The 72,089-nt window shown below is 33.8% G+C and overlaps 1 protein-coding gene across 1 annotated transcript; it reads left to right on the forward strand.

The window, feature by feature from the left end:
• The first annotated feature begins 23,126 nt into the window (after nucleotides 1-23,126).
• Nucleotides 23,127-25,033, forward strand: LOC139892157 (allene oxide cyclase, chloroplastic). The gene is made up of 3 exons (XM_071875196.1): nucleotides 23,127-23,426; nucleotides 23,527-23,648; nucleotides 24,420-25,033. Exons 1-3 carry the CDS (start codon nucleotides 23,213-23,215, stop codon nucleotides 24,822-24,824), a joined length of 741 nt encoding a protein of 246 aa, XP_071731297.1. The 5' UTR covers nucleotides 23,127-23,212; the 3' UTR covers nucleotides 24,825-25,033.
• Nucleotides 25,034-72,089: the final 47,056 nt, after the last annotated feature.

A 72,089-nucleotide genomic window follows, 5' to 3' on the forward strand; every position in this document is an offset into this window, starting at 1 on the left:
ATATTCATGTTAATGTTTATAATAAAACTATTGTAAATAATATTAACACAATAATTATATTCAACTTGTAATTATATTAAAATTTATAAATTTTTCCCTAGTTACCAATAATATAATATATATCCTTATTTATTTTCATTATTTATAATTTACAACATATATAATATTACTTATGTTCAGAATTTATATATATAAATATATGTATATATATATAAATATATATAAATATATATATTTATATATAAATATATATATATAAATATATTTATATATATATATAAATATATATATAAATATATATATATATATATATATATATATATATGTATATATATATAAACTTATTTATTTTTCTATTTTTATTTTTACATTATTAATTCCAATTTATGGGAGTGCATTTTATTAATTCAAAACAATATATATACGTACTTATATTTATAGTTATATCTATATATTTAATTACAAATCATTATTCGTGAAACGTCGGGTAATAGTCAAAGGTCAATTGATTATATGAACATAGTTCCAACATTTTCGAGACTCACCATTACAGACTTTGCTTATCGTGTCAAAACCATATAAGATTCAAGTTTAAATTTGGTCGGAAATTCCCGGGTCATCACAGTATGCTTAGTGTAATTGCCTTATACATGGATGCTTCGGTATGCGGTATTTGATATTGGTGTGGCGTGTCCATTTTATACATATATATGTATGTAGTATATTATCATTCACTAAGCGTTAGCTTACCCTTTCGTTGTTTACATTTTTATAGGTTTGCATGCTTGGCGGCTCGGGTAAGCTTGGGGATTAGAGATCTTGGCTAGGTTGCTTAGAAGATCTTGCTTTTGTATTCGATTAGGATTTGGGTAGCGTAGTCCCAAATCACCATGCTCGGTTTTAGTTGGAAACTAAACTTGTCGGGTCGTGTATGTCCGTTTGGACAATTAACTAATGTATTAAATGTTTTAAAGTTTATTAAACCTTCTATTGTATTAAAGATGTTTATGGAAACACAATTGGGACCTAAAGCATTATTTAAAGCGTATTAAAAGGAAAAAATTTTATGGGCCGGTTTTAATACTGGTTGAGTCGTTACAGGGTCCGGGGGCAAGTGGAGCTAGAATCTCCTGGAGGTCCTCGGCTCCGTCAGAGGTAACCACTGGGGCAAGTGCATGACTACTGGCACCAGAGGATGAAGCGCCAGGGTCACTGGTGGGTGTCGACGACGGCATCTGGGAATCGGCAACAATGGTCGGTGAGGTGGCTGATTAGTCTGTGTCACTGTCCAAAATGATGACAGGTGTAATATCCGACATCTGAACAAGGAAAAATAACTTTTTCCACGTCAGTAAGTCATAAAGCAAGCACGTATTAGGTAAAGTAACTATGACAGTCTAAATCATGTATAGCAGTAAATAGCATGGCAATAATAACGAATCGTACAGAAGTAGCATGCAATCGAAAGAAAATAATAGCATGCAGTAGTGAAAACAAGTAGCATACGGCATATAGCAGTAAAAGTAAACAGCAGCATGCAGTAAGTTCAATGGAAACAAGTAAACTAGCAAGTTGTAGATTAGTCCTATTAGTGAATCCTACTCGGGTCGGTCTTAGACTCACTAATGCAACCTAATTCCCTACAACCAATGCTCTGATACCAAATATGATGCCCCGTACTAAATCAACATGTACGGACCATCAACAACAGGATCATTACAAGGTCAAACACTATATGCGTTTTCAAAACAAGTTGCATTCATGATAAAAGGTGACGTCATAACTAACGTCGAATGTTTTACATCAAAAGTATGCTTCTATGAATAGAAGCAAATATAATAGTACGTGACCCTTAGGTCGTTACAAATAATTGTTTCAAAAGTATTAAAGTTTGTATGCAAGATAAAGTGTTTCATGCGGTGACATCTCTAGTAAAGCACAGCGGAAGTCTACGAGGCATGACTAGTACAACAGCGGAAGCAAGCAACCTTAAGCACCTGAGAAAAACATGCTTAAAAATGTCAACACAAAGGTTGGTGAGCTATAGTTTAAGTATAATAGTAATGTAAGGTAGGCCACGAGATTTCAGTGCTACAAAGAGCGTTTCAAAATAGTATGATAAAGTATATGTTTAACCGTGGGCACTTGGTAACTAACTTAACGTTTATAACCCCCTGAAAGTACACTTGGCGAGTGCGTATGTTTACGAAGTATTAAACACTCGTTAAATGCTAGCGCGACTAGCCCGAGTGGGGATGTCAAACCCTATGGATCCATATCTAAGATTCGCGTTCACCGGTTCAAAAACCAATGACTAAACGTTACCGAGCTAAGGGGAAAGTTTATGCTATTATATAACCCACACATATATAAAGTTTAAGTACTCGTGCCTAGTATGTAAAATGTAAAAAGCGCATGTATTCTCAGTTCCCAAAATAGTTAAAGTAAAAAGGGATGCTATAACTCACAGTGGTAAAGTAGTATTAAAGTTGTGTCTGAAAGTAAGCAAGTATATAAGTCCGAAAAGTCCTCAACCTAAGTCAAATATTACTAAGTCAATAAATCATCCCAATAGGTTTAAAAATATGTAAATTAGGTCTTAAAGGTCATCATCAATCATCATCAAACAAAAGGTGTAAAGTAAGTTTCGTTCATGAAAAGAGTTTAAAACAAAATCTGACTTCGATCAGTCACCACGGCCTCTATACCTACTGAAATAAGGTGAGACCAGTGGCCATGGCTCCGTATATGAGTCCTTTAGTTGTGGTAAAAATTCCAGAAGCAAACTCGTCTTCGTTTGACCTTGGCGACGGTCTAAGTGCGAGTAGGTCAGAATTTTCAGCACAACGTTAAAAAGACATAGTGACGTTCGGAGGGCCATAGATCCTAAACTGTAACTCAGATTAAGATGAGTCTTAAATGAAAAGTCATCTACACAAACTGAGAAAACTGAAAATCAACTTTACAGCAGCCCATCAGGTCTGATCAGTTACATAAAACAGAAGATAAAGTGCTCCGGTGGGTTCTTGGTGTTTGATGTTCATCACGGTTCTCATCCTTGATGCTTGTAGCTTCAAATGTACAACTCGTTGATGGGTTTACATCATCTTTACCAAGTTTTAACCATCATAACACTAGTGCAAGTCTAAGATATGTAGCACAACTCAATTAAGAGTTGCATGTAGTTTGATGAACCAATGTTACATCAAAGTCTTAGATTTGTCACATACATGAATTATAAAAGTAATATTGAACTACAAACTTGAAAGTAAACTAACTAATTAAGATCTTAAGTTGTAGAACATAGTTCTTAGTTAGATCTTGTAGATCCAAGACCCAAAAGTCTACATCTAAAGTTATTAAGTTAAATCTTAAGTAATAACACTTGAATCTTTACTTTAATGAAACCATAAGCTATAAAACTTAGATTTTCATCTTGTAAAGTATATGTTGTGACAACCCGGAAATTTCCAACCAAATTTAAACTTTAATCTTTATATGTTTCCGACATGATAAGCAATATTTGTTAAGTTAAATTTCAAGAATTTTAAACTATGTTCATACATTCATTCAACCTCGACCAAGTTCCAACGATTCACGAACCATTAAACGAATATGATTATATATGTATATGTGTATATATATTATAACTTGAAACGTAAACAAAATATTAGATTAAATACTTTATATGATTGTATCTGTTTCTAAATGTTTATCAATGGAATTAGAAGATAAGATCAAATGATTGAATTATCAGATATATTGAATTATGATTACAAGTCTCTGTTGAAAGGCCCACGTTGATTTGAGAAATCTTTCCATTTTAACAATATTCGGAAGATGGTAAAGTGATTTATAAATAAGAACAAATTGTCAATCATTGAGAACTAGACAAAGGATAGTGGAAGATTGAATCTCATAAAGACTCGATTGATCTATTTAGTTTCAAACGTACAAAAACGTTTTCAGTTTAAAAAGAACTTTATTATTAAAACGTATATAACTTTTATAAATATCTAGAACCACTTTTGACAACTCATTACTTAACTAGTATGATAAAGATAACGATATTTATATTTTATTTTATTAAATATATATAACGATTTAAATTAATATTATATATATTTATACGCGTATTATACGTACATAGTTTTATACTTTTACTATACTTAAACTTTACCTTTACTTTATTTTTACTTTACGTTAACTTTAATAATTCACTTTAATAATTCATACTTTAATAATTCACTTTAATAATTCATACTTTAATAATTCACTTTAATAATTCATACTTTAATAATTTACTTTAATAATTCATACTTTAATAATTCACTTTAATAATTCAAAAATCTATTATAAATAGAATTCAATAGGTTTCATTATTTCATAAAAACTTGAAAATATTTTTCTCTAAACTCTCTTAATCGATTTACATATATATATTTACTCCGTATTATTTCAAGATATTATTAGTATACATAAAATATTATGACGGAGTGCTGTCCGAGTGATTTCGAAATTGTTTTTCGAGTAGGATAAGATTAAGGAAATTATGGGTTATAGCTATGGAGGTGATTGAGTATGGTTCATGGGTATGCTCGTGAGGTCAATATAGTGTTTATCATTTCCGTTGCGTCTACGTACCTTTCCTGCAATATTGAATCTCAATATTGATACGTGAGTACTCATAATTTAACTTTTACATACTAATAGTGTATCCCTGACTAGTGCTCGAGTATTTAGGATTATGCATGCTTGTACTTTTGATATTGCCCTTAGACAGGTTAGGTTGAATCTTGAATTAGTTACACTTGCGGTTGAGATAAGGTATAAGATATGCATGTCCTTGGAAAGCTAATGAAAAATTAAGAACTTTTCCTTTAGATATCGAATGGTTTCGATGAACGGATTAGAAGTTATAATCAATTGAATTTTCGATATTTTATTAAAAATGATTATTATTATCGTCGTTCTAGTTTTATCTTATTATTATCATTATTATTATCTTTATCAATAAAAGGGATTTATCATTAAAAATTGTTATTTTTTTTATTATTACTATCGTTATTATCGTTAAAGTTATAATTAGTATTATTATTATTATCCAATTATTATTATTATTATTATTATTATTAGTATTATTATTATTATTATCATTATTAATATATATATCATTATTTAAAAATGGTTATTGTTATTGTTATTATTATTATTACTATATTATCATTAAGATAATTATTAGTATTATCGTTAATAATGTTATAGTAACTATCATTATTAATATTAGTGTAATTAAAACAAATATTTGTAACACCTAATTATTTTGATTACTATTATTATCATTATTATGAACACGATATAAAAGACGATTAAAAGCTATTAAACGAAACGATTAAGAAATAATGAGTAAGAGTATCATGATGAAATTAAAATATTATAAGATATTGATTTAGATAAAATTATCGTTCTTATTATTTTTATCATTACTATTATTATTAAAAGTATCGTTAGTATTAAAACTATCATTTTAACAAAAATTATCATTTTAATAGAAATGTCATTGTTACTATAAAATATCATTATTATTATTATTTTAAATAGAATTATTATTTTAAAGATAATATTAAAAATTATCGTAAATATTAAAGTTATCATAATTAGAATTATCGTTTTATCATAATGTCATCTTAGTAATTATAAATATTGATATTTTTATAATAATAATTATTATTACAAAATAATACAACTTTTACTTACTATCATTATAGATATTATTTTATCAAATAAATATGTGATACAAATATATTTTACTACGTGTAATAACTTACTTTAATAATACCTATCATATTATCTTTATGATATTAAATGAACCCTATAAATTTTATTACTTAATATATATAAAACTATATTTTATTATATAAATTTAATATAAAATTTTATTTATTAATAAATAAATTATATTATTTACTCTAATAAATATTTTAACAATATTTAAAAATATAAAATGACGATATTTAAACTATATATTAATCATGTATAGATTTTTGGAAATTATTTTGAGTCAAATTTACTTTTGTTGACTTTTGCATATTAGTCTCGAGCATTAGGATTGTGGTACACTATGACTTGACCTAATTTGTTAGACAAATATTGACCAACACATAAATATATATAATTAATTTAGGTTCGTGAATCCGAGGCCAACCTTGCACTTGTTCAATAACGTTATATGTATTTTTACTACGAAATACAGTATGGTGAGTTTCATTTGCCTTTTTACCCTTTATATTTTTGGGACTGAGAATACATGCGCTTTTATAAATGTTTGACGAAATAGACACAAGTAATTGAAACTACATTCTATGGTTGAATTATCGAAATCGAATATGCCCCTTTTTATTAAAGTCTGGTAATCTAAGAATTAGGGAACAGACACCCTAATTGACGCGAATCCTAAAGATAGATCTATTGGGCCTAACAAACCCCATCCAAAGTACCGGATGCTTTAGTACTTCGAAATTTATATCATGTCCGAAGGAGGATCCCGGAATGATAGGGGATATTCTTATATGTATCTAGTTAATGTCGGTTACCAGGTGTTCACCATATGAATGATTATTTTTGTCTCTATGCATGTGACGTATATTTATGAGAACTGGAAATGAAATTCTTGTGGTCTATTAAAATGATGAAAATAAATGATTATGATAAACTAATGAACTCACCAACCTTTTGGTTGACACTTTAAATCATGTTTATTCTCAGGTGTTAAAGAAATCTTCCGCTGTGCATTTGCTCATTTTAAAGATATTACTTGGAGTCTTTCATAGCATATTTCGAAGAACGTTGCATTCGAGTCATTGAGTTCATCAAAGATTATTATTAAATCAATTTATAGTTGGATAGTGGATATTATGAAATGGTATGCATGCCTGTCAATTTTTGATGTAAAGAAAGTTTGTCTTTTAAAAACGAATGCAATGTTTGTAAAATGTATCATATAGAGGTCAAATACCTCGCAATGTAATCAACTATTGTGAATCATTTATAATGTATATGAATGGGTCCTTTCATATGTAAGCTTTCAAGCTTTTGTTTATGACAAAATAAGTAGACCATAAGCTATAAAACTTAGATCCATAACAAGTATATGAAGTTATAACTAGAAAGTTATACTTCCATGTTCTTGAACTTATAAAGTTAGCTTTTAGTTTCAAGAAGTATGAGATCAAGATTAACTTGTAATACTTGACCATTTAACATAAATCACGAATTCAAACATGAACAAAATGAAGAAATAAATGAAATCTACAAGTAAATAAGTTCATGGTTGTTCATACTTTTAAAGATTCAAGCCAAGGTCTTGATCTTTAAGGAAATAAACTTTTAAGTTTACAACATGAACTTCAAGCATGATTATTACAACTCATGAACTTTAAGTCTTTAAAACATTAAGTGTAGAACATAAACTAGAAAGTTTAGGCTCTTGTATATTCTTGTATGTACAAGATGAAATGAAGAACAAACTAAAGAGTTTGATTCTTATTAACTAGTAAATAACAACAACTACGAACAAGTAACAAAACAACAACAAAGAATGATGATGATGAGTGTGTTTGGTTTCGGTTTTCATGAGGAAAAAGAAAGAAAAGAAACCTTGTTACTTACAAGAATGGAGAGAAAAGATGAGAGAAAGTTGAGAGGAAAATGCAAGTATTTTTGTGTGTGTGTAAAAGTGAAATGAACTAGTGAATACAAGTGAGTAAGTAATACAAAAAAAAAAAGTTTTGAATCCCTCCTTAACCCCATCTAGGCCGACGGTTTTACAAGGGGAAAGGGGAAGGGAAAAGCCCACTAGTTCTTTGCATGTATTTGGCTCAAATTGGTAATAAAGTAAGCTTGCATGGGAACTAGGTGTAATTGATACAAGTAACTAGATTCCATAAGCACTAATTAATCTAGTTAAGTTCAAATGTAATACTTACATGAAAGATGGGCTAATTAGTCCATTAAGGTTGTAGGGTGGGCTTCTTAGTCCATTAACATTAATAAAAGCCCAAGTTCAATTAATTAACAAATAAATCTAACAAAGCTCAAGTAATTAACTAGTAACCTTAGTTAATTAAAAATGATTAATAAAACTTAATCATGAATGTAAATAATATCCGGAATATTATTCGTGAAAAGTTCGTGTGTCACCAAGACAATTCGGGGCATGCAAAGTCAAGTACGGTAGCAAGTAAATGTATAAAAAATACATTCATTAAACACAAGCATTAATAATTAATATTATTAATTAAACGTTGGAAAATCCAGGATCGTTACACTTACTTTGAGGTTGTCGTGTCCGCAACTTCACGTATCCCTATTTTCATTCGGAAATCTAATTCATCAATCGATGTCTCAACTGAATCCTTCAAGTCACTCGGTGGGTCTTCATTAAGGACTTTCATCGATTTCGGCTTCGATTTGGGCGAATTACTCCTTTTCTTGATTCTGCGCCTATGAACCTTACGAGCCCACTTCTTAGCGTACATGATTCTTGAAGAGACCTTCCATCTACCTATCTTGTTCCATATTGAGGTTTGAGAACCAGAATAGGACGTTTACAGTTTGTTCAAATTCTTACCTTTCGATTGTGATCTACCCGTTGATTCATCGGAGCCAGATTGGGTAGAAGGGGAAGAAATTGAATCATCGAGAGTATAGTTGCCCTTGACAGAAACTGATGAGATTCCTGTATCAATTAAGTTATCCATACATTCCTCAAGAGTTAAACCAGTAGACTTAATAGGCCCATAATATTTTAGCCCAACATGCCTATCTATTCCGGACATAATGTCTGCCACTTCCTCGCCTAAATGGGGTTTTAAAGGCCCATTAATGTACTCTTCATTACCATTAAACCTACCCGGCCCATTAACATCTACAAAAGGATGAGGCCCATTATGACTTCTTTCTTTCTCACCTGTCTTTTCGTTTTCAGCTTTATCATCCACGCAATTCTCACGTGCATTGTTTCTATCAACGTCATAAATAGGGTTGGTTATAGGCTGAGCCGTCTCCTCTACTACTGAAAAGTATTTTCTCTTTTCCGTATTCCTCGAGCCTCGTTCCCCAAATTGATTGGATCTAGGACATCCATTTTGACTTCCTTTTTTCTCCCCCGTCTTTTCGTTTATAGTTTTATCTACGCAAAAGGTTACAGGCTGAGCCGCCTCCTCGACTACTGAAAAGGATTTTCTCGTTTCCATATTCCTTGAGCCTCGTTCCCCAGATTGATTGGATCCAGGACCTGTCGGACCATTCGAATTCTCCGGCGCCGGCGAGAATTTTCCGACTGGGTTGTTTTTATTTCTACCAATTTCATCATGGTTGATCTCCGGATCATCTCCATCCGAATAATTGTTATCTGAAGAACAGTTGTCTGAAACCCAGGTGTTTGAATCTTCATCTTCATCGTCTAGGTTAATCAGATACAAATCATTTGGATCTTCAAAGATTTTAACTCTCGAAATGTTACCTCTATGCTTTATTTTCACCGTATCGTTAATAAGATCTGGATTTTTAACTTTGATTAAGACTTTTCCGTAAATTAAGTTCTGGTTTCTTTGAGGCTACAGTTATCGACATCAAGAATTTTACCCCACCATCCCACGAATTTTCTAAATGATTTTTCGTTCCAAGCAGTAACTGGAAGGCCCATCACCCTTACCCAAGCTAGCCTACCGGGAATGGGGTCGTTTGGATCCCATCGTTTGAGGTCTACGAACCATCTCTTGATACCATGATTTTCCTTTTCTAGGATATTAGAGACCATTTTTGTAGAGGAACAGATCAACATAATATGAAGCCCACCTCGCCAACTAGTGCACGCTCAAGTTGATTACAAGTATCATTGTCATCATCCAAGTAAACAGTTCTTTCCATCAATATACCTTCTTCATAAGGGTTCTTGTTGCCTGGTTGTTCTTTTACGTGTTGAAGTACACCTTTAACCACATCTCTGAAGTTTCTATCATCCCGACCATTATTACAAGGTTTTGGGACTCCACTCGAATGAATATTCTGTTGAGTTGTTCTTTCGTTAGCCACCACAGGTTCTTGTTTATCTTTTGCTCTTCTATCTTTAGCTTTAAAAGCTCGGAAAAATCTACCATCTTCAAAAACAATTTTGTTTAGTTTTAACAGGAAGACTTCCGCATCTGGAACTGATGATTTTTCGAACCTAGCGAAGCCAAATCGTTGCCCGTTGGCGAGCTTCTTCTTCGGAATGAATACATCTCGAATGACCCCATAGTTCTTGAAAAGTTTCCATAAATCGGAAACAGTCCAAGAAACCGGGAAGTTGAAAATCAAAAACGAAATCACATTGGGTTTGATTATCTGTATCGGACGATTCTCGTTGCCTACCGTGTACCCAGCTCGATCCTTCGTTGAAGCCTTGCGTGATCCCCACAAATATACATATATCGCTGTAGAATCATTCATATAATTGTTTAGGCATTAAAACAATAGTGTGTTACGTATCTTATGATGTTATAATACAACGGAGTTCCACACTCCACAAATGTATTCACAAAGCTATATATTTATATTTTAAATATATGTTAGAATTATACGTTTAATTATTTTGTACATGTTACGAGTATATGGTTGGTTTCTTCATGATAAGATGAAGAAATTAACCAGTATATATATATTAACTAGACAAAATTTGACCGCGCGTTGCTGCGGTATTATTTAGATATACGTTGTTTGGTACCTAACATATCTAATGGTCTCCGCGTTACGGTGAAACATTTTAACGTCTTTTATAAAATTTAATATTGAGCGAAAACTAAGGGAAAATTTTGGGGGAAAGAAGGGGGCAGAAGGACTGGAACACCCCGAATTTTTTTTTTTTACAAACACATTAACTTACCACTTATAATTAATAAAAAACAAAATTTAAAGAAGGTCCGTTTCGAATATAGTTAGTTGTTGTTCGTAAAATTATTTCGAGTTAAATGGTGATAACGGATAAATTTAACTCGTGACGAAAAAAAAAAAATAAATCTCGTTAAAAAATTTGGGTGAGAGTTACTTAAAGTTTATTATATTAAAGATGGAAGTTCCATTTTGCCCCCCAATACCTTGAATGTTTACACTTTTAAACCCTAGAAGTTGTCAAATAATATCCCTCAAGTTTGAACCAATTGACCCTTTCCTTCCTTGTGAAAAACAACAACTCAAAGCCTCTCACAAATGAATCCCAAACGACCAAATTTTTGGTAGATATTAGTAGATATGGAAATAGAGTATATATATGAATAATATGATCACCTCATTAACTTGTTGGTTTATTTTTGATTGAAAAATGACATGATTACTTGTCCTACATTAGAAAAGAGGGGTAACCTCTTTGAATATAAAATGAAGTTGTCTCACATCGGTTGGGAGGAAGAAGTTGGAGATGGGTGACTTGGTTATAAAAGGAGGTCATGGGCAGGGGCGGACTTATGTAGAGACAAGGGGGCGCCCGCCCCCAGTGAATTTGCAATTATCAGGTGTAATAATTTTGGATTTTTCGACTTTGCCCAGGTGGATTTTTTTTTGCCCCAAAGCATACATATTTTGGCCCAAAATCTTCAAATATTGCCCAAAATTCTCAAAATTTTGCCGACAAAACCTTTAAATTTTGCACCAAAACCTCCATAATTTGCTTAAAAACCTCCATTTTTTGCCTAAAAAAATTGCTATGGTTTTAATTTTTTTTTTTCCCCCAGTGAAGAAAAATCCTACATCCGCCACTGGTCATGGGCATCATTCCAACTCGCACCAATCAATACACTTTAAGTATTTGATTATTTCTTTCTTTCTTACCCTTGTTTAAGAGTTGTATTAGTTAAATACTTTGGAGAGTGTAGCTGGCTTAAAATAGTCGTCTATGTCATTTTATCAATTTGTGATATATTGAAATTCTCTCTTTGGGGGCCCGTGGTTTTTCTCCTGTTTTGGAGTTTCCACGTTAAATTCTTTTATTGTGGATTTCTTATTTCTTTACCGTTTTTCATTGGGCGTTTGTTGGGAATTAGTGAGACCGTAATTTCCCAACAACTGGTACCAGAGCGTCAGGTTTGACGGGGGGTCTCGGTTATAGGAGTCGGAGTATGCTCTTTGGTTGCCACTGGAGTGGATCGTCCACATCAGAAACGAGTTCTATTGATCGTATAGGGTATCGGGTTAGACAATATTTTTTCTGATTCGGAGTAAGTGGTGTCAAGAATTTGTAGTGGACAGGGTGTTGGATTTTCCAATTTAATGGATCATGTGCGCCATTCCACTACATCTGTCGGTCAGTCGAAACGTGGGCAAAATCAGAGAAAGTGTTGTTTATAGGATACGGATACGATGTCGAAGTTCAGTCCAATGAGGTTTGATATAGAGAAATTTGATGGGAGGATCAAGTTTGGCTTGCGGCAGGTTCAAGTCAAGGATGTGTTGATTCAGTCCGGTTTACACAAGGCTTTAAAAGGTAAACCCACCTTTGTTTCCGGCACTGATTCTAGCAGTAAGTTCGATGAAGAAGAATGGAATGATAAGGATTTGAGGGCGGCAAGTACGATCCGTTTGTGTCTTGCAAAGAATGTGCTTGCAAATGTGCACGGGTTATCAACGGCTAAGGAATATTGGGATAAGTTGGAGCAGTTGTATCAGAGCAAGGGCATCTCAAACCGGTTGTGTCTTAAGGAACAGTTTCATACTTTGTGTATGGATGGGGGTTCAAAGATTTTAGATCATTTGAGCATTCTGAATGGTATTGTTTCGGAACTGGAGGCTATTGGAGTTAAAGTAGATGATGAAGATAAAGCTTTAAGGTTGATATTATCTTTATCATCGTTCTATGAGCACATGAAACCTATTTTGATGTATGGGAAGGAAACTTTAAAGTTTGAAGTCATTACTAGAAAGCTCCTATTCGAGGAGAAAAGACTGGAAAGTAACGGGGTCTCGCCATCAGACAGTACGGTATTGTTGTGTTCGGATAGGCGGAAGAGAAACTTCGGGAAGAATCTGGTATGCTGGAAGTGCGGGAAGACTGGGCATGTAAGGGTTAATTGTCCAGGTGGAGCTAATCCGACAAATGGCTCCAAAGACGCTAACATGGTCTCCGTTGTTACGGAGAGTGACGAATTCCTCTAAAGTCACGTCATTCTCATGGTGTGTTCGCGCCACCATGGAAAGGGATGTTTGTTAGCGGTTCCACAATTGCACATGGGCATTGGTTTGACGTTGATGCAGGTTGTGTGGTGGAAACAGATGTTGTAGCTGATGAAACTTCTAGGGAAAGCCAAACAGGAAGTTGCACCTTAACAGTTCAACTGGGTATACAACATGTGCCGATGTGAAATGTTTGGAATGTGATATTCTAAGTGCTATACTCTTTATGGTGGAGTATGATAATTCTGTTAAGAGTTATGATTGTCTGTGAAGACAATGATTGTCGGTTTAGACAATGTTCGACATTGATGCAAGTTTTGTCTCTTGGGAGATAATGTCAATGGCATGGAGATGAGGATCTTGAAGTTGTCGTTGAGGAAGCATCTGCGTCGGTTATCTTTGCAATGTGGAAGCATGGTTATCTTTTTCTATCAAAAAGGTGGAGATTTGTTGGTTTATTCTTGATTGAAAAATGATATGGTTACTTGTCCCACATTGGTGGATGGAAGAAAAGAGGGGTAACCTCTTTGAATATAAAATGAAGTTGTCCCACATTAGTGGGAGGAAGAAGTTGGAGATAGGTGACTTGGTTATAAAAGGAGGTCATGTGCATCATTTCAACTCGCACCAATCATTACACTTTAAGTATTTGATTATTTCTTTCTTTCTTACCCTTGTTTGAGAGTTGTATTAGTTAAATACTTTGGAGAGTGTAGTTGGCTTAAGAGTGTCGTCTATGTCATTGTAACAATTTATGATATAGTGAATTTCTCTCTTTGGGGCCCGTGGTTTTTCTCCTGTTTTGGAGTTTCCACATTAAATTCTTGTGTTGTGGATTTCTTATTTCTTTACCGTTTTTCATTGGACGTTTGTTGAGAATTAGTGAGACCGTAATTTCCCAACATAACTCACTTATTAAACTTTTGGCTTATTTCTACTATGTAAAATTGAATTTGAGGACTTAATAACACTAGCAACGACAAGGAAAACACCTAAGAACTTTAAGAAGTGATACTCCATTTATTTATTTGTTCTATAGCATGTACTTAGTTTATAATCAGTTAATCACATCACATATTATAAAAAAAATTATGTCTTCCTCTATATGTAAGGTATGAGACTATAAATTCATTTTTCACTATGTAATGTTATGTTATTGTGTTATTCATTACATATGTGACATTAATCATATTATCATTTTAAAACAAGTGTTTGTAACTCATATCTCTAATATCTAATATATTTTTTTGGACATCCAGTTGTCCAAAGTACCTTGCGTAATTCATTGGTACCAAAGAAAGTCGAGTTGTTCGTGTGGAGAGCATTGAAGCAAAGGATACCGGTTAGAACAGAATTAGACAAGAGAGGTATCGATCTTCATAGTGTTCAGTACCCCCTTAGTGATGATGGATTGGAAACCGTAGGGCATCAACTAATTTTCTGCAAACATGCGTATGTTGTGTGGGATGTAATTTATAAATAGTGTAACCTTGGTGCATTCTTGAACTTTAGCATCAACGAGATCTTTCGAGGTAATTCACCACACATAAATTCGGCCCATGGTTAAAAATATGGCAACCCATGCATTGAATGGATTTGTGGTTGTTTGTTTTAGAAAAATCGTAATGGTATGGTTTTCAACGAAATTCAGTTCGTTCGTTTGTTCGAGTGGATATCGAGAAGGATAAAAGATGAAAAAATCAAGTGGCATGTGTGACTTAGGAATCCAAGCACATATACTGTGGCAACCTGTCAAGGATATCCACGATATCCATAGAAAAGATATGGATGAATATTGAGTTGTTTATAATTGTATATATTCCTTATATAGCTCCTTGTAATTAGGCATCTTGTTGTATGTAATCTCCTATATAAAGAACCTATTGGTTAATGAATAAATCACAATTTCATATACATTCTTTACATGGTATCACGAGGAAACGATCCAACCCTCTGCTTTTAAATCGTCTCCTTCACTACCCTATTTCTCCAACCCTGGCCGTAACTTTTCATCCCCATCATGTCATCTCATACAATACCAAACGATGCCGATCCTAAAAACCCGATCATCATCGTCACTCTCAACAACATCATCAAGCTTTCTTCGGTTAACTACACCTCCTGGAAGCTTCAAGTCCATGCTATACTTGATGGCTATGGACTATTTAAATACCTTGATGGCTTCTTCCCTGTACCACCGATTACTATCGACACAGAAGGCGGCTCTTCACCAAATCCGGCTCATCAAACATGGGTCCGACAAGATAGACTTTTGTTTGGAGCTTTAATCGGAACATTGGATCAGCACATTATTCCCCGTGTTTTGACCACCACTACCACCAAAGCACTGTGGGACACTCTCACCAACACCTTTGCAAGCTCATCTCGTGGTCACATCAAACAATTAAAGATGCGACTCAAACAGATCACAAAGGGTCCACAATCTATCACCGAGTACATGCACTCCATTAAGACATGTACTGATCACTTGGCTCTCCTTGGTGCTAAAATGGATCCCGAAGACATCACTGACCGCGTGTTAGATGGACTTGATGACTCGTACCAAAGTGTAATTGATGGGGTCAATGCACGAGATAAAGCTATCACCTTTGAAGAATTGCATGAGAAGCTTCTCAACCGTGAACTTGCCATCAAAAATCAGTCCACGGTATCACCCCTTCCCGTCACCGTGAACTCCACCCTTACTCGCAACACATCACGGAACACCAACAATGCTGCTCGCTCGTCCAGCTCTTCAAACATGTCTCCCTCAAATCGATCAGCAAGCTCTACATCTTTTAAAACTAATAATTCTTTTATAGGTGCTAGGTCATTTTTAGGAAAGTGCCAGTGGTGCAACGGTAAGGGACACTCGTTACAAAAGTGCCCCGTCTTCGCTGAGCAACACCCATCAATTGCACCTCCCACTTTTCGGCAACTAACACCTCAAGTGAATGCTACTCATCTTGCGCAACCATCACAGTCTGTACCATGGTTGCTTGATTCAGGAGCCTCGCACCACATCACCAACGATCTTGCTAATCTATCCCTACACAATCCTTACATTGGAACGGATGAGATTATCCTTGGTAATGGTAAGGGATTAGGCATCTCACACATTGGATATACAACTATTAATACATCATTAAAAGCTCTTAAATTGTCCAATGTTTTATATGTTCCTCATATGCATCGAAATTTATTATCTATCTTTCAACTTTGTAAAGATAATTACTTACTTGTTTCATTCACCTCTGATTACTATGTGTTGAAGGATCGGCTAACGGGGATAACTCTCGTAACGACCCTGGATTTTCCAACATTTTATTAATAATATTTATTACTAATGCTTGTGTTTAATGAATGTATTTTATTACATTTACTTGTTACCGTACATGACTTTGCATGCCCCGATTCGTCTTTGTGACACACGAACTTTTCACGAATAATATTTAGAATATTATTTACATATATGGTTAATTATTATTAATCATTTTTAATTAACTAAGGTTACTAGTTAATTACTTGGGCTTTGTTTATTTAATTGTTACTTACTTACATACTTGGGCTTTATAAATGTAGATGGACTTAGAAGCCCACCCTACACACTCAATGGACTAATTAGCCCATTTATTATGCAAGTATTACTTTAAGAGGAAACTAGACTAGTTAGTGAAGTAAAGAAACTAGTTACAAGATACTTACACCATCTTTCCCATGCCATTTTACTTTAATACCACTTCTAGCTATCACCTTCTCCCCATGTTTGAAAGAGCAATTGATTCCTTCCCTTTTTTTTTTTAAAACCTACGGCCAACACAAGGTGGGAAGGAGGTTTCTTTTTCAATTTTTGTATTACATATTCACTAGTTCATTTCATTTTACACACACAAACTTACTTCACTTTTCTCCCAACTTTTTCTCTCATCTTTTCTCTCTAATATTGTAAGTAACAAGGCTTCTTTTTCTCTTCTTTTTCTTGATAAAACCGAAATATATATCATCATAAATCATCATCATTACTTGTTCTTGTTTGTTGATTACTTGTTTGATTGTTGGTAGTTGTTAAAGATCAAGTTCTCTAACTTGTATCTTCATGAAATCTTGTTACTTCCATCTTTACTTGATGAAGTCAAGAACAAAGAATCTAAACTTTCTAGTTTATGGTTCTACACATAATGTTTTAAAAGATTTAAATCTCATGAGTTTATAATCATACTTGTGTGCATGTTTGTAAACTTAATGTTTACTTTCCTAAAGATCAAAGCCTTGGCTTGAATCTTTAAAGTATGAACAACCATGAACTTATTACTTATAGATTTAATTTACTTCTTCATTTTATGTACTTTAAAATTGTGATGTTGTTAAATTGGTCAAGTATTACTAGTTAATCTTGATCTCATATTTCTTGAAACAAAAAGTTAACTTTACAAGTTCAAGAACATGGAAATATAACTTTCTAGTTATAACTTCATATACTTGTGTTGGATCTAAGTTTATATAGCTTATGGCCTTCAAATTTTGTTGTAAATAAGAGCTTACAAGCTTACTTACATTTTTCAAGTTGAAAATCTAAGTTTCATAACTTATGGTTTCATTAAAAGTGTAGATCCAAGTTTTGTAACTTAGGATCTAACTTAAGAACTTTGGATCTAGACTTTTGGGTCTAGGATCTTCAAGATCTAACTAAGAACTATGTTCTACAACTTAAGACGTTGATTATTTAGTTTACTTCCAAGTTTATAGCTTAATATTACTTTTGTAACTCATGTATGTGTTGGATCTAAGATCTTGATGTAACTTTGGTTTATCAAACTACATACAACTCTTAAGTGAGTTGTGCTACTTATCTTAGACTTTCACTAGTGTTATGATGGTCAAAACTTAGTTATGATGATGCAAACCCATCAACGAGTTGTACACTTGAAACTATACGCATCAAGGATGAGAACCGTGATGAGCATCAAGCACCAAGAACCCACCGGAACACTTTTCTTACTGTTTCTAGAACTTATCAGACTACCTGGGCTATTGTAAAGTTGATTTTCAGTTAGTTCGGTTCGATTAGATGATTTTCCTTTTAGACCTCGTCTTAATCCGAGTTACGGTTTAGGATCTATGGCCTCCCGAAAGTCACTACGCCCTATTAACGTTGTGCTGAAATTTCTGACCTACTCGCACTTAAACCGTCACCCGGTCAAACGAAGACGAGTTTGGTTCTGAAAATTGGTCAGTACCTAGGGGACTCATATACGGATCCATGGCCACTGGTCTCACCTCATTTCAGTTTGTATAGAGGCCTTGGCGACTGAACGAAGTCAGCCTTTGTTTTAAACTCTTTTCTTGAATGAAAACTTACTTTACACTTTTTGATAAATGATGAATGATGATGATACTTAAGACCTAATTTACATACTTTTAAACCTTTGGAAACGATTTACTGACTTAGTAACTTTTGACTTAGGTTGAGGACTTTCCGGACCTACATACTTGCTTACTTTTCCCGAGTCAACTTTACTACTACTTTTCCACTGTGAGTTATAGCATCCCTTTTTACTTTAACTATTTTGGGAACTGAGAATACATGCGCATTTCACGTTTTACATACTAGGCATGAGTACTTAAACTTTATATATGTGTGGGTTATACAACGGCATAAACTTTCCCCTTAGCTCGGTAATGTTTAGTCATTGGTCTTTGAACCGGTGAACGCGAATCTTAGATATGGATCCATAGAGTTTGACATCCCCACTCGGGCTAGTAGCGCTAGCATTTAACGGGTGTTTAATACTTCGTAAACATACGCACTCGCTAAGTGTACTTTTAGGGGGTGATAAACGTTAAGTTAGTTACCAAGTGCCCACGGTTATACATATACTTTTCATACTGTTTTGAAACGCTGTTGAAGCACTGAAATCTCGTGGCCTACCTTACATTACCGTTATACTTAAACTATAGCTCACCAACCTTTGTGTTGACGTTTTTAAGCATGTTTTTCTCAGGTGCTTAAGGTTGCTTGCTTCCGCTGTTGTACTAGTCATGCTTTGTAGACACCCGCTGCGCTTGTTAGAGATGTCACCGCATGAAACGTTTTATTTGCATTCAAACTATGTTACCTTTTGAAACAATGATTTGTAACGTCCATTGGGTCACGTACTATTACTAATTGCTTCTGTTCATTGAAGCATACTTTTGTTGTAAGATATTTGATGTTGGTTAAGATATCACCTTTATTCATGAATACAAACTTCTTTTGAAACCGCATATAGTATTTGACCTTGTAATGATACTGTTGTTGATTATTCGTACACGATGGTTTTGTACGGGGCATCACAACTCTTATCACGGGACAACCTATAGATGGTGTTTATCAACTAGCTTCTTCCGTTTCTACCATTGTTGCGTATTCAAGTGTTCGAGCTTCAATAAAGGATTGGCATCATCGTTTAGGCCACCCCTCCTTAGCTATTTTAAGTCTTTAATGCATATGTTGAATTTTCATATTCCTAGTAATTTTTCATTCACTTGTAATTCTTGTCATTGCAATAAAAGTCACAAGTTACCATTTCATACCAATACCATCCAATCTCGTGCACCACTTGATATTATATATACCGATCTTTGGACGTCCCCGGTTCTTTCTATCGATGGTCACAAGTATTATGTAGTGTTTGTTGATCATTTTACACACTACATGTGGTTTTATCCTCTAAAAAAAATCAGATACTCAAGAGGTTTTTATTCGGTTTCGAGCATTGGTCAAAAAGCACTTCAATACCTCTATTAAAACCTTATATTCTGATAATGGAGGGGAATACATAGCCTTATCTGAGTACTTGTCCATCAATGGCATATCTCAACTCACGTCACCACCGCACACTCCTGAACACAATGGTTTTGCCGAAAGACGACATCGACATATTGTTGAAACCGGGATATGTCTTTTGTCACATGCTAACCTTCCAACAACTTTTTGGACGTTTGCATTTACCACGGCAGTTTACTTGATAAATAGGATGCCAACACCCACCCTACAAAATAAATCGGCATTTTATGCTCTCTTCGGGCAATCTCCTAATTATCTCAAACTTCGAAGTTTTGGTTACTTATGTTATCCGTGGTTACGACCTTACAAGAGTCATAAACTTGATGCGCGATCTCAACCATGTGTTTTTGTTGGATATTCAGCAACGCAAAGTGCTTACTATTGCCTTGATCCTCTCACTCACAAGATATTCACATCGCGACATGTTAAGTTTGTTGAGAATGAATTTCCTTATCCCACTTTAATCAAGGAGAATCATTTATCCACAAATCCCTCAACGGATGAATGGTGTAACATCACCATTCCCATCATGGACACAACACCACCCATCACTTCCACAAACATCACCACTCCGACACCAACACCTCCACCGCAACCCCCACTATCGCCAACACGGCTGATGTGCCTACACCGAATGCCCCCAACTCGCAACCACCACCTACTAGTACTGCAACTACCTCCACTATTACCACTCATTTTCGCAATAATATCTATAAACCGAACCCGAAATATGTAAATCTCACCACCACAGCCTCGAAAGCCACTGAACCGGCTACTGTTTCTCAAGCACTACTTGATCCGAAATGGAAAGAGGCAATGGTTAAAGAGATAACAGCCCTTCATTAACTTGGCACTTGGGATCTCACCCCTGCTGATCCTACACATAATCTGGTTAAGTGTAAATGTATTTTTCGTATCAAGTATTACCCTGATGGTACCATTGATTGCTATCGAGCACGGTTGGTTGCCAAAGGTTTTCAACAACGCGCTGGTATAGATTACACGGAAACATTTAGTCCAGTTGTCAAACCTGCAACTATTCGAACATTACTTGGTTTAGCGGTTACTCACAACTGGTCACTTCGCCAGTTGGATATTAATAATGCATTTTTAAATGGCAACTTGCAGGAACAAGTTTATATGGCTCAACCGCCTGGTTTTGAAGACGCCAATTATCCTCATCATGTGTGCAAGTTGAAGAAGGCAATTTATGGGCTCAAACAAGCACCACGAGCGTGGTACATGGAGCTCACCAAGTTTCTACAAGATTCTGGATTTAAACGGTCAATCTCTGACACATCTCTATTCATTAATCGAACCGGTAGTGCCCCGATTTACCTCATTGTGTATGTTGATGACATAGTTCTCTCAAGCCCAAGTGATGATGCATTGAATAACTTTGTTGCTCGCATCTCCAATCAGTTTGTTCTCAAAGATCTTGGAAATCTTTCTTATTTTTTGGGTGTTGAAGTGATACCTTCTAAAGAAGGCTTGTTTCTCAGTCAGCGTAAGAACATCCTAGATCTACCTGAGAGAGCGAACATGCTATATGTTAAACCTGCGGCCACACCTTTGGCCACAAACTGTCCACTTCATCTTACTTCAGGCAGTTTGATCACAAAACCCACGGAATATCGGACATTAGTTGGCAGCTTACAATATTTGTCTTTAACGCGTCCTGATGTAGCTTTTGCAGTGAACAAACTCTCACAGTTTATGCATGCTCCTAGAACCGATCATTGGGCTGCTTTAAAACGTGTGTTGAGATACTTGGCTGGTACGTCTGATCATGGTCTTACACTTTATAGGGAGTCTCCATTTAATCTTCATGCGTTCTCTGATGCTGATTGGGGTGGAGATAAAACTGATTATGTCTCAACAATGGGACATCTTGTCTTTTTGGGTCGAAATCCTATTTCTTGGAGCTCCAAGAAACAACGCTTTCTTTCTCAATCCTCTACCGAAGCAGAATACAAAGCGGTCGCCAATACGATTGGTGAAGTTCTATGGCTAGTTTATCTGTTACAAGAATTGGGGATCACACCACCTGCTAAACCGGTTATTTATTGTGATAATTTAGGGGCAACGTTACTCAGTGCTAATCCGGTTTTTCACTCTCATATGAAGCATTTAGCATTGGCGTATCACTTTATTCGTGAGCAGGTGCAGCTTGGCACTATACGCGTAGCTCATGTATCTTATGATGACCAGCTAGCTGATCCATTAACGAAGTCATTGCCACGGGCTCTTTTTGAACGATTCAAGTTCAAAATCGGACTCACTTCCAGACCGTCCGTCTTGAATGGGCATGTCAAGGATATCCACGATATCCATAGAAAAGATATGGATGAATATTGAGTTGTTTATAATTGTATCTATTCCTTATATAGCTCCTTGTAATTATGCATCTTGTTGTATGTAATCTCCTATATAATAAAGAACCTATTGGTTAATGAATAAATCACAATTTCATATACATTCTTTACACAACCATCCATTTTCTGTTGGTTTATACGTAGTTAATTACTAGTTTGTAAGCTAGTGTTCTGTTTTGCATGCTAGGTGTGTTCCTGTTAGTGTGAGTTTAGTGCTTGCTTGGTGAAATTGCCCCATGCAATGTATGTATTGATGTGATGTACTATGATTTTGGTTTTGTTCGGCAAACAAATACACACATTATTTTAACAGAAGTCGAACTTATAACCTCAAAATTATTAGATTTTTTAAATACAGACAGGTATACGAGAAGTTATTTGGTTCTAATATCTTATACTCGTATCTAATATTCTAATATCCAACAAACAATTACATTAAACTAAACCGGTCAAAACGTACACGTACTGTCATCTAAGTTCATACAAGAAGAAGTTGGCCGGTAACAACGAGGAATCAAAGTTCACGTGGTCAACTTGTTGTATAATGTGAATGTGAATGTTGTTATTTACATCAAAAAAGCCACGACATTTAAATTATTTAAAGATCAGGAGAAATAAAGAATTCAACACGCCAAAATTCCCAACCAATCACATCTCACCACCGTCCACCTACTCTTTCCACTATATAATTAAACACGCACATTTACATTTACATTCCAACTATCAGAACTACCACTACCACTACCATTATCATCAAAATCATTACCAAAAAGAAAAATAAAATAAATAAAAAAATTCATTTACTTCAATGGCTGCTGCATCATCATCTTTGCAAACAATCCCTTCATCTTTGAAGCTATTACAAAAGATGACCCCAACGGTGGCCGGATCACCAAACATATTGTCATTCAAGAACTCAGTTAACCCTGTTTTCTCTCAGAAACTGACCACTAAAATCAACACTTCTGGTAGCCCGAGATCGTTGACAATTAAAAGTCAAACATCGGAGTTTTCAAGACCCAGTAAGTAAAGTTTTGTTTTTTTCCTCAAGATTTTATTATAGAGTATTATATTATTTATGGGGTTTTGATTTTATTAAATGGGTTTGGTTTTATATTGCAGCTAAAGTTCATGAACTGCGTGTGTATGAGATCAATGAAAGAGATCGGGGTAGTCCGGCGTACCTCCGGTTGGGTCAAAAACCTGTGAATTCACTCGGTGATCTGGTTCCTTTTACCAATAAAGTAACTTCTTCTTTCTATTTTTATTACGGAGTATCAGTAATTATAATTAAGAATTTGTAATTAAATTATGTACGAGTAGTACTCAGTAACCATTTACAGTTTTTGTATAATTGTACTCTGCTGAAAATAAGAACGAAAATATATTTATTAGATACTGGAATTCACAATTAGTGAAGTCGAAGGAAAAAAAAGAAAAAACTATAGTTACCCCAAACTGAGATTCCAAACGTAGAGTTTAAATTAAATTTATGAATTGTTTAATTTGTGCATTTAGTTACTCTATAAGTTAAAAGTTTCCATAAATAGCATTTTCCTATTTCAAATTTAAAATCATCATTTTCATAAATAAATTATTTTCACGCATTTAATTATTGAAATAAGTTTTTTTTTTTTTTTTTTTTTTTTTTTTGGAAAGGCTTTAATGTAAGGAAGTTAATAATGTAATTAAAATAAACACTTCATAATTTAATCAATAATAATTAAGTTTAACTAGTTATAGTCATAAGGTTTGACTGTTGCTATAAGGATTACTGTTAACACTGTTCTAAATAAAAATAAAAAAATATTAATGCGTCCAACACAAATGTCCACATAAGGTCGTATAAAATAAAATTTAGATTAATGAATTTATCAAACTAATTGACTTTTTGACTATATTTGTTAGAAATGGAGTGTTAATGCAAGTAGTCAAACATTTAAATTACTAAATACTATGAAAATGAATGAATATGAAATATTAAATTAAAAGTGACTAAATTAATCAATGTACAGGTGTACAGCGCGGATCTTCAAACAAGATTAGGAATCACTGCCGGAATATGTATCCTGATTAAAAACATGCCGGAAGTAAAAGGTGATCGGTATGAGGCGGTTTACAGTTTCCATCTGGGAGATTACGGCCAAATTTCCGTTCAAGGTGCATACATCACCACAGAAGATACGTACCTTTCTATTACTGGAGGTACCGGAATCTTCGCCGGAGCATACGGTCAAGTCAAACTTCAACAACTAGTGTTTCCTTTCAAGCTGTTTTATACCTTTTACTTGCAAGGTTTGTCTGCTGATCTACCGGCGGAGTTGTTGGTGACGGCGGTACCTCCTTCTCCGGCGGTGGAAGCGTCGCCGGCAGCGAAGGCAGCTGAGCCTGGGGCAACTGGTCCTAACTATAGTGATTAAAATGATTATGATGGTGATGGGGGTAATAATGGAAGATGTACAACTTTATTAGTAAAAAAGTTTTTTAGTGGGGTGAGGATGATTTTATGTGAGTTGTATTTTAGCTTTATGTTCTGTACGATCAAAATGTATTATTGTCAGGATAAATAACGCATGTGAAACACATTTGAGGTGTTGATCTTGGAATGAGATTTGGTTAATATTTGTTAGATTGTTAACTATATTACAATGTGTTTTGAATTTAGTAGGGAGTGAGACGTTGAATCTCTTGGTGCATATTAAGTACCCAGTTATATTAACGGAAGTGAGAATCAAGTTGAACGGGCCTGACGAAAGACATTCGGGCCAAACGACTGACCGAAGTCCATTGAGTATAAATAGAGGTTCAAGGCTTCATTTATTGATTGATCGCCTCATTCAATCCCTGGTGATTTCTCTCAACTACAACTGATCCAAAACCCAACCAAGTCGAATAACGACTCTAGGCATCGATCTAATCCGATCTACAAGGTCCGGTTCGACTAAATCGACACCCGAAAGTCAACGATTCGCTAGAACATCGATCCGAAGATCCAAATAGCTCCAACAAAGTGGTATCAAAGCTGGTGTTGAAGGATCGAATCGTTTCCATCGAAAAATCGTTTTTGAGTTGTTAAAAAAATTGAATTTTTTAGTATTTTCACGTTTTTGGTACAAAAATTGAAAATTCGATTTTTTGGTGTTAAAGTTCGAATTGATCAGTGATATATGTTCTTTGTCATCATACAAACACATTCCAATTTACAGATCTCATTTTGGTTTCGTATCGATTGAAAAATCTGAATTTTTGTTTCAAAAATTTTCGTTCTAAAAATCAATCGGGTTTGTTAGATCTTGTAAGATTTTCGAAAATCTAAAATTACAGAAGTATTAGAAATCGTTTATTACCTCTTGATGTTATGCGAGGTGTATACAAAATAGTTATATTTTTACTACAAAATACTATTAAATACGATACAATTTTACACAAGTTATTTATTTATTTATAGAGTGGATATACCTAAACCTTGCTACAACACTTATAGACAGTGTACCTAATCGTGCAGTAGTGTAATTTTTAGTAAGTCCGGTTCGTTCCACAGGGATCTTTAGCCAAGTTTAACGCTATATTTTTAAAACTATATATATATATATATATATATATATATATATATATATATATATATATATATATATATATATATATATATATATATATATATATATATATATATATATATATAAGTAGTATTATTATTATAAAAGGGGGATTTTTACCGTGTCGATTTTAAAACTTCAGTCGCAGTTAAAACCTAATGTAAAATATTAAAAATAAATACAACTTAATTTAAAGCGTAAAGTAAAAGACAATAATGAAATTACGATAAATAAAAGTGCGTAAAGTAAATGACAATAAATAAAGTTGCGATAATTAAAAAGTACGATAATTAAAAGTGCAATTAAATATGAAATAAAGGAATTATGCTTATTTAAACTTCCGTAATCATGATGTTTGACATGTTGATTTTAGTTTATTACCATGAGTTAATTGTCCTTTGTCCTGGATTATTCAATATGTCCGTCTGGTTTTTGTCCATAACAGTCTCTCAGTCATAAATATAAAGTGCGAGTGTCCTCGTCAAATTATCCTTATATGCGAAGTCAAATATTCCAACTAATTGGGGACTTAAACTATAATTACACCAAGTATCCTTGTATGTAATTCACCCATGTTTTAATAAGTCCATTAACTATTAATCCATTCCCGTGTCCAGTTAAATGAACGATTATTAGTACTTATAAATATCCCGCCCATTGTGTCCGATCGAGTGTATATGGTTATTTATAGGTACGTTCAATTGTAAATCTTTATATTAAATTAACAAACTATCATTTAATTAAACAAATATAAAGCCCATTAATAGCCTATAGTCTAATTTTCACAAGTGTCGTTCTTTTGTCCAAACCCCAATTATGGTACAAAGCCCAATTACCCAATTTTAATATTTAGCCCAACATCACGATTACTTCGGCTTAAATAAGCATAATAATAACTTAGCTACGAGACATTAATTTAAAAAGGTTGAACATAACTTACAATGATTAATAATAGCGTAGCGTTACACAGACAGAATTTCGACTTACACCCTTACAACATTCGCTAACATACTCTTATTATTAAAATTAAAATTAAAATTATAATATATATATATATATATATATATATATATATATATATATATATATATATATATATATATATATATATATATATATGTTTGAGAGAGAGATAGATAAAGATATGTTAAAATTTGGCCAAAACACGCAAAATTTATAGGATGTCTCGTGCTACAGTGCACCATGCGACCGCATGATTTTTGCACTTCCAGGCCATGCGGTCGCATGGCCTGCTTTTCCAGCTCACATGAGTTTGTTTGCTTCTTGCCGACGGTTTTAAATAAATATATATAATATATAAATAATTTTAAGAATTATTTATATATTATATTATATTTATGTACATAGTTGACTTGTAATTTTTGCTCCGTTGCGTCGAGCGTTGAGAGTTGACTCTGGTCCCGGTTCCGGATTTTCGAACGTCCTTTCGTACAATTTAATATCTTGTATTTTGCGTTTTGCGGCTTGTACTCTTCTAATTTTGAGACGTTTCTCATCAGTAATTTGAACCACTTTGATTGTACTTTGTACTTTTGAGCTTTTTGGTAGTTTGCGTCTTCAATTCGTCGAATCTATCTTTTGTCTTCACCTTTTATTATTTAAACGAATATCACTTGTAAATAGAACAATTGCAACTAAAAGCTTGTCTTTCTTGAGGGATAATGCTATGAAATATATGTTCGTTTTTAGCATTATCAAATATTCACACACTTGAGCGTTGCTTGTCCTCAAGCAATATAGTCTTGAAATAAAAATACTAGAATCACTTCTTTATTCTTCACACTTTATACATCAGTGATTTCTATACGGCGGTATGAACAATGGTAGTAACGATGTGGTTTACAGTCCCACATGACTATAAAAATTTAGATCCTTTAGGAAATTGGATTTTTATGAAAACATTTGATCTTCTGTAAATTCAATCTAGCTTTTACCCTAGATAAGTTTTTCAGAATAACCCTTCACCGGTATTTGCAAAATCTTTTTGTGGGTTTTGTGGGTTTCAGATTTGAAAATTTTAGCTCAAAACTTGCGGTTTTGTGTCACCTGTAGTGACCCGAACTTTTCCATATTTTTATATATTAAATGAAATTGATATTTACATGATTAAATGTTTCCAACATGTTAAGCAATCAAACTTGTTAAGACTTGATTAATTGAAATAGGTTCCATATTGACAATTGACCACCCAAGTTGACCGGCGATTCACGAACGTTAAAACTTGTAAAAACTATATGATGACATATATATGGATATATATATTGTTAACATGATATTATGATAAGTAAACATATCATTAAGTATATTAACAATGAACTACATATGTAAAAACAAGACTACTAACTTAATGATTTTGAAACGAGACATATATGTAACGATTATCGTTGTAACGACATTTAATATATATATATCATATTAAGATATATTAATACATCATGATATCATGATAATGTAATAATTTAACATCTCATTTGATTTAATAAACAATGGGTTAACAACATTTAACAAGATCGTTAACCTAAAGGTTTCAAAACAACACTTACATGTAACGACTAACGATGACTTAACGACTCAGTTAAAATGTATATACATGTAGTGTTTTAATATGTATTCATATACTTTTGAAAGACTTCAAGACACTTATCAAAATACTTATACTTAACAAAAATGCTTACAATTACATCCTCGTTCAGTTTCATCAACAATTCTACTCGTATGCACCCGTATTCGTACTCGTACAATACACAGCTTTTAGATGTATGTACTATTGGTATATACACTCCAATGATCAGATCTTAGTAGCCCATGTAAGTCACCTAACACATGTGGGAACTATCATTTGGCAACTAGCATGAAATATCTCATAAAATTACAAAAATATGAGTAATCATTCATGACTTATTTACATGTAAACAAAATTACACATCCTTTATATCTAATCCATATACCAACGACCAAAAACACCTACAAACACTTTCATTCTTCAATTTTCTTCATCTAATTAATCTCTCTCAAGTTCTATCTTCAAGTTCTAAGTGTTCTTCATAAATTCTACAAGTTCTAGTTTCATAAAATCAAGAATACTTCCAAGTTTGCTAGCTTACTTCCAATCTTGTAGAGTGATCATCCAACCTCAAGAAATCTTTATTATTTACAGTAAGATATCTTTCTAATACAAGGTAATACTCATATTCAAACTTTGATTCAATTTCTATAACTATAACAATCTTATTTCGAGTGGAAATCTTACTTGAACTTGTTTTCGTGTCATGATTCTGCTTCAAGAACTTTCAAGCCATCCAAGGATCCTTTGAAGCTAGATCCATTTTTTTCATTTCCAGTAGCTTTATCCAGAAAACTTGAGGTAGTAATGATGTTCATAACATCATTCGATTCATACATATAAAGCTATCTTATTCGAAGGTTTAAACTTGTAATCACTAGAACATAGTTTAGTTAATTCTAAACTTGTTCGCAAAAAAAAGTTAATCCTTCTAACTTGACTTTTAAAATCAACTAAACACATGTTCTATATCTATATGGTATGATAACTTAATGATTTAAAACCTGGAAACACGAAGAACACTGTAAAACCGGACATACGCCGTCGTAGTAACACCGCGGGCTGTTTTGGGTTAGTAAATTAAAAACTATGATAAACTTTGATTTAAAAGTTGTTCTTCTGGGAAAATGATTTTTCTTATGAACATGAATCTATATCCAAAAATCATGGTTAAACTCAAAGTGGAAGTATGTTTTCTAAAATGGTCATCTAGACGTCGTTCTTTCGACTGAAATGACTACCTTTACAAAAACGACTTGTAACTTATATTTCCGACTATAAACCTATACTTTTTCTGTTTAGATTCATAAAATAGAGTTCAATATGAAACCATAGCAATTTGATTCACTCAAAACGGATTTAAAATGAAGAAGTTATGGGTAAAACAAGATTGGATAATTTTTCTTGTTGTAGCAACGTGAAAATTGGTAATAAATCTATATTAATCATATCCTAGCTAACTTATATTGTATTATACATGTATTCTTATATATTATGTAATCTTGGGATACCATAGACACGTATGCAAATGTTTTGACATATCATATCGATCCATGTGTATATATTATTTGGAACAACCATAGACACTCTATATGCAGTAATGTGGGAGTTAGATATACAGGGTTGAGGTTGATTCCAAAAATATATATACTTTGATTTGTGATCTAGCCTGAGACGTGTATACACTGGGTCGTGGATTGATTCAAGATAATATATATCAATTTTTTTCTGTACATCTAACGTTGGACAACTAGTTGTAGGTTACTAACGAGGACAGCTGACTTAATAAACTTAAAACATCAAAATGTATTAAAAGTGTTGTAAATATATTTTGAATATACTTTGATATATATGTACATATTTGTTATAGTTTCGTGAATCGACCAGTGGCCAAGTCTTACTTCCCGACGAAGTAAAAATCTGTGAAAGTGAGTTATAGTCCCACTTTTAAAATCTAATATTTTTGGGATGAGAATGCATGCAGGTTTTATAAATGATTTACAAAATAGACACAAGTACATGAAACTACATTCTATGGTAAATCGAATATGCCCATTTTTATTAAGTCTGGCAATCTAAGAATTAGGGAACAGACACCCTAATTGACGCGAATCCTAAAGAGAGATTTATCGAGCCCAACAAGCCCCATCCAAAGTACCGGATGCTTTAGTACTTCGAAATTTATATCATGTCCGAAGGAGGATCCCGGAATGATGGGGATATTCTTATATATGCATCTTGTTAATGTCGGTTACCAGGTGTTCACCATATGAATGATTTTTATCTCTATGTATGGGATGTATATTGAAATATGAAATCTTGTGGTCTATTGTTACGATTTGATATATATAGGTTAAACCTATAACTCACCAACATTTTTGTTGACGTTTAAAGCATGTTTATTCTCAGGTGAATATTAAGAGCTTCCACTGTTGCATACTAAAATAAGGACAAGATTTGGAGTCCATGTTTGTATGATATTATGTAAAAACTGCATTCAAGAAACATATGTCGATGTAATATATTTCTATTGTAAACCATTATGTAATGGTCGTGTGTAAACAGTATATTTTAGATTATCATTATTTGATAATCTACGTAATGCTTTTGAAACCTTTATTGATAAAATAAAGGTTATGGTTGTTTTAAAAATGAATGCAGTCTTTGAAAAACGTCTCATATATGAACGGGACATTTCAGTTGGTATCCGAGCGTTGGTCTTAGAGAACCAGAAAATTTGCATTAGTGTGTCTTATCGAGTTTGTTAGGATGCATTAGTGAGTCTGGACTTCGACCGTGTTTTCTTTAAAAATGATTGCTTAACATTTTTGTTGAAAACTATATATTTTTAACATGTGAATATTATGTGATATATTAATCTCTTAACGTGTTTGATATTATGTGATAGATGTCTACCTCTAGAACAAGTCCCATTGACTCACCTAATAATAATGAAGAGTCAAATGTAAATTGGAATGATTCGTGGACTGATTCACAAGTTCCCGAAGAGGAACCGGAAGAAGAGTTGGAACCGGAAGAAGAATCGGAACCGGAAGAAGAATCGGAACCGGAAGAAGAAATAGAACTAGTGGGGGAAATAATAAAACGGTTAAGTAGAAGAAAATCCTCAACTAACCGACCAAAGTTAATTATGGTCAATGGGGTTTCCGCCAAGGAAGCAAAGTATTGGGAGGATTACCAATTCTCCGATGAATCGGATCCCGACAAGGATTCCGATGATGTTATAGAAATTACCCCAACACAATTTAATAAGGCAAAAGAGAACAATAAGGGAAAGGGCATAAAAATAGAGAAATTTGATTCCAATCACGATGAACTTTATATGTATCGTCAACACCCGTATTTCTTAAGTTGTAACAATAACCCGGGAACCTCTAAACCACCAGGTTTTTCTAAATCAATGTGCAAAACGACGGCTCATATTAGGGGAACATCATATATCCCTAGAAACTTGGCAAAATGAACCAAAGACGAAGAAGAAGAAACGAGCGAGTCGGAATAAGATTGTTGTATTCGTGTGGTGTAATATATGTAATATAGTGTGCTTATGCTTTATGATATATGTAAAAATTGCTTGTATTAATAAGTATTTTTTTATGAATCTAACTCTTGTCTATTTTACAGTATAAATGAACAAAATGGATAGACAACCCAATATTTTAAGAGACCTACCCGGAGACATGATTGATGAAATCTTGTCTAGAGTCAGTCAGAATTCCTCGGCACAACTATTTAAGGCGAGATCAGTTTGTAAGACATTCGAAGAACGTTCCAAGAATTCCTTGATTTATAAAAGGCTTTCGTTTAAAAGATGGGGGATATCACATTGGGAAATCCATAAGTTACGATGTGTTTACTTTGACGAATATATTGCGGGGAACCCAAATGCTATTTTACGCAACGGGTTAAGAAATTATTTTGACTCAATATATCCGAATATAGGAGTATAAAACGCTAATATGAAGAAAGGGCTTTTATAAATAAGTTCATATTACGCTACGAAATACTATTGACTACTCTTGATATTCTATATGATTAACTCGTTTCATTTGACTATTTTGAAGGAAATGGCACCGACTACTCGACACACCTTGAATATGAGCGAAGAGGAATTTCGTGCCTTTCTTGCTTCAAACATAGCCGCAGTACAGGCTGCGCTACATACCAACAATAACTCCGAATCTAGCAATGCAGCTAACGGCGCAAGAAATCGTGTAGGATGCACCTACAAAGAATTCACTGCCTGCAAACCTTTGGAATTTGATGGAACCGAAGGACTGATCGGATTGAAACGGTGGACCGAGAAGGTCGAATCGGTATTTGCCATAAGTAAGTGTACTGAAGAGGACAAAGTGAAGTACGCTACGCATACCTTCACAGGTACTGCGTTAACATGGTGGAATACTTATCTAGAGCAAGTGGGACAAGATGATGCTTACGCACTACTGTGGTCAGCATTCAAGCACTTGATGAACGAGAAGTACCGTCCTAGAACCGAGGTCAATAAGCTCAAGACAGAACTTAGAGGGTTACGAACCCAAGGATTTGATATTACCACGTACGAAAGACGATTCACAGAATTGTGCCTATTGTGTCCGAGAGCGTTCGAAGATGAGGAAGAGAAGATCGACGCATTTGTGAAAGGATTACCGGAAAGAATCCAAGAAGATATAAGTTCACACGAGCCCACCTCCATACAACAGGCATGTAGTATGTCTCACGAACTAGTGAACCAGATTGAAGAAAGAATTAAAGAACAGGCGGATGAAGAGGCCAATGTGAAGCAAGTCAAAAGAAAGTGGGAGAAAAACGGTGATAAGAATCACCAATACAACAACAACAGCAATTACAACAATAATCGCAACAACTATCCCAACAATCGCAACATCAATCACAACTACAACAAACGGCCCAACAACAACAACAACAACAACAACAACAGCAACTACAACAATCATCCGAACAACAATAACAACCGCAACAACAACAACAATAACAACTGTAATAACAACAACAATCAGAAGCAGCTATGCCAAAGGTGTGAAAAGTATCACTCGGGGTTCTGCACCAAATTTTGCAACAAGTGTAAAATAAATGGTCATAGCACTGCCAAGTGTGAGGTCTACGGACCAGGGGTTACCAGAACGAAAGGAACAAATGGTGTCAGAACGAGTAATGGCGGAGCAAGTAGTGTCGGAGCAAGTTATGCCAATGTAGTTTGTTATAAATGTGGAAAACCGGGCCACATTATTAGAAATTGCCCGAACCAGGAGAACACGAATGGACAAGGCGGTGGAAGAGTTTTCAATATTAATGCGGCAGAGGCACAGGAAGACCCGGAGCTTGTTACGGGTACGTTTCTTATTGACAATAAATCTGCTTACGTTTTATTTGATTCGGGTGCGGATAGAAGCTATATGAGTAGAGATTTTTGTGCTAAATTAAGTTGTCCATTGACGCCGTTGGATAGTAAATTTTTACTCGAATTAGCAAACGGTAAATTAATTTCAGCAGATTATATATGCCGGAATCGAGAAATTAAACTGGATAGTGAAATATTTAAGATTGATTTGATACTCATAGAGTTAGGGAGTTTTGATGTAATAGTTGGCATGGACTGGCTGAAGAAGGTGAAAGCAGAGATCGTATGTTATAAAAATGCAATTTGCATTGTACGAGAAGAAGGAGAACCCTTAATGGTGTACGGAGAAAAGGGCAACACGAAGCTACATCTTATTAGTAATTTGAAGGCACAAAAACTAATAAGAAAAGGTTGCTATGCTGTTCTAACACACGTCGAGAAAGTACAAACTGAAGAAAAGAGCATCAATGATGTTCCCGTCGCAAAAGAATTTCCCGATGTATTTCCGAAAGAATTACCGGGACTACCTCCACATAGATCTGTTGAATTTCAAATAGATCTTGTACCAGGAGCTGCACCAATAGATCGTGCTCCTTATAGACTTGCACCAAGCGAGATGAAAGAACTGCAAAGCCAACTGCAAGAACTATTACAACGTGGTTTCATTTGACCAAGTACATCACTATGGGGAGCTCCTGTTTTGTTTGTCAAGAAGAAGGATGGTACATTTAGGTTGTGTATTGACTACAGAGAGTTGAACAAACTTACCATCAAAAACCGTTATCCACTACCGAGAATTGACGACTTATTTGATCAACTACAAGGCTCGTCGGTTTATTCGAAGATCGATTTACGTTCTGGATATCATCAAATGCGAGTAAAGGAGGATGATATTCCAAAAACTGCTTTTAGGACGCGTTATGGTCATTACGAGTTTATGGTTATGCCGTTTGGATTGACTAACGCACCAGCTGTGTTCATGGACCTTATGAACCGAGTGTATGGGCCATATCTTAACAAGTTTGTCATTATTTTTATCGATGACATACTTATTTTCCCAAAGAATGATCAAGAGCACGAAGAACATTTGAGAAAAGTGCTAGAAGTATTGAGGAAAGAAAAAATGTACGCTAAGTTTTCAAAGTGTGCATTTTGGTTGGAAGAAGTTCAATTCCTCGGTCACATAGTGAACAAAGAAGGTATCCAGGTGGACCCGGCAAAGATCGAAACCGTTGAAAAGTGGGAAACCCCAAAAACTCCGAAGCATATACGTCAATTTTTAGGATTGGCTGGTTACTACAGAAGATTCATCCAAGATTTCTCCAAAATAGCAAAATCCTTGACTCCATTAACGCATAAAGAGAAGAAATTTGAATGGAAGGATGAACAAGAGAAAGCATTTCAATTATTGAAGAAAAAGCTAACTACGGCACCTATATTGTCATTGCCTGAAGGGAATGATGATTTTGTGATTTATTGTGACGCATCAAAGCAAGGTCTCGGTTGTGTATTAATGCAACTGACGAAGGTGATTGCTTATGCGTCTAGACAATTGAAGATTCACGAGAAAAATTATACGACGCATGATTTGGAATTAGGCGCGGTTGTTTTTGCATTAAAGACTTGGAGGCACTACTTATATGGGGTCAAAAGTATTATATATACCGACCACAAAAGTCTTCAACACATATTTAATCAGAAACAACTGAATATGAGGTAGCGTAGGTGGATTGAATTGTTGAATGATTACGACTTTGAGATTCGCTACCACCCGGGGAAGGCAAATGTGGTAGCCGACGCCTTGAGCAGAAAGGACAGAGAACCCATTCGAGTAAAATCTATGAATATAATGATTCACACTAACCTTACTACTCAAATAAAGGAGGCGCAACAAGGAGTTTTAAAAGAGGGAAATTTAAAGGATGAAATACCCAAAGGATCGGAGAAGCATCTTAATATTCGGAAAGACGGAACCCGGTATAGGGCGGAAAGAATTTGGGTACCAAAATTTGGAGATATGAGAGAAATGGTACTTAGAGAAGCTCATAAAACCAGATACTCAATACATCCTGGAACGGGGAAGATGTACAAGGATCTTAAGAAATATTTTTGGTGGCCAGGTATGAAAGCCGATATTGCTAAATATATAGGAGAATGTTTGATGTGTTCTAAGGTCAAAGCTGAACATCAGAAACCATCAGGTCTACTACAACAACCTGAAATTCCGGAATGGAAATGGGAAAACATTACCATGGATTTCATTACTAAATTGCCAAGGACTGCAAGTGGTTATGATACTATTTGGGTAATAGTTGATCGTCTCACCAAGTCAGCACACTTTCTGCCAATAAGAGAAGATGACAAGATGGAGAAGTTAGCACGACTGTATTTGAAGGAAGTCGTCTCCAGACATGGAATACCAATCTCTATTATCTCTGATAGGGATGGCAGATTTATTTCAAGATTCTGGCAGACATTACAGCAAGCATTAGGAACTCGTCTAGACATGAGTACTGCCTATCATCCACAAACTGATGGGCAGAGCGAAAGGACGATACAAACGCTTGAAGACATGCTACGAGCATGTGTTATTGATTTCGGAAACAGTTGGGATCGACATCTACCGTTAGCAGAATTTTCCTACAACAACAGCTATCATTCAAGCATTGAGATGGCGCCGTTTGAAGCACTTTATGGTAGAAAGTGCAGGTCTCCGATTTTTTAGAGTGAAGTGGGGGATAGACAGATTACGGGTCCGGAGATAATACAAGAAACTACCGAGAAGATCATCCAAATTCAACAACGGTTGAAAACCGCCCAAAGTCGACAAAAGAGCTACGCCGACATTAAAAGAAAAGACATAGAATTTGAAATTGGAGAAATGGTCATGCTTAAGGTTGCACCTTGGAAAGGTGTTGTTCGATTTGGTAAACGGGAGAAATTAAATCCAAGGTATATTGGACCATTCAAGATTATTGATCGTGTCGGACCAGTAGCTTACCGACTTGAGTTACCTCAACAACTTGCGAATGTACATAACACTTTCCACGTCTCGAATTTGAAGAAATATTTTGCTAAAGAAGATCTCACTATTCCGTTGGACGAAATCAAAATCAATGAAAAACTTCAATTCATTGAAGAACCCGTCGAAATAATGGATCGTGAGGTTAAGAGACTTAAACAAAACAAGATACCGATTGTTAAGGTTCGATGGAATGCTCGTAGAGGACCCGAGTTCACCTGGGAGCATGAAGATCAGATGAAGAAGAAATACCCGCATCTATTTCCAGAAGATTCGTCAACACTTTCAACAGCTTAAAATTTCGGGACGAAATTTATTTAACGGGTAGGTACTGTAGTGACCCGAACTTTTCCATGTTTTTATATATTAAATGAAATTGATATTTACATAATTAAATGTTTCCAACATGTTAAGCAATCAAACTTGTTAAGACTTGATTAATTGAAATATGTTTCATATAGACAATTGACCACCCAAGTTGACCGGCGATTCACGAACGTTAAAACTTGTAAAAACTATATGATGACATATATATGGATATATATATTGTTAACATGATATTATGATAAGTAAACATATCATTAAGTATATTAACAATGAACTACATATGTAAAAACAAGACTACTAATTAATGATTTTGAAACGAGACATATATGTAACGATTATCGTTGTAACGACATTTAATGTATATATATCATATTAAGATATATTAATACATCATGATATCATGATAATGTAATAATTTAACATCTCATTTGATTTAATAAACAATGGGTTAACAACATTTAACAAGATCGTTAACCTAAAGGTTTCAAAACAACACTTACATGTAACGACTAACGATGACTTAACGACTCAGTTAAAATGTATATACATGTAGTGTTTTAATATGTATTCATACACTTTTGAAAGACTTCAAGACACTTATCAAAATACTTCTACTTAACAAAAATGCTTACAATTACATCCTCGTTCAGTTTCATCAACAATTCTACTCGTATGCACCCGTATTCGTACTCGTACAATACACAGCTTTTAGATATATGTACTATTGGTATATACACTCTAATGATCAGATCTTAGCAGCCCATGTAAGTCACCTAACACATGTGGGAACCATCATTTGGTAACTAGCATGAAATATCTCATAAAATTACAAAAATATGAGTAATCATTCATGACATATTTACATGTAAACAAAATTACACATCCTTTATATCTAATCCATATACCAACGACCAAAAACACCTACAAACACTTTCATTCTTCAATTTTCTTCATCTAATTAATCTCTCTCAAGTTCTATCTTCAAGTTCTAAGTGTTCTTCATAAATTCTACAAGTTCTAGTTTCATAAAATCAAGAATACTTCCAAGTTTGCTAGCTTACTTCCAATCTTGTAGAGTGATCATCCAACCTCAAGAAATCTTTATTATTTACAGTAAGATATCTTTTTAATACAAGGTAATACTCATATTCAAACTTTGATTCAATTTCTATAACTATAACAATCTTATTTCGAGTGGAAATCTTACTTGAACTTGTTTTCATGTCATGATTCTGCTTCAAGAACTTTCAAGCCATCCAAGGATCCTTTGAAGCTAGATCCATTTTTCTCATTTCCAGTAGCTTTATCAAGAAAACTTGAGGTAGTAATGATGTTCATAACATCATTCGATTCATACATATAAAGCTATCTTATTCGAAGGTTTAAACTTGTAATCACTAGAACATAGTTTAGTTAATTCTAAACTTGTTCGCAAACAAAAGTTAATCCTTCTAACTTGACTTTTAAAATCAACTAAACACATGTTCTATATCTATATGATATGCTAACTTAATGATTTAAAACCTGGAAACACGAAGAACACTGTAAAACCGGACATACGCCGTCGTAGTAACACCGCGGGCTGTTTGGGGTTAGTAAATTAAAAACTATGATAAACTTTGATTTAAAAGTTGTTATTCTGGGAAAATGATTTTTCTTATGAACATGAAACTACATCCAAAAATCATGGTTAAACTCAAAGTGGAAGTAATTTTTCTAAAATGGTCATCTAGACGTCGTTCTTTCGACTGAAATGACTACCTTTACAAAAATGACTTGTAACTTATATTTCCGACTATAAACCTATACTTTTTCTGTTTAGATTCATAAAATAGAGTTCAATATGAAACCATAGCAATTTGATTCACTCAAAACGGATTTAAAATGAAGAAGTTATGGGTAAAACAAGATTGGATAATTTTTCTTGTTGTAGCAACGTGAAAATTGGTAACAAATCTATATTAATCATATCCTAGCTAACTTATATTGTATTATACATGTATTCTAATATATTATATAATCTTGGGATACCATATACACGTATGCAAATGTTTTGACATATCATATCGATCCATGTGTATATATTATTTGGAACAACTATAGACACTCTATATGCAGTAATGTGGGAGTTAGCTATACAGGGTTGAAGTTGATTCCAAAAATATATATATATATTTTGAGTTGTGATCTAGCCTGAGACGTGTATACACTGGGTCGTGGATTGATTCAAGATAATATATATCAATTTTTTTCTGTACATCTAACGTTGGACAACTAGTTGTAGGTTACTAACGAGGACAACTGACTTAATAAACTTAAAACATCAAAATGTATTAAAAGTGTTGTAAATTTATTTTGAATATACTTTGATATATATGTACATATTTGTTATAGGTTCGTGAATCGACCAGTGGCCAAGTCTTACTTCTCGACGAAGTAAAAATCTGTGAAAGTGAGTTATAGTCCCACTTTTAATATCTAATATTTTTGGGATGAGAATACATGCAGGTTTTATAAATGATTTACAAAATAGACACAAGTACATGAAACTACATTCTATGGTTGAATTATTGAAATCGAATATGCTCCTTTTTATTAAGTCTGGTAATCTAAGAATTAGGGAACAGACACCCTAATTGACGCGAATCCTAAAGATAGATCTATCGGGCCCAACGAGCCCCATCCAAAGTACCGGATGCTTTAGTACTTCGAAATTTATATCATGTCCGAAGGAGGATCCCGGAATGATGGGGATATTCTTATATATGCATCTTGTTAATGTCGGTTACCAGGTGTTCACCATATGAATGATTTTTATCTCTATGTATGGGATGTATATTGAAATATGAAATCTTGTGGACTATTGTTACGATTTGATATATATAGGTTAAACCTATAACTCACCAACATTTTTGTTGACGTTTAAAGCATGTTTATTCTCAGGTGAATATTAAGAGCTTCCGCTGTTGCATACTAAAATAAGGACAAGATTTGGAGTCCACGTTTGTATGATATTATGTAAAAACTGCATTCAAGAAACATATGTCGATGTAATATATTTCTATTGTAAACCATTATGTAATGGTCGTGTGTAAACAGTATATTTTAGATTATCATTATTTGATAATCTACGTAATGCTTTTGAAACCTTTATTGATAAAATAAAGGTTATGGTTGTTTTAAAAATGAATGCAGTCTTTGAAAAACGTCTCATATAGAGGTCAAAACCTCGCAACGAAATCAATTAATATGGAACGTTTATAATCAATATGAACGGGACATTTCAGTCACTTGCTAACCTTGTATTGAGAAAGCAACATATCTAGTTTACTTGCTCCGTATATTACCTTTCGGTAAACTACCGTCTGGTTGTAAAGGAAAGCGTTGAACAAGCAACTGTTAAGGCAATGTCCCGTGACATGCTTTTAATTATGGTCTATAACGTGTCGGATGCAATTACTATCCTTTGTAGGAGCAATAGTAAAGGTCACCCTATAGTTTTTCGGTCTGGCACAAGGTCCTGTCTTTGACCATGCTATGCAACCACCGTTCTTACGGTTGACACCCGAATTGGTTCAGGTGACCTAATGAATTCCAGGTGAATTCCTAGAATTTTACGTTCAATGGTAATGAACGCATTGAAAATAGGTTTTCAGAAAACAAATCGGTTTTTAATTTGATCAAAATAATTTCTCGTTCAAGCTCGAGTTTAGATATCATCGAATTCCATGAGTTTGAATTCTCAATCTTTAAAAGTCAATCTCAAGGATTGAGTAATATCAGTCTTAAAAGCTGATTTTTGATCTTTAGGGAGATTATCCTTTCTGGCGGTCTGATTCATTAGTCTTATCAAGCTAATTTGCACGGCGCCCTCCCCATTTTACGAGACAGATCCTCTCATGGTTAGGATAAGTCTGACCACTTGGCGACCCTGTTTGATGCTGAGGTCCGTGGATTTCCAGCTGATTTTTGAGAAAACTTTTCAAGGTTTTTCGTAGACTCTACAACTGGTCTGGACGACAACTTCCTGACCTAAATCAAGAAGCGCGTGTCTTTTTAGGAAGACTTTACTTCCTTTTAATGATGGAATTGATTCATCATGTAAATCCATCTTTCTTTCAAATATATTATAAGAAATTTTGGTAAAACTGATAAAATTGTCCAAAACAAAAGTATCTTCAGTTATTTGTACAAAAATATGTGATATATGTTTTAAATAACTTGGTAAATTTTCCCACACTTGGCTTTTATTTTCCTTTCTTTGCCTTTTTATTGTCCTCTATTCCATTTTAAATGAATTCTAACATTTTGAGTTGTTTCTCAATTTATGTCGTTTCCGAGGTAACAATAATTTCGGTGTTAACACCTAGTTTTACCGTTCATAAATATGTATAAACATGATTTTGAATTCATTTATTTGAAAATTTTGAAAAATTTTACTAGAATTGGGTAGTCAGTATATAAGACTAGGGCTGTTCTTTATTATTAGAGAGCACTAGATTCTAATACAACTACTGCGTTACTAGTATTTTTAATGGTAACCAAGTGTATAAGTTAAAATTTTAAAAATCCGAAAGACTTTAATCCCTTCCCACACTTAAGATCTTGCAATGCCCTCATTTGCAAGAAATCAGTAACAATTTAAATTATTGAGGGTGATTGGCGTAGAAAATGATTAAATTTTACCAAAGTTTCCAAACATATTGGCGTTTGTTTGCTGAATGATAAATGGTGCACATCATTTGTTCATTCCGTCTTGTTGTTACATCACATTTGTTTTTCGTTTTGTCGTCAAAATTAGTAGCTTTTGCTGAACTTAATGACAGTCTTTGAAAATGCGCTGTTTTACCCTGTTGTGTACAATTGACAATATACATATATACACATAATAACATGCATGGTAATTTGAAATGGGACTTAAAATCCCACTTTCAAATTAAATATGAAATATTAGTACAACATAATAAAAATATTAAACATTACAATAAAAGTAGCAAAATATTATATGTTTAAACATAAACAAATAAAAATAATAAAAAGATAAAAATCATAAAAATCACCAACGGAACTATATCAATCTGGATAGGGGTTCCAGTTCATGTCATCGGTCGGGTTCGATGGTTGGTGATAGGTGTACTGGTAGGCCTGGTTAGGGTCGTAGAGAGTATATGGTGGTCTCATCTCGGGCTGGTGTGGAGGATAGTAAGCGGGTCGGGTCGGTACATAGTGATCCTGAGGTGATAGCCGACTCATGATCTGACGCTGATGATAGTCCCATCTATCATGCTGTCGTTGCCTAGAATGCTCGTACTCATTCCGGGCTTGCCACTGCTCGTATCAATTATGTCTATCCTGGTATGTCATTTCTACCTCATCTATACGCTGATAGACGTCAGTCATAGCCTCCCTAATGACATCCCTAATATCATCCGCTTCCTCCATTTCCTCATCTGAACCTCTCTCTACCTGTGGATGACGACCAACATAGGGTACTGCCTGATTACGTCTGCTCTTCAATACCTTAGCACCCTGATAGACCTTCAATCCTAAAGTATCATCCTGTTCCCTACAAACCAAGAGTGGACCCCCTTGATCCCTATCTACACCCAAATACTCTCCAATGAGAGTAACAAAAATACCTCATCATATTATTCCCCCTTCCTGTATTCCTTCCACTATCTTAGACAAATAAAAACCAACACAGTAGGGGATATTAACAAATCCTCTTGGGTCTCGAATACACTTAAGGTAGAATAAATCATGTAAGGTCATTTTCTCCTTGTTGTGACCTCTCTGTGTAATCGAGTTAGCCAAAAATCTATGAATTATACGAAGCTCGGCTCTGTGAATATGTAAGTAGGTGTGTGTTCCTGCCCGCCCAAAAACATTATAATCTGACATACACCTCCAGACGGCGTTAGCATCAAAATTCCTATCTACCCTTTCACCATGATAAATCAAATTCATACAATCGGGTAGTAGTAATTCAGCGGGCGTATATATCTGTAAATCCCTGGCCATGTCCAGCATGGATATCCTGTACATCCTACGGCCAAGTATAAATCTAAGAAAACTTCTATCATCTAACCTAACTACATCCGCATTAAGTGAAATAGTACTCATAAGCTCAACGCACCATTCCTTATATACAGACCTACGAATGGTGAATAAATGTTCCCAATCGGGAAAAGAAGAGCTGTCATACCTTTGGATCAGATGCTGTCTAACTGAGTTAGCAAGTTGGACCCTTTCCAAAGGCTCCCAATCGATTACCCTTGGCACTTCTACATTTTTAGTCACCAATTTGAATTTGTTACTTTGATATGTCGGGTAATCTCTCCAACTCCGATCAAATCTCAAATTGGGATGCAACTGTTCTTCATGAATCGTTGGGTGTTGTACTATCGGATGCATCGAAAATACTACGTAGGCATCAATATATTCTTGTTGCGGATCATAATAAGGTACGTGTTGATCAGGTTGTTGTTGTTGTTCCTGTTGTTGCTCCTGTTCAGGTTCATATTGCATTTCTGGTTCAGGTTCTGGAGCAGGTTGTCTAGATGATGATGATGCACCATCAGTATTAGTAAATCTCTGCAAAACACATTAAACACAAATTTTGTGCATCCAAATATGTATTAGTGTTAGCAAAATAACAACTTGAAACAATTACAATAACATGTTCAATTAAAATTAAACTTATACACATTTTCACAATTTTAACAATTCTACACTTTTTCAAATAAGCATATATGAAAATGTTTACGAAGTTCATAAGCATTCAACTCAAATAACATGTTAAAACAACCATTACTAGCAATTAAACAAGTTTCAAATGGCATTTACATCAATTTAATCAAGTTCATGAATTTTATACCTAAAAAGTCCACTTTAATTCTCAAAAATCATGTTTAGGATCAAAGTTTGGATCATTTAGCTACCTAAACATGTTATACTACTTAATTTAGCAATAATTCTTGACAAAAATAGGCCATAACATGTTTATATCAAAAAGCCCCAAATTGCTCAAGAACACAAACCCCAGATTCCTAAAAATTTGAAGTTTTTGGCTTTAAATCATGTTAAATAGCATAAATCTAGGTTATACATGCATAATATACTAACAATTTAACTCTAATTACACTAGAAATTAACAAAATCAAATTAGGAAAATTATAGCTCAAGAACACTAAAAATCAAATTTAAAGAGGTTTAGGGGTGTAATTATTACCCTTCTTGATAAACTTCTTATCAAATTCATGATTAGAGCGGATTATAGCAAGAAATTTGGTTGATTTTGGTGAAAAATTGCGAATTTAGGGGTGATTTTTGTGAGATGTGCGTGTGCTTTGTGTGTGTGTTTGTGAGGAGCAGACTGCTCGTGGTCTTTTGATCCTGTCCAGTTTTTCTTGGCCATGTGATCGCATGGCTTTGCTATGCAATCCCCATGCGATCGCATGGGGCCTGTTTTTTTTTTTTTTTTTTTTTTTATGAAAACCATTACTAATAAAACATATAATTAATTAAAAATTAAAATTTTATTTCTTTTTAGGATGAGGGCGTTTCGGATCGTTGTCCTAGTCCGTCTCTCAACAAAGTTTTAAAATTTTATTATTTCAAAGCGTTGTTTTAAAAGTAAAGATTTTTGGGTTTTTTTAATGTTTTTGGAATACTTTAATTCAATAAGATTAAAAATAATGATAATAAAAGTTCTCGTCCCTCCCTTGGGTAGAGCAATTTCGGTTCAACGACCTAGTTTTCAACTCACGACGAATTTTAAAAATCATATTTTTAACTTAATGAAATAAAGTAAATTTTTGTTTTTAAATTCACACCAAACTTAAATTTAAAATGCATAAAATTAAAAATTCATATTATTAATATTTTAAAAATTCACACCAAATTTATATTATATTTTTGTTTTTAAACATACAAACTTATATTAGAAATATTAATTTTTCAAATATTTACAAACTTAAATATATATTGATTTAAAAAGATTTACAATATTAATTTAATATGTATATATTAAATTTAAAAACATGGTAAAAATTAAAATTAAAAATCTTTTTGGTCTTTTATCCCACTTTAATCAATCAAATATTATCAAAAATATACGCCCCTCTTTTCGGTAAATTAATTTCGACTATATTACCTAGTTTTACTCCTGACGAATTTTTGAAATATTTTTGGTTGATTGATTAAAGATATTTATACCTTAAGAATAAACGGTAAATTACGCAGTGATGTAATAAATTTTTGTATGATATCAATAATTTCGGTTACGCATACCTAATTTATTGAATACCAATTTAATACTTTATAGCGAACGATTCAGCGTTTATTATCAAAAGGTTAAAAGCAATAAAAATAACAATAAAAACTGTACATACTTACTTGTGAGAAAAAATTCTCAGAGACCTGCTTTAGCCGACTCATAGGAGAGTCGTGTGATTTGGTGCTCCATAGCTACGTAAGCATAACCTCGAATCTTCAATATCTTTTCTTCTAAACATATGAATGGTCCTTCTCTGCATAGAGTAACAAATTCGGTATTTGAATATGTTTGATTATTTGAACATTAACCTTCGTGTGACCATTTTCCGCATTTGTAACATCTTTCAAGGTGTCGTGCTCTTCTTTTTGTTGCGGATTTTGATTTTCCTTTTCCAAAATGTATCTTATGATGATCTTTTCTGAGTTCTTTTCTTACTCCGTCCATTTTGCCTCTTATGAATGATACAAGTTCACTCGGAAGTGTGTCATTATTACGTTTAGTAATCATAGCGTGTAGCATTAGACCATGGTTCAGATCAAAGGAATTCTTCATCTCGTAAAACCTAAAAAAAATAAAAATTCAGAATGGGGGGAGAAGACTAGTTCTTTAGGGTCTGCTAGGGAAAGACCATTCGAATTCCATTCTCGAGAACTACACGAAAACAGAATATCTAACTCTAACAGAAATACATATTACCCTAAAAAGATTCGAACCTTCCCACACTTAGTTAGTTGTGGTGTCGAAATTGTGATTAACTTCATCTTCAACTTCCATCGTACTATCTATGTAATGTTTAACTCTGTGACCATTAACTTTAAATTCAATCCCATTTGAATTTATTAATTCTACTGTTCCGTACGGGAAAACGCTTTTGACTATGAATGGTCCAGACCATCTTGATTTCAATTTTCCAGGAAATAGCTTGAATCGTGAATTGAAAAGAAGAACTCTGTCTCCTTCTTTAAATTCTTTTGAACTTCTGATTCTTTTATCATGCCATTTCTTCGTTCTTTCTTTATAGATCAACGAATTTTCGTATGCTTCATGTCTTAATTCTTCTAATTCGTTTAGTTGACTTAACCATAGACGTCCAGCTTCATGTAAATCAAGATTACATGTCTTCAGAGCCCAAAATGCATTATGTTCAATTTCTACTTGAAGATGACATGCTTTTCCATAAACGAGTCTAAAAGGTGTGGTTTCAATTGGAGTTTTGTAGGCTGTTCTAAAAGCCCAGAGTGCATCCTTCAATTTCATGGACCATTCCTTCGGATTTGATCCTACGGTTTTCTCTAGAATACATTTTAAAGCTCGGTTGGTATTTTCAACTTGTCCACTTGTTTGTGGATGATAAGCGGTTGAGATTTTATGAGTTACTCCATATCTTTTGAGAACTTTCTCAAGTTGATTATTACAAAAATGAGTACCTCGATCACTTATTAAAGCTTTCGGTGTTCCAAATCTTGCAAAAAGACGTTTTAAGAAGTTGACTACAACTCGTGTATCGTTAGTTGGAAGAGCTTGTGCTTCCGCCCATTTAGATACATAATCAATGGCAACGAGAATGTAGAGATTATTATGAGATTTTGGAAATGGACCCATAAAGTCAATACCCCAAATGTCAAATACTTCACATACTTGAATTACATTTTGTGGCATTTCATCACGTTGACTTATTTTTCTGGCCCTTTGACAAGCATCACAGGATTTGCAAAGAAGGTGTGCGTCTTTGAAAATTGTAGGCCAATAGAATCCAGTATCGTAAACTTTTCTTGCTATGAGTTGAGGCCCATAATGCCCTCCTGTTGGTCCTGTGTGACAATGATTTAAGATTTGACTAGCTTCATCTCCGAATACACATCGATGTATTATTCCATCGGGACAACTTTTAAACAAATGTGGATCTTCCCAGAAATAGTGTTTTATATCACTAAAGAATTTCTTTCATTTTTGGTACGACAACCCTTTTTCAAGGAATTCACATACTAAATAGTTTGCATAGTTTGCAAACCATGGAATTTCACTATAATCTATCTTCAATAGATATTCATCAGAAAAGTTATCTTGTATGGCCGATTCATTTAGAACTTCTAATTCAGGATTTTCAAGACGAGAAAGATGATCAGCGGCTAGATTTTCTGCTCCCTTTTTATCTCGGATTTCAATATCGAACTCTTATAAGAGTAAGATCCAACGGATTAATCGTGGTTTAGCATCTTGTTTTGAAAATAGGTATCTAAGGGCAGAATGATCGGTATAGACCACCGTTTTTGCTAGAACGAGATATGAACGAAATTTGTCAAAAGCAAAGACAATAGCAAGGAGTTCTTTTTCAGTGTTTGTGTAATTTGTTTGTGCTCCTTGTAACGTCTTACTAGCATAATAAATAGGTTGAAATCGTTTTTCAATCCTTTGTCCTAAAACGGCTCCCATTGCAAAGTCACTTGCATCGCACATAAGTTCAAATGGTAGATTCCAATTTGGAGTTATCATGATCGGCGCATTAGTGAGTTTCTCTTTAAGAATATTAAAAGATTTGATGCATTCATTCGAAAAGATGAATGGAGCATCCTTTTCTAGGAGTTTATTCATAGGAGTGACAATTTTAGAAAAATCTTTTATGAAACATCGGTAAAAACCGACATGCCCTAGAAAACTCCTAACTCCTCTAACATTGGTGGGATGTGAAAGTTTAGCAATTACATCTACTTTAGCTCTATCTACTTCAATTCCTTCCTTTAAAATTTTATGACCAAGAACGATGCCTTCTTTAACCATGAAATGGCATTTCTCCCAATTAAGAACTAGATTTGATTGTTCGCATCTAATAAGCATTCGTTCAAGATTAACTAGATATGATTCAAATGTATCACCGAAAACTGAAAAGTCATCCATGAAAACTTCCATGCATTCTTCTATTATGTCGTGAAAAATCGCCATCATGCACCTTTGAAAGGTTGCAGGGGCGTTGCAAAATCCAAATGGCAGGCGTTTGTAAGCAAAAGTACCATAAAGGCACGTGAACGTGGTTTTCTCTTGGTCCCCGGGTGCAATTGGAATTTGAAAATATCCAGAAAAACCATCTAGAAAACAATAGTAACTATTTCCGGCTAATCTTTCCAACATTTGATCAATGAAAGGTAAGGGAAAGTGATCTTTTCTGGTGGCGTCATTTAATTTTCTATAATTAATACAAACACGCCATCCGGTCACAGTCCTAGTAGGAATAAGCTCATTTTTCTCATTTGTGATGACAGTCATGCCACCCTTCTTAGGTACGCATTGAACTGGGCTTACCCATGGACTATCAGAGATTGGATAAATTAAACCTGCATCAAGCAGTTTAATAATTTCTTTCTTAACAACATCTTGCATATTTGGATTTAGTCTTCGTTGGCGTTGCACATACGTTTTATGACCTTCTTCCATAAGGATTTTATGTGTGCAATACGAAGGACTTATTCCTTTAATGTCATGAATTTTCCATGCAATAGCTGGTTTATGAGCTTTTAGCACAGAAATGAGTTGAGATTTTTCATTTTCAGTAAGAGAAGACGATATTATTACAGGTAATTCAGATTCACCATGTAAATAAGCATATTCCAAATGGTTTGGAAGTGGCTTTAACTCTAATGTCGGTGGTTCTTCTATCGATGATTTATATCGATATCTGTCTTCTTCTTTTAGCATTTGAATTTCTTTTGTTGTAGGTTCATATCCATTAGCCATAAGTGTAGCTAATATTTCAGCTTCATCAATTGGTTCAGTTCCTTCTCCTAAAGAACATTCTCCTGTTCCTTGTAATTCTGGAAATTCTTATAACAATTCTGCATGTGAATCTATAGTTTGAATATAATAACATGTATCATCTGCAGATTGCGGTTGTTGCATTGCTCTATCAACTGAAAAGGTAACACTCTTGTCCTCTATACTTAGGGTCAGTTTCTTACCGAACACGTTTATTATTGCTTTAGCCGTGTTTAAGAATAGTCTTCCTAATATGAGAGGAACTCGAGAATCTTCTTCCATGTCCAGAATAACAAAATCTACTGGAAATACTAAAGTACCAACTTTAACTAGCATGTTCTCCATTATCCCTCTAGGATATTTTACTGAGCTAGTTGTATACTTATTCGTGTTGGTTTCAATTCTCCAAGGTCTAGTTTAGCATATAGTGAATACGACATTAGATTTATACTAGCACCTAAGTCTGCCAATGCTTCTATTGAACTAAGACTACCCAGAAAACATGGAATCGTGAAACTTCCTGGATCTGATAATTTTTCTAGTATCTTATTCAACAGTACTGCAGAACAATTAGCATTCATAGTAACAGCCGAGAGTTCTTTCATTTTCTTTCTATTTGTAATTAGATCTTTCAAGAATTTAGCATATCTTGGCATTCCTGAAATTACATCAATGAAAGGAAGGTTAACATTTATTTGTTTAAACATATCCAAGAATTTGGATTGCTCGGCTTCAAGTCTCTCTTTTCTCATTTTACTCGGGTAAGGAAGTGGTGGTTGGTATAGTTTAACATAAGTTTTAGCTTTAACTGTGTTATCTTCATTAACCTTTTCAACTACCGGTTCTTTTTCCTTATCTTGCTCAGGTTGTGGTTCTTGTGGAGTAGGAATAGCGTCATCAGAAATTACAGGTATTTTAGGTGGTTTAAGTGTAATACCACTTTTTGTGGTAATGGCTTTAGCTGTTTCATTCCGGGGGTTAGCATTTGTATCACTAGGTAGACTTCCCGGTTTTCTTTCACCTATCAACCTTGCTAGGTTACTTACTTCTTGTTCCAAATTTTGAATAGAAGCTTGTTGATTTCTAAATGCTTGAGCATTTTGTTCATTGGTTTGTTTCTGAGATGTGAAAAACTGCGTTTGAGATTCAACTAGCTTTGACATCATATCTTCTAAATTTGGCTTTTTATCATCGGGTTGTGGTGGTTCGTTATGAAAAATAGGTCTTTGTTGATTGTAAGTATTATTAGGTACTTGTTGATTGCTAGGACCTTGTTGATTGTTGTATAGAACATTTCGGTTATAATTCTGGTTTTGATTGTAGATTGGTCTTGGCGGTTGATAATTATTCTGATAATTATTTTCAGGCCTTTGGTTCATGTATGAAACATTCTCCCTTTGTTCCATTGTTTGTTCAATACTGAGACAATCTTTTGTCAAATGTGGTCCCCCACACTGCTCACAACTAATTCGTATTGAGTGGATATCTTTAGTCATCTTTTCCATTCGTCTCTCGACAGCATCTATCTTTGCAGAAATGGAATCAAAATCATGGCTAGAATCGGCTCTAGCTGCTTTAGATGATCTAATGATATCTTTTTCTTGATGCCACTCATGTGAGTGGGAAGCCGTGTTATCAATAATTTTGTAAGCGTCAGTTGTTGTTTTCTTCATAACGGAACCACCAGCTGCTATATCGATGTCTTTTCTTGTAGTGATGTCACATCCTTGGTAGAATATTTGTACTATTTGACAAGTGTCTAAACCATGTTGCGGACATCCTCTCAATAACTTTCCAAATCTTGTCCACGCTTCATATAGAGTTTCGTTTGGATTTTGTGTGAACGTAACAATTTCTCCTTGAAGTCTTACGGCTTTAGATGCCGGAAAGAATTGTTTAAGAAATTTTTCAACTAAAACATCACATGTATCAATCGCCCCTTCAGGTAACGATTCTAACCAATCTTTGGCTTCTCCCTTTAAAGTCCAGGGAAATAACATGAGATATATCTGTTCATCCTCCACTTCTCTTATTTTAAATAGAGTACAGATCCTATTAAAGGTACGAAGATGTTCATTTGGATCTTCCTTCGGTGCACCACTAAATTGGCATTGATTAGTTACCATGTGTAGGATTTGTCCTTTGATTTCATAATCTGGCGCATTAATGTCTGGTTGAGTAATTGCGTGACCTTGGCCAGTACGTTTAGCTCTCATTCGGTCTTCCATACTTAGAGGTTCCAGATTTTCCATGATTGAATTTGTTGAATCTGAATCACTAGAGGATTCTGATTTAATGGGTTGTTCCTCGACAATCTTTGTTTGAATGATTGGTGGTTCCGGAGGAAAGATTAATGGTTCAGGATCTATGAATTGTCCTTGAATATTCTCCGGATTCTCAATTGTGAGGTCGGGTTCAAAAAATGGATTATCGGAAATTTGAATTGGAGTACTTGGTCGACTTGATGACGATTCTAAAGAAAAATCAACGGCGACAATATTGGCTAGATGTCTTGATCGAGTTACAGGTGGTGAACGTACGAAAGGTGGTGAATGTTTTGCTAGGTGCATTCACTGAATATCCTATTAGTTATAAAAATAAAAATTATATAAGTTATCAAATTAATAGACTTCTCTGATTTTGCCCAAGTTTCGAATAACCAATAGATGCAGCAGGTAGCCAGGATCCTTTAAATCGAAAGCCCACAACTCGCCACTAACAAATCCAACTATTACTACGAACTAGAAAATTTTAGATGTCTATCAATTTAACCGCTTAAAATAATTTTTCGTTGAAGTTTAAAGAAATTTTAGAGAAGAAATAGAAAATTCTATGTCCTAAAAATCTAGAGCGTCGAGAAATAAGAAAGAAAAAGAGCGCGTCGAAAAACGTCGAAAAATAAAAAGTCAAAAAATAATAAAAAGTCGAACCTTGCTACAACACTTATAGGCAGTGTACCTAATCGTACAGTAGTGTAGTTTTAGTAAGTCCGGTTCGTTCCACAGGGATCTTTAGCCAAGTTTAACGCTATATTTTTAAAACTATATATATAAATATATATATAAGTAGTATTATTATTATAAAAGGTGGATTTTTACCGTTTAATGACCGGTTTGTCGATTTTAAAATTTAGTCGCAGTTAAAACCTAATGTAAAATATTAAAAATAAATACAACTTAATTTAAAGCGTAAAGTAAAAGACAATAATGAAATTGCGATAAATAAAAGTGCGTAAAGTAAATGACAATAAATAAAGTTGCGATAATTAAAAAGTACGATAATTAAAAGTGCAATTAAATATGAAATAAAGGAATTATGCTTATTTAAACTTCCGTAATCATGATGTTTGACGTGTTGATTTTAGTTTATTACCATGGGTTAATTGTCCTTTGTCCTGGATTATTCAATATGTCCATCTGGTTTTTGTCCATAACAGTCCATCAGTCATAAATATAAAGTGCGAGTGTCCTCGTCAAATTATCCTTATATCCGAAGTCAAATATTCCAACAAATTGGGGACTTAAACTATAATTACACCAAGTATCCTTGTATGTAATTCACCCCTGTTTTAATAAGTCCATTAACTATTAATCCATTCCCGTGTCCGATTAAATGAACAATTATTAGTACTTATAAATATCCCGCCCATCGTGTCCGATCGAGTGTATATGGTTATTTATAGGTACGTCCAATTGTAAATCTTTATATTAAATTAACAAACTATCATTTAATTAAACAAATATAAAGCCCATTAATAGCCCATAGTCTAATTTCCACAAGTGTCGTTCTTTTGTCCAAACCCCAATTATGGTACAAAGTCCAATTACCCAAATTTAATATTTAGCCCAACATCACGATTACTTCGGCTTAAATAAGCATAATAATAACTTAGCTACGAGACATTAATTTAAAAAGGTTGAACATAACTTACAATGATTAATAATAGCGTAGCGTTACACGGATAGAATTTCGACTTACACCCTTACAACATTCGCTAACATACCCTTATTATTAAAATTAAAATTAAAATTAAAATTATTATATATATATATATATATATATATATATATATATATATATATATATATATATATACGTTTGAGAGAGAGATAGATAAAGATATGTTAAAATTTGGCCAAAACACGCGAAATTTATAGGATGTCTCGTGCTACAGTGCACCATGCGACCGCATGGTTTTTGCACTTCCAGGCCATGCGGTTGCATGACCTGCTTTTCCAGCTCACATGAGTTTGTTTGCTTCTTGTCGACGGTTTTAAATAAATATATATAATATATAAATAATTTTAAGAATTATTTATATATTATATTATATTTATGTACATAGTTACTTGTAATTTTTTCTCCATTGCGTCGAGCGTTGAGAGTTGACTCTGATCCCGGTTCTGGATTTTCGAACGTCCTTTCGTACAATTTAATATCTTGTATTTTGCGTTTTGCGGCTTGTACTCTTTTAATTTTGAGACGTTTCTTATTAATAATTTGAACCACTTTGATTGTACTTTGTACTTTTGAGCTTTTTGGTCGTTTGCGTCTTCAATTCGTCGAATCTGTCTTTTGTCTTCACCTTTTATTATTTAAACGAATATCACTTGTAAATAGAACAATTGCAACTAAAAGCTTGTCTTTCTTGAGGGATAATGCTATGAAATATATGTTCGTTTTTAGCAACATCACCTCTATCTGCAAATTTTCAGCTCCTAATTTCGTGTTTTAAGTCATCTCCGCCGCGAACCACCACGCACCACCGATAAACCTACCAGATTCTGTAAAAATCACCAAGAACACCCTGTTTTCTCCCACGGCTGAGCGTCTCACTCCCTCGACCGATAGTCTCATTTACACGACCGATTGAAACGACTCGCACGGCCGATTGTCTGAAATACCTATTTTTGAAATTGTAACGAAGTGCTACTCGATTGTACACCCTCGACCAACTGTCTCTCCTCCATCGATCGACTGTCTCTCCTCCTTCGACCGATTGTGTTTCAGAAATTTAAAAAAAAAATTGCAGGTTAATTCTGCTCGTCATTTTTTAAGTTGAGAAGAAGAAGATATTAAATTGAGGAAAGAAGTGATCACGTGTGTATGGTTTTGTCTCAAGTCGTGGGTGCCATTCCCAACCCTTAATTTTTTTTTTTGGGTCTTCATTTGATATATATAATATAAAAAAGGGTGTAATTGATTGTGTGGTACAAAAGTAAGTAGATGGACCCCATGTAGTTTTGTTGGTCACGAGCAGATAGCAAAAATAGGTCAAATTGGTTTGGAGTTTTATCTTTCACTTATGTTTAGGATTTAATCCATATTTTTTTGTTGGAATTTGACCACATGTTTATTATTGCTAGTTGATTTAATTATTTGTAGTACAAGTGTTTTGGTTAGAACACTCAATTTTGATCACTTTTCTTTGTTAAGTATTTATAGAAAAGTTTACACAAAAGAGCGATGATTAATGATAATTTGATCAGCATTTCGAAAAGTTGACCAAACCTTTTCTAACGTTGACCAAAGTTGATCAAGAGTTGACTTTTGACAGTTGAATTTGACCAAATATATTTCGATAGTCAATCTTTAGCCACTTTTCTGGATTTCACGACTTTTTGTCTGATTTTGAGATATTCAAATGTCTTACTCGTATCACGAAATGAGGGAAGAGAAGGTTAGGTCTTTGAAACAAGGATGGAAAAGTTTTAAGGCACTGAGTACTGAGAATTTAGGGGACACGATTGCGAGGTATTGTCGTTTAATATCCCAAATGAAGAATTATGGAGTTGGGTTTACACAAGCTAAGGCTGTAAAAGTTCTCAAGGAAGGACTACCTTATAAATGGGATGAATATATTGAGCAGATTGAATCAAGAGCATGAGCTTGTGATGTGCGCAGAGGTGTATATGAAATAGCTTTATTTTTACAACTAAATACTATTAAATATGCTACAATTTTACACAAGTTATTTATTTATTTATCGAGTGGATATACTTAAACCTTGCTACAACACTTATAGGCAGTGTACCTAATCGTACAGTAGTGTAGTTTTTAGTAAGACCGGTTCGTCCACAGAGAATCTTTTAAACAAAGCTTAACGCTATATTAGTTTTAATTTATAAAAATACAAATATATAAATAAGTAATATTATTATTATAAAGGGGGGTTTTTACCGTTTAATGACCGGTTTGTCGATTTTTAAAACTTTAGTCGCAGTTAAAACCTAATGTAAAATATTAAATAAATATAACTTAATTTAAAGCGTAAAGTAAATAATGATAATGAAATTGCGATCAATAAAAGTGCGATGAAATAAAATACAATAATTAAAAAGTGCGTTAATTAAAAGTTCAATTAAATACAATGACAATAAATAAAAGTGCGATAATTAAAAGTGCAATTAAATATAAAATAAAGGAAATTAAATATGAAATAAAAGAATTATGCTTATTTAAACTTCCGTAATCATGATGTTTGACGTGTTGATTTTAGTTTTATGCCCATGGGTTAATTGTCCTTTGTCCTGGATTATTTAATATGTCCGTCTGGTTTTTGTCCATAACAGTCCATCGGTCATAAATTTAAGGTGCGAGTGTCCTCGTCAAATTATCCTTATACCCGAAATCAAATATTCCAACTAATTGGGGACTTAAACTGTAACAAGATTTTAATACTTTGTTTAATAATTGCACCAGGTTATCGACTGCATGTAACCCAAGGTTTTAATACTTTGTTATCAATTATGCCAAGTGTTCTTGTACATAATTTCACCCCTGTTTTAATAATTCTAGTGACTATTAATCCATTCCCGTGTCCGGTTAAATGAACTATTATTCGTACATATAAATACCCCGCCCATCGTGTCCGATCGAGTGTATATGGTTATTTATAGGGACGTTCAATTGTAAATCTTTATATTAAAATTAACAAACTATCATTTAGTTAAACAAATATAAAGACCATTAATAGCCCATAGTCTAATTTCCACAAGTGTCGTTCTTTTGTCCAAACCCCAATTATGGTACAAAGCCCAATTACCCAATTTTAATATTTTTAGCCCAACATCATGATTACTTCGGATTAAATAAGCATAATAATAATTTAGCTACGAGACATTAATGTAAAAAGGTTGAACAGAACTTACAATGATTAAAAATAGCGTAGCGTTACACGGACAGAATTTCGACTTACACCCTTACAACATTCGCTAACATACCCTTATTATTAGAAATTAAAATTAAAATTAAAATTAATATATATATATATATATATATATATATATATATATATATATATATATATACACACACGTTGATAGAGATATTGATAAAGGGATATTTAGGATATATAAAACGTTCAGAATGCGCGAGCTTTTATAGGCATTTTTGTCCAGGACAGCTCCGCGAGTTGCGGCATTTTTGCATTACAAACTCCGCGAGTCGCGGAGTTCGTAAATCCAGCTCACACAAGTTTGGATCCTAGTCTGCCGACGGTTTTAATATATAAATATTATATATATATATATATAATATATATAATTAATTATATATTATATTATATTTATATACATAGTTAACTTGTAATTTTTAGTCCGTTGCGTCGAGCGTTGAGAGTTGACTCATGTCTCAGTTCCGGATTTTCGAACGTCCTTTCGTACTATTTTATATCGTGTACTTTGCGTTTTGCGTCTTGTACTCTTGTCATTTTTGGACGTTTCTCATAAATAATTTGAACCTTTTTGATTGTATCTTGTACTTTTTAGCTTTTTGGACCTTTGCGTCTTCAATTCGTCGAATCTGCCTTTTGTCTTCACCTTTTAATATTTAAACGAATATCACTTGTAAATAGAACAATTGCAACTAAAATCTTGTCTTTCTTGAGGAATAATGCTATGAAATATGTGTTCATTTTTAGCAATATCAATATTCCCACACTTAAGCGTTGCTTGTCCTCAAGCAATATAGTCTTGAAATAAAAATACTTGAATCACTTCTTTATTCTTCACACTTTGTACATCAGTGATTTCAATACGGCGGTATGAACAATGATAGTAATGATGTGGTTTACAGTCTCACATGACTATAAAAATTTAGATCCTTTAGGAAATTAGATCTTTATGAAAACATTTGATCTTTTGAAAATTCATGCTAGATTTTACCCTAGACAAGTTTTCTGATTTGATCTACCATCGGTGTTGCAAAATATATTTGTGGATCAATATTTTGGCTAAAACTTTTAGGCTCATGTAATCCACTGCTATCCCTGTATCGGAAAGCACACATCCAGTTTACTTGTTTCGTATATTACCTTTCGGTAAACTACCGTCCGGTTGTAAAGGAAAGCGATGAACAAGAAACTGTTAAGGCAATGTCCCGTGACATGCACATGATTATGGTCTATAATGTGTCGGATGCTAGTAATATCCTTGGTAGGAGCAATAGTAAAGATCATCATATGATTTTTCGGTCTGGCACAAGGTCCTGTCTCCGACCATGCTATGCAACCACCGTTCTTACGGTTGACACCCGATTTGGTTCAGGTGACCTAATGAATTCCAGTTGAATTCCTAGGATTTTACGTTCAATGGTAATGAACGTATTGAAAATGGGTTTTCAGAAAACAAATCGGTTTTAATTTTTGATCAAAATATTTTCTCGTTCTAGCTCGAGTTTAGATATCATTGAATTCTATGAGTTTGAATTCTCAATCTTTAAGGTCAATCTCAAGGATTGAGTAATATCAGTCTTAAAAGCTGATTTTTGATCTTTTAAGGAGATTATCCTTTCTGGGGATCTGATTCATTAGTCTTATCAAGCTAATTTGCACGGTGCACCCCCATTGTACGAGATAAATCCTTCTCATGGTTAGGATAAATCTGATCACTTGGAGACCCTGTTTTATACTGAGGTCCGTGGATTTCCTGCTGATTTTAGAGATGACTTTTCTAGGTTTTTCGTCAACCTACAGCTGGTCTGGACGACAACTTCATGACCTAAATCAAGAAGCGCGTTTCTTTTTCGGAAGACTTTACTTCCTTTTAATGATGGAATTGATTCATCGTGTAGATCCATCTTTCTTACAGTAAATCGGGTAAAACTTTTTGGTTTAGTCCAAAGCAAAAGTATTTTCAGTTATTTGTTACAGAAATATGTGACATATGTTTAAAATAACTTGGTAAATTTTCCCACACTTGGCTTTTATTTTCCTTTTTATTGTCCTCTATTCCATTTTAAATGAATTCTAACATTTTGGTTTGTTTCTCAATTTGTCCTTTCTGAGGTAACAATAATTTCGGTGTTAACACCTAGTTTTATCGTTCATAAATATGTATAAACATGATTTTGAGTTCATTTAATTGAAAATTTTGAAAATTTTTACTAGAATTGGGTAGTCAGTATATAAGACTAGGGCTGTTCTTTATTATCAGAGAGCACTAGATTCTAATACAACTACTGCTTTACTAGTATTTCTAATGGTAACCAAGTGTATAAAGTAAAAATTTTAAAATCCGAAAAAATTTAACCCCTTCCCACACTTAAGATCTTGCAATGCCCTCATTTGCAAGAAATCAGTAACAATTTAAATTATTGAGGGTGATTAGCGTAGAAAAATGATTAAATTTTACCAAAGTTTTCAAACATATTGGATTTTTTTTTATCTTTAACTTATAAAACAAATGATTAATTAATTTTAAAATTTTGTTTCTTTTGTTATTTAGAACGAGGTCGTTTCGGATCGATGTCCTAGTCCGTCCCTCGACAAAATTTTAAAATTTGTCTTTTTGTAGCGATTGTTTTAAAAGCTAAGATTTTTGGGTTTTTTTTAATTTTTTTTGGCATACGTTGAGTCAATAAGATTAAAAATAATGATAATAAAAATTCTCGTCGCGCCCTCGGGTAAAGCAATTTCGGTTCAACGACCTAGTCTTCAACTTACGACGAATTTTAAAAATCATATTTTTAATTTAGCAAAATAAAGTAAATTTTTTTGTTTTTAAATTCACACCAAACTTAAATTTAAAATGATAAAATTAAAAATTCATATTTTTTTTTAAAAATTAAAAATTCACACCAAACTTATATTATATTTTTTTTATACATACAAACTTATATTAATTTTTTAAATATTTACAATTTTAAATAAGTTTACAATATTAAATTAATATTTATATATTAATTTTAAAAAAAACATGGTAAAAATAAAATTAAAAATCTTTTTGGTCTTTTATCCCACTTTAATCAATCAAATATTATCAAAAATATACGCCCCTCTTTTCGGTAAAGTAATTTCGGTTCCATGACCTAATTTTAACTCATGACGAATTTTTGAAATATTTTGGGTTAAATGATTAAAGATATTTATACCTTAAAAATAAACGGTAAATTTCGCAGTGATGTAATAAATTTTTGTATGATATCAATAATTTCGGTCGCAAGACCTAATTTTATTGAATACCAATTTAATACTTTATAGCGAATAAATTAGCGTTTATTATCAAAAGGTTAAAAATAAAAATAAAAATAAAAACTGTACAAACTTACCTGTGAAATAGATTTCTTAGTGATATGCTCTAGCCCACTCATAAGATAGTCGGACTAATTGATTTTTCATGGCTACATAGGCGTAACCTAGAGCATTCAATGTTTTTTTCTTCTAAACATATGAACGGTCCATCTCTGCATAAAGTAACAAATTCGGTGTTTGAATAGGTTTGATTATTTGAACATTTACCTTCGTGTGACCATTTTCCGAATTTGTGACATCTTTCAAGGTGCCGTGCTCTTCTTTTCGCTGCGGATTTTCATTTTCCTTTACCAAATTGTAACTTATTATCTTCGCATCTGGATTCTTTTCTTACTCTGTCCAATTTTTCTCTGATTACTGATACCAGTTCACTCGAAAGTGTGTCATTATTACGTTTAGTGATCAAAGCGTGTAGCATTAGACCATGGTTTAGTTCACAGGAAGTCTTCATTTCGTAAAAACTTAAAAAAAAATAAAAATTCAGAATGGGGGAAGAAGACTAGTTCTTTAGGGTTTGCTAGGGAAAGACCATTCGGGTTCCATTTTCGAGAACTACACGAAAACAGAAAATCTAACTCTAACAGAAATACATATTATCCTTTAAAGACTTGATTCTCCCCACACTTAGTTAGCTGTGGTATTGAAATTGTGATTAACTTCGTTGTCGACTTCCATCAGACTATCTATGTAGTGTTTAACTCTGTGACCATTAACCTTAAATTCAATCACATTTGAATTTATTAATTCTATCGTTCCGTATGGGAAAACTCTTTTGACTATGAATGGTCCAGACCATCTTGATTTCAATTTTCCAGGAAATAGCTTGAATCGTGAATTGAAAAGAAGAACTCTGTCTCCTTCTTTAAATTCTTTTGAACTTCTGATTCTTTTATCATGCCATTTCTTTGTTCTTTCTTTATAGATTAACGAATTTTCATATGCTTCATGTCTTAATTCTTCTAATTCGTTTAGTTTATTTAACCGTAGACGTCCTGCTTCATGTAAATCAAGATTACATGTCTTCAAAGCCCAAAATGCTTTGTGTTCAATTTCTACTGGAAGATGACATGCTTTTCCATAAACGAGTTTAAAAGGTGTGGTTCCAATTGAAGTTTTGTAGGCTGTTTTAAAAGCCCAGAGTGCATCCTCCAATTTAATGGACCAATCCTTCGGATTTGTTCCTACGGTTTTCTCTAGAATACGTTTTAAAGCTCGGTTGGTATTTTTAACTTGTCCACTTGTTTGTGGATGATATGCGATGGAGATTTTATGAGTTACTCCATATATTTTGAGAACTTTCTTAAGTTGATTGTTACAGAAATGAGTTCTCCGATCACTTATTAAAGCTTTCGGTGTTCCAAACCTTACAAAAAGACGTTTTAAAAAATTGACTACAACTCGTGCATCGTTAGTTGGGAGAGCTTGTGCTTCCGCCCATTTAGATACATAATCAATGGCTACGAGAATGTAGAGATTATTATGAGATTTTGGAAACGGACCCATAAAGTCAATACCTCAAATGTCAAATACTTCACATACTTGAATGACATTTTGTGGCATTTCATCACGTTGACTTATTTTTCCGGCCCTTTGAAAAGCATCACAGGATTTGAAAAGAAGGTGTGCGTCTTTGTAAATTGTAGGCCAATAGAATCCAGCGTCATAAATTTTTCTTGCTGTTAGTTGAGGCCCATAATGCCCTCCTGTTGGTCCTGTGTGACAATGGTTTAAGTTTGATTGGCTTCATCTCCGAATACACATCGGCGTATTATTCCATCTGGACAACTTTTAAACAAATGAGGATCTTCCTAGAAATAGTGTTTTATATCACTGAAGAATTTCTTTCGTTTTTGGAACGACAATCCTTTCTCAAGGAATCCACATACTAAGTAGTTTGCATAGTCTGCAAACCATGGAATTTCATTATAATCTATCTTCAATAGATATTCATCAGGAAAGTTGTCTTGTATGGCCGATTCATTTAGAACTTCTAATTCAGGATTTTCAAGACGAGAAAGATGATCAGCAGCGAGATTTTCTGCTCCCTTTTTATCTCGGATTTCAATATCAAACTCTTGTAAGAGTAAGATCCAACGGATTAATCTTGGTTTAGCAACTTGTTTCGAAAATAGGTATCTAAGAGCAGAATGGTCGGTATAGACCACCGTTTTAGCTAGAACGAGATATGAACGAAATTTGTCAAAAGCAAAGACAATAGCAAGGAGTTCTTTTTCAGTAGTTGTGTAATTTGTTTGTGCTCCTTGTAACGTCTTACTAGCATAATATATAGGTTGAAATCGTTTTTCAATCCTTTGTCCTAAAACGGCTCCCATTGCAAAATCACTTGCATCGCACATAAGTTCAAACGGTAGATTCCAATTTGGTGTTATCATGATCGGCGCATTAGTGAGTTTCTCTTTAAGAATATTAAAAGATTTGATACATTCATCTGAAAAGATGAATGGAGCATCTTTTTCTAGGAGTTTATTCATAGGAGTGGCAATTTTAGAAAAATCTTTTATGAAACGTCGGTAAAAACAGGCATGCCCTAGAAAACTCCTAACTCCTCTAACATTGGTGGGATGTGGAAGTTTAGCAATTACATCTACTTTAACTCTATCCGCTTCAATTCCTTCCTTTGAGAATTTATGTCCAAGAACGATGCCTTCTTTAACCATGAAATGGCATTTCTCCCAATTAAGTACTAGATTTGATTGTTCGCATCTAATAAGCATTCGTTCAAGATTAGCTAGACATGTTTCAAAAGTATCACCGAAGACTGAAAAGTCATCCATGAAAACTTCCATGCATTCTTCTATCATGTCGTGAAAAATTGCCATCATGCACCTTTGAAAGGTTGCAGGGGCGTTGCATAGTCTAAATGGCATGCGTTTGTAAGCAAAAGTACCATAAGGACACGTGAATGTGGTTTTCTCTTGGTCCTCGGGTGCTATTGGAATTTGAAAATATCCGGAAAAACCATCAAGAAAACAATAGTAACTATTTTCGGCTAATCTTTCCAACATTTGATCAATGAAAGGTAAGGAAAAGTGATCTTTTCTGGTGGCGTCATTTAATTTTCTATAATCAATACAAACACGCCATCCTGTTACAGTCCTAGTCGGAATAAGCTCATTTTTTTCATTTGTGATGACAGTCATGCCACCCTTCTTAGGTACGCATTGAACTGGACTTACCCATGGACTATCAGAAATTGGATAAATTAAACCTGCATCAAGCAGTTTAATAATTTCTTTCTTAACAACATCTTGCATATTAGGATTTAGTCTTCGTTGGCGTTGCACATATGTTTTATGACCTTCTTCTATAAGGATTTTATGTGTGCAATACGAAGGACTTATTCCTTTAATGTCATGAATTTTCCATGCAATAGCTGGTTTATGAGCTTTTAGCACAGAAATGAGTTGAGATTTTTCATTTTCAGTAAGAGAAGACGATATTATTACAGGTAATTCAGATTCACCATGTAAATAAGCGTATTCCAAATGGTTTGGAAGTGGCTTTAACTCTAATGTCGGAGGTTCTTCTATCGATGATTTATATCGATATCTGTCTTCTTCTTTTAGCATTTGAATTTCTTCTGTTGTTGGTTCATATCCATTAGCTATTAGTGTAGCTAACATTTCAGTTTCATCAATTGGTTCAGTTCCTTCTCCTAAAGAACATTCTCTTGTTCCTTGTAATTCTGGAAATTCTTCTAACAATTCTGCATGTGAATCTATAGTTTGAATATAATAACGTGTATCATCTGCAGATTGTGGTTGTTGCATAGCTCTATCAACTGAAAAGGTAACACTCTCGTCCTCTATACTTAGGGTCAGTTTCTTACCGAACACGTCTATCATTGCTTTAGCTGTGTTTAAGAATGGTCTTCCTAATATGAGAGGAACTTGAGAATCTTCTTCCATGTCCAGAACAACAAAATCTACTGAAAATACTAAAGTACCAACTTTAACTAGCATGTTCTCCATTATCCTTCTAGGATATTTTATTGATCTATCGGCTAGTTGTATGCTTATTCTTGCTGGTTTCAATTCTCCAAGGTCTAGTTTAGCGTATAGTGAATACGTCATTAAATTTATACTAGCACCTAAGTCTGCCAATGCTTCTATTGAATTAAGACTATCCAGAAAACATGGAATTGTGAAACTTTCTGGATCTGATAATTTTTCTGGTATCTTATTCAACATCACTGCTGAACAATTAGCATTCATAGTAACAGCCGAGAGTTCTTCCATTTTCTTTCTATTCGAGATTAGATCTTTCAGAAATTTAGCATATCTAGGCATTCCTGAAATCACATCAATGAAAGGAAGATTTACATTTATCTGTTTAAACATATCCAAGAATTTGGATTGCTCGGCTTCAAGTCTCTCTTTTTTCATTTTACTCGGATAAGGAAGTGGTGGTTGGTATGGTTTAACATAAGGTTTAGCCTTAACTGTGTTATCTTCATTAACCTTTTCAACTACCGGTTCTTTTTTCTTATCTTGATCAGGTTGTGGTTCTTGTGGAGTAGGAATAGCTTCATCAGAAATTACAGGTATTTCAGGTGGTTTAAGTGTTGTACCACTTCTTGTGGTAATGGCTTTAGCTGGTTCATTCCGGGGGTTAGCATTTGTATCACTAGGTAAACTTCCCGGTTTTCTTTCACCTATTAACCTTGCTAGGTTACTTACTTCTTGTTCCAGATTTTAAATAGAAGCTTGTTGATTTCTAAATGCTTGAGCATTTTGTTCATTCGTTTGTTTCTAAGATGTGAAAAACTGCGTTTGAGTTTCAACTAGCTTCGTCATCATATCTTCTAAATTCGGCTTTTTATCATCGGGTTGTGGTGGTTTGTTTTGAAAATTAGGTCTTTGCTGGTTGTAAGTATTATTGGATACTTGTTGATTACTAGGACCTTGTTGGTTGTTGTATGGAACATTTCGATTATAATTCTGGTTTTGATTGTAAATTGGTCTTGGCGGTTGATAATTATTATGATAATTATTTCCAGGCCTTTGGTTTAGATATGAAACATGCTCTCTTTGTTCCATTGTTAGTTCAATACTGAGACAATCTTTTGTCAAATGTGGTCCTCCACACTGCTCACAACTAATTCGTATTTAGTGAATATCCTTAGTCATCTTTTCCATTCGTCTCTCGACAGCATCTATCTTTGCTGAAATGGAATCTAAGTCATGGCTAGAATCGGCTCTAGCTGCTTTAGATGATCTAACGATATCCTTTTCTTGGTGCCACTCATGTGAGTGGGAAGCAGTGTTATCAATAATTTTGTAAGCATCAGTTTCGGTTTTCTTCATAATAGAACCACCAGCTGCTATGTCGATGTCTTTCCTTGTAGTGATGTCGCATCCTTGGTAGAATATTTGTACTATTTGACAGGTGTCTAAACCATGTTGCGGACATCCTCTCAATAACTTTCCAAATCTTGTCCATGCCTCATATAGAGTTTCATTCGACTTCTGTGTGAACGTAACAATTTCTCCTTGAAGTCTCACGGCTTTAGATGCCGGAAAGAATTGTTTAAGAAATTTTTCAACTAAAACGTCCCATGTATCAATCGCCCCTTCAGGTAACGATTCCAACCAATCTTTGGCTTCTCTCTTTAAAGTCAAAGGAAATAACATGAGATATATCTGTTCATTTTCCACTTCTCTTATTTTAAATAGTGTACAGATCCTATTAAAGGTACGAAGATGTTCATTTGGATCTTCCTTCGGCGCACCACTAAATTGGCATTGATTAGTTACCATGTGTAGAATTTGTCCTTTGATTTCATAATCTAGTGCATTAATGTCTGGATGAGTAATTGCGTGACCTTGGCCAGTGCGTTTAGCTCTCATTCGGTCTTCCATACTTAAAGGTTCCAGATTTTCCATAATTGAATTTGTTGAATCTGAATCACTAGAGAATTCTGATTTAATGGTTCGTTCCTCAACAATCTCTGTTTGAATGATTGGTGGTTCCGGAGGAAAAATTAATGGTTCAGGATCTATGAATTGTCCCTGAATATTCTCCGGATTCTCAATTGTGAGATCGGGTTCAAAAAATGGATTATCGGAAATTTGAATTGGAGTACTTGGTCGACTGGATGACGATTCTAAAGAAAAATCAACGGCGACAATATTAGCTAGATGTCTTGATCGAGTTACAGGTGGTGAACGTACAAAAGGTGGTGAACATCTTGCTCGGTGCATTCACTGAATATCCTATTAGTTTTTTAAAAATAAAGAAAAATTATATAAGTTATCCAATTAATAGACTTTTCTGATTTTGCCCACGTTTCGAATAGCCAAAAGATGCAGTAGAGGGGCAGGATTCGTTTGGTCTCAATATAATTGAGTACTGTTTGGCTCCAATAACCCGGTCCATGTACAAATCCAACTATTACTACGAACCAGAAAATTTTGATGTCTATCAATTTAACCACTTAAAATAAATTTTCGTAATTTTAAGAAATTTAGAGAAGAAGTAGAAAAAAAATTCTATGTCCTAAAAACTAGAATGGCGAGAAATAAGAAAGAAAAAGAAAGAGCGCGTCGAAATAGGTCGAAAAAGAAAAGGGTTGAAAAATAAAAGGCGTCGAAAAATAAGAAAGAAAAAGAGTGACTTATAAAACTTAAAAACACTCGACTAACCCAACCTTATTACTATCACTAACTTAAAATTAAAATTACAAATTGAGATTACTAATTGGAGTGATAATTGATACATAGGTAAAAGGTATCAAAAAATAAAAATAAGAAAGTAGCGCGTTAAAACTTAAAAAGGAACTAAAAACTAAGAATTAAAAGTTGCGTCTAAAAATATTAAAGCTTACAAGAAAAACTATATCCCAAATGGCAATATCTTAAAAAGGCACTAAAATATAAAAATGGCGTCGCAAAATTCTAAAGCACCTAAATCTTAGTCTAAAAAGAAAGCACTTAAGGAATTTTACGGCAAAGCCTAAAAATCTATAAATAAAAATAACTAAGGTAAAAACTATGACTTAGAACTAAAAAAAAAAGAGCGAAAAATACAAATATTACGCTAAAACAATTAAAAGGAACAAAATATAAAAATAAACTAAAAGTTGTAAAAATTACAATTTTTATAAAAATATTATTATTATATTATTTATTTTATAAAACTATTAAGTTTATATAAATTAAATAACTAATTAAAACTAAATAATACAAAATAATAATAAAAATTAAATTAAAAATTAAATTAAAACACTAACCTAATTAGGGTTATAATTAAAAAATAATAATAATAATTACTCCGTATTTAATGCAGTTTGGGGTTTCTGTGTGTGGCCTGACACGGCGGCTCCGCGAGTCGCGGTCGGCCCGGTTCAATATCTCCGCAAGTCGCGGAGATTGCAGGTTCAAAAGAGACAGGTCAAGTTTCGACAGGTTCAACGTAATTATTTTTTTTTATGTGGCGTTTCGCTTCGGCGTTCCCCGGCAGCGGCGCCAAAAATACTTGATGTGCGCAGAGGTGTATATGAAATAGCTTTATTTTTACAACTAAATACTATTAAATATGCTACAATTTTACACAAGTTATTTATTTATTTATCGAGTGAATATACTTAAACCGTGCTACAACACTTATAGGCAGTGTACCTAATCGTACAATAGTGTAGTTTTTAGTAAGTCCGGTTCGTCCACAGGGAATCTTTTAAACAAAGCTTAACGCTATATTAGTTTTAATTTATAAAAATACAAATATATAAATAAGTAATATTATTATTATAAAGGGGGGTTTTTACCGTTTAATGACCGGTTTGTCGATTTTTAAAACTTTAGTCGCAGTTAAAACCTAATGTAAAATATTAAATAAATATAACTTAATTTAAAGCGTAAAGTAAATAACGATAATGAAATTGCGATAAATAAAAGTGCGATGAAATAAAATACAATAATTAAAAAGTGTGTTAATTAAAAGTGCAATTAAATACAATGACAATAAATAAAAGTGCGATAATTAAAAGTGCAATTAAATATAAAATAAAGGAAATTAAATATGAAATAAAAGAATTATGCTTATTTAAACTTCCGTAATCGTGATGTTTATGCCCATGGGTTAATTGTCCTTTGTCCTGGATTATTTAATATGTCCGTCTGGTTTTTGTCCATAACAGTCCATCGGTCATAAATTTAAGGTGCGAGTGTCCTCGTCAAATTATCCTTATACCCGAAGTCAAATATTCCAACTAATTGAGGACTTAAACTGTAACAAGATTTTAATACTTTGTTTAATAATTGCACCAGGTTATCGACTGCATGTAACCCAAGGTTTTAATACTTTGTTATCAATTATGCCAAGTGTCCTTGTACATAATTTCACCCCTGTTTTAATAATTCTAGTGACTATTAATCCATTCCCGTGTCCGGTTAAATGAACTATTATTCGTACATATAAATACCCCACCCATCGTGTCCGATCGAGTGTATATGGTTATTTATAGGGACGTCCAATTGTAAATCTTTATATTAAAATTAACAAACTATCATTTAGTTAAACAAATATAAAGCCCATTAATAGCCCATAGTCTAATTTCCACAAGTGTCGTTCTTTTGTCCAAACCCCAATTATGGTACAAAGCCCAATTACCCAATTTTAATATTTTTAGCCCAACATCATGATTACTTCGGATTAAATAAGCATAATAATAATTTAGCTACGAGACATTAATGTAAAAAGGTTGAACATAACTTACAATGATTAAAAATAGCGTAGCGTTACACGGACAGAATTTCGACTTACACCCTTACAACATTCGCTAACATACCCTTATTATTAGAAATTAAAATTAGAATTAAAATATAAATATATATATATATATATATATATATATATATATATATATATATATATATATATATATATATATACGTTGATAGAGAGATTGATAAAGGGATATTTAGGATATATAAAACGTTCAGAATGCACGAGCTTTTATAGGCATTTTTGTTCAGGACAGCTCCGCGAGTTGCGGCATTTTTGCATTACAAACTCCGCGAGTAGCGGAGTTCGTAAATCCAGCTCACACAAGTTTGGATCCTAGTCTGCCGACTGTTTTAATATATAAATATAATATATATATAATTTATATAATTAATTATATATTATATTATATTTATATACATAGTTAACTTGTAATTTTTAGTCCGTTGCGTCGAGCGTTGAGAGTTGACTCATGTCCCGGTTCCGGATTTTCGAACGTCCTTTCGTACTATTTTATATCGTGTACTTTGCGTTTTGCGTCTTGTACTCTTGTCATTTTTGGACGTTTCTCATCAATAATTTGAACCTTTTCGATTGTATCTTGTACTTTTTAGCTTTTTGGACCTTTGCGTCTTCAATTCGTCGAATCTACCTTTTGTCTTCACCTTTTAATATTTAAACGAATATCACTTGTAAATAGAACAATTGCAACTAAAATCTTGTCTTTCTTGAGGAATAATGCTATGAAATATGTGTTCATTTTTAGCATTATCAGCTTGCAACAATGTTCTAACTCTTAATTCGTTTATATCCAAGTTGAGGAAGAAGGAATTGGAGCAATGTACTAGACGGAATATGCTTCAAGATTCTAAGATAATCGATGTGTCTGCATCCGGGTTTAAGAATGAGGTTGAGATAGCTAGTGTTTGTTTTAAAGACGAATCTTCAAGTGATTCTGGTGATGCTGCTACTGAGATTGAAAATCCAGCTAGGGAAGAAGAGCCAATTGTGAATGATGCTACTGATGGTATTGAGAAGCTGGAGATAGTGTCAGACAGTTCTCGATCAGAGTTTGAAATTGAGGTCTCGAACTTGACTACCGACTGTGGATTCATGGCCAACACGTCGAGTAATGATAAGGTATGTAATGAATCTACTTCTGTTTGTTCTAAATGTATTGATTTTGAACAGGAAATAGCTAGATTTGAATGTGTAGTTTCTAAGCTTAATGAAATACCTGTTACTTGTGAAACTTGTCCGAATCTGTAACGACCCGTCAAAATCGCTATTGACGCGGCACGTTAATCATTGATTCTACAGTGAGGTTTTGACCTCTATATGATACGTTTTGATAAAATATTGCATTCATTAAAATAAATGACTTTCTAAACATAAAAAGTTATAAGCATGTGGGTGAGTGCTTAGGTATAAGCAAATCCCCAAAATACATGTCTTTATTTTACAGGTTGACATCACAGTCAATTTATTTATTACACAATGTGGTTTTGTTTCGAATGCAATAAATTTTTTACAAAGCATGAGAGACTCCATGCAGGCAACAAGCACATCACAGCGGAAGCAGTCTAAGGACCTGAGAATAAAACATGCTAAAAAGGTCAACACGAATGTTGGTGAGTTATAGGTTTAATTGCTCGAGTCATAAGTATATAAAGATAGACCACAAGATTTCATCAAAAGTTTATCAATAGATTCTACGTAACAGAGCACCCTGGTAACTAAACTTAATGCTATAATGATAATTACCCTATTCGTTTTATTACACGCAAACCAACGTGTCGTAACTCAAATAACATACGTTCGTTAAAAGGCTAGCGCTCTAGCTCGGACGGAGATGTCAAGCCCTATGGATCCATATACAATTATTCGCGTCCACCAGTCCATATCCTATGTACTGGCAGATACTAGTTACCAAAGATAAGGGATTTTCGGTTTAACTCAGTGTAGAATTTAGTATGTACTTGTGTCCATTGCGTTTAAAATAAATTACATGTATTCTCAGCCCAAAAATATTTAAAGTATTTAAAAAGGGAGACTATAAACTCACTGTTCAATATTGAGATTCAATATTGTAGGCAAATTGCGTAGACGTAATGATGGTAGACGACTGTATGGTTGGCCTTGGATTCAAGAACAATACCACGAACAATCTCCAATATTTCCTTAGTTTAAAACGGTTTGAAACCCGAATTAAAAACACCCTCGTATATACCTTATTATTATTAAACTTAAATTTAAAATTATAATTATAATATAAATATAAATATAGAGAGAAAGAGTGAGACTGAATTATGGTGTACATAAATCGTCGATCAGAGGCTGGCTTTTATAGGCATATTTCCTGAATTTGGTCCCCATGCGATCGCATGGGCTTTTGGTGTATCTGCCATGCGATCGCATGGCTCGTCTGGCCAGCTCACTTTGTTTTGTTTGCTAGTTTGTCGACATAATATTTACTGTAGCAAATAGTGTTTTTGGTCCCCATGCGATCGCATGGGCTTTTGATGTATCTGCCATGCGATCGCATGGCTAGTCTGGCCAGCTCACTTTGTTTTGTTTGCTAGTTCGTCGATATAATATTTACTGTAACAAATAGTGTTTACTGTAGCAAAATGATTTTTACTGTAACAAATAGTGTTTTACTGTAACAAATAGTGTTTACTGTAGCAAAATGATTTTTACTGTAGGAAATAGTGTTTTACTTATACATCTTATAATATATATATATATATATATATATATATATATATATATACATATAATTGTTCGTGAATCGTCGAGAGCAGTCAAAGGTAATTGAATATATGAAACAGTTCTAAAATTTTGAGACTCAATCTAACAGACTTTGCTTAACGTGTCAAAATAATAAATCGTATAGAGATTTGGTTTAAATAAATCGAAATTTTTCGGGTCATCACAGAATCTTCGGCTTGAACTTAAAAATTTTAGTCTTGAAAATCAGACAAATAAAAAGAACTATGAGGATGCTATTTACTACCTTAATAAGCAGAAAGAGTATGTTGATGTTATTAAGTCCTTAGAGAATCAGGTAGGTCATTTAAAATCAACTATTATAGATGATGAAAAAGTGATTCACCTGTATTTGAGCCAGATAGAAGCACTTAAGGCAAAAAAAGATTCATACAAGTTAAAGTATGAATCAGAAAAGGATAGGATTGGTAATTGGCAGAGAATGTCATACGTGACACAAACTTTGAAACATCCTAAAAACCAAGGGATAGGCTATAATCAGGTTGTACCACCGCTTATGGATGAGTATGTCAATAAGCCTGTTGAGAAGAGTAAGGATCCGGTTGTAGAACAACAATATGGTAAGTCTAAGGAGACACCAGTTGACTTTAAGGATAAGAGTAAGAAGGTAGAGGTTAAGAAACCGCTAGAAAGTGTCTATGAAACAGAGTCAGATACTGATATTGACACTGAGAAAGACAGC

This window comes from Rutidosis leptorrhynchoides, chromosome 2 (assembly GCF_046630445.1).
Source record: "Rutidosis leptorrhynchoides isolate AG116_Rl617_1_P2 chromosome 2, CSIRO_AGI_Rlap_v1, whole genome shotgun sequence".
NCBI lineage: Eukaryota > Viridiplantae > Streptophyta > Magnoliopsida > Asterales > Asteraceae > Rutidosis > Rutidosis leptorrhynchoides.

Coding starts and splice junctions, on each gene's coding strand:
- LOC139892157 (XM_071875196.1), top strand. CDS start 23,213: ATGGCTGCTGCATCATCATCTTTGCAAACAATCCCTTCATCTTTGAAG. Junction 23,427..23,526: donor ATCGGAGTTTTCAAGACCCA/GTAAGTAAAGTT, acceptor TTTATATTGCAG/CTAAAGTTCATGAACTGCGT. Junction 23,649..24,419: donor TGGTTCCTTTTACCAATAAA/GTAACTTCTTCT, acceptor ATCAATGTACAG/GTGTACAGCGCGGATCTTCA.